Raw genomic sequence first — 68,193 nt, forward strand, 5'->3', positions numbered from 1 at the left:
AGGCTGGCTGCTGGAGGCTGGCTGCTGTTCCTCCACCCCGCCATCACCAGCTGGAGGCTGGCTGCAGCTCCTGCACCCCGCCATCAGCTGCTGGAGGCTACCTGCAGCTCCTGCACCCCGCCATCAGCTGCTGGAGGCTGGCTGCTGCTCCAGCACCCCGCCATCAGCTGCTGGAGGCTGGCTGCTGCTCCTCCACCCCACCATGACCTGCTGGAGGCTGGCTGCAGCTCCTCCACCCCGCCATCAGCTGCTGGAGGCTTCTGTTCCTCCACCCCGCCATCAGCAGCTGGAGGCTGGCTGCTGGAGGCTGGCTGCTGCTCCTCCACCCCGCCATCACCAGCTGGAGGCTGGCTGCAGCTCCTGCACCCCGCCATCACCAGCTGGAGGCTGGCTGCAGCTCCTGCACCCCGCCATCAGCTGCTGGAGGCTGTCTGGAGCTCCTGCACCCCGCCATCAGCTGCTGGAGGCTTCTGTTCCTCCACCCCGCCATCAGCAGCTGGAGGCTGGCTGCTTGAGGCTGGCTGCTGCTCCTCCACCCCGCCATCACCAGCTGGAGGCTGGCTGCTGCTCCTGCACCCCGCCATCAGCTGCTGGAGGCTGGCTGCTGCTCCTCCACCCCACCATGACCTGCTGGAGGCTGGCTGCAGCTCCTCCACCCCGCCATCAGCTGCTGGAGGCTGCCTGCAGCTCCTGCACCCCGCCATCAGCTGCTGGAGGCTGGCTGCAGCTCCTCCACCCCGCCATCAGCTGCTGGAGGCTGGCTGCTGCTCCGGCACCCCGCCATCAGCTGCTGGAGGCTTCTGTTCCTCCACCCCGCCATCAGCAGCTGGAGGCTGGCTTCTGCTCCTCCACCCTGCCACCAGCTGCTGGAGGCTGGCTGCTGCTCCGGCACCCCGCCATCAGCTGCTGGAGGCTTCTGTTCCTCCACCCCGCCATCAGCAGCTGGAGGCTGGCTGCTGGAGGCTGGCTGCTGCTCCTCCACCCCGCCATCACCAGCTGGAGGCTGGCTGCAGCTCCTGCACCCCGCCATCAGCTGCTGGAGGCTGCCTGGAGCTCCTGCACCCCGCCATCAGCTGCTGGAGGCTTCTGTTCCTCCACCCCGCCATCAGCAGCTGGAGGCTGGCTGCTGGAGGCTGGCTGCTGCTCCTCCACCCCGCCATCACCAGCTGGAGGCTGGCTGCAGCTCCTGCACCCCGCCATCAGCTGCTGGAGGCTGCCTGCAGCTCCTGCACCCCGCCATCAGCTGTTGGAGGCTGGCTGCTGCTCCTGCACCCCGCCATCAGCTGCTGGAGGCTGGCTGCTGCTCCTCCACCCCACCATGACCTGCTGGAGGCTGGCTGCAGCTCCTCCAGCTCGCCATCAGCTGCTGGAGGCTGCCTGCAGCTCCTGCACCCCGCCATCAGGTGCTGCAGGCTGCCTGCAGATCCTGCACCCCGCCATCAGCTGCTGGAGGCTGGCTGCAGCTCCTCCACCCCGCCATCAACTGCTGGAGGCTGGCTTCTGCTCCTCCACCCCGCCACCAGCTGCTGGAGGCTGGCTGCTGCTCCTGCACCCCGCCATCAGCTGCTGGAGGCTTCCGTTCCTCCACCCCGCCATCAGCAGCTGGAGGCTGGCTGCTGGAGGCTGGCTGCTGCTCCTCCACCCCGCCATCACCAGCTGGAGGCTTGCTGCAGCTCCTGCACCCCGCCATCAGCTGCTGGAGGCTTCTGTTCCTCCACCCCGCCATCAGCAGCCGGAGGCTGGCTGCTGGAGGCTGGCTGCTGCTCCTCCACCCCGCCATCACCAGCTGGAGGCTGCCTGCAGCTCCTGCACCCCGCCTTCAGCTGCTGGAGCCTGCCTGCAGCTCCTGCACCCCGCCATCAGCTGCTGGAGGCTGGCTGCAGCTCCTCCACCCCGCCATCAGCTGCTGGAGGCTGGCTTCTGCTCCTCCACCCCGCCACCAGCTGCTGGAGGCTGGCTGCTGCTCCTGCACCCCGCCATCAGCTGCTGGAGGCTTCTGTTCCTCCACCCCGCCATCAGCAGCTGGAGGCTGGCTAATGGAGGCTGGATGCTGCTCCTCCACCCCGCCATCACCAGCTGGAGGCTGGCTGCAGCTCCTGCACCCCGCCATCAGCTGCTGGAGGCTGCCTGGAGCTCCTGCACCCCGCCATCAGCTGCTGGAGGCTTCTGTTCCTCCACCCCGCCATCAGCAGCTGGAGGCTGGCTGCTGGAGGCTGGCTGCTGCTCCTCCACCCCGCCATCACCAGCTGGAGGCTGGCTGCAGCTCCTGCACCCCGCCATCAGCTGCTGGAGGCTGCCTGCAGCTCCTGCACCCCGCCATCAGCTGCTGGAGGCTGCCTGCAGCTCCTGCACCCCGCCATCAGCTGCTGGAGGCTGGCTGCTGCTCCTGCACCCCGCCGTCAGCTGCTGGAGGCTGGCTGCTGCTCCTCCACCCCACCATGACCTGCTGGAGGCTGGCTGCAGCTCCTCCACCCCGCCATCAGCTGCTGGAGGCTGCCTGCAGCTCCTGCACCCCGCCATCAGCTGCTGGAGGCTGGCTGCAGCTCCTGCACCCCGCCATCAGCTGCTGGAGGCTGGCTGCAGCTCCTCCACCCCGCCATCAGCTGCTGGAGGCTGGCTGCTGCTCCGGCACCCCGCCATCAGCTGCTGGAGGCTTCTGTTCCTCCACCCCGCCATCAGCAGCTGGAGGCTGGCTTCTGCTCCTGCACCCCGCCATCAGCTGCTGGAGGCTGGCTGCTGCTCCTCGACCCCGCCATCACCATCTGGAGGCTGGCTGCAGCTCCTACACCCCGCCATCACCAGCTGGAGGCTGGCTGCAGCTCCTGCACCCCGCCATCAGCTGCTGGAGGCTGCCTGGAGCTCCTGCACCCCGCCATCAGCTGCTGGAGGCTTCTGTTCCTCCACCCCGCCATCAGCAGCTGGAGGCTGGCTGCTGGAGGCTGGCTGCTGCTCCTCCACCCCGCCATCACCAGCTGGAGGATGGCTGCAGCTCCTGCACCCCGCCATCAGCTGCTGGAGGCTGCCTGCAGCTCCTGCACCCCGCCATCAGCTGCTGGAGGCTTCTGTTCCTCCACCCCGCCATCAGCAGCTGGAGGCTGGCTGCTGGAGGCTGGCTGCTGCTCCTCCACCCCGCCATCACCAGCTGGAGGCTGGCTGCAGCTCCTGCACCCCGCCATCAGCTGCTGGAGGCTGCCTGGAGCTCCTGCACCCCGCCATCAGCTGCTGGAGGCTTCTGTTCCTCCACCCCGCCATCAGCAGCTGGAGGCTGGCTGCTGGAGGCTGGCTGCTGCTCCTCCACCCCGCCATCACCAGCTGGAGGCTGCCTGCAGCTCCTGCACCCCGCCATCAGCTGCTGGAGGCTGGCTGCTGCTCCTCCACCCCACCATGACCTGCTGGAGGCTGGCTGCAGCTCCTCCACCCCGCCATCAGGTGCTGGAGGCTGCCTGCAGCTCCTGCACCCCGCCATCAGCTGCTGGAGGCTGCCTGCAGCTCCTGCACCCCGCCATCAGCTGCTGGAGGCTGGCTGCAGCTCCTCCACCCCGCCATCAGCTGCTGGAGGCTGGCTTCTGCTCCTCCACCCCGCCACCAGCTGCTGGAGGCTGGCTGCTGCTCCTGCACCCCGCCATCAGCTGCTGGAGGCTTCTGTTCCTCCACCCCGCCATCAGCAGCTGGAGGCTGGCTGCTGGAGGCTGGCTGCTGCTCCTCCACCCCGCCATCACCAGCTGGAGGCTGGCTGCAGCTCCTGCACCCCGCCATCAGCTGCTGGAGGCTGCCTGGAGCTCCTGCACCCCGCCATCAGCTGCTGGAGGCTTCTGTTCCTCCACCCCGCCATCAGCAGCTGGAAGCTGGCTGCTGGAGGCTGGCTGCTGCTCCTCCACCCCGCCATCACCAGCTGGAGGCTGGCTGCAGCTCCTGCACCCCGCCATCAGCTGCTGGAGGCTGCCTGCAGCTCCTGCACCCCGCCATCAGCTGCTGGAGGCTGCCTGCAGCTCCTGCACCCCGCCATCAGCTGCTGGAGGCTGCCTGCAGCTCCTGCACCCCGCCATCAGCTGCTGGAGGCTGGCTGCTGCTCCTGCACCCCGCCGTCAGCTGCTGGAGGCTGGCTGCTGCTCCTCCACCCCACCATGACCTGCTGGAGGCTGGCTGCAGCTCCTCCACCCCGCCATCAGCTGCTGGAGGCTGCCTGCAGCTCCTGCACCCCGCCATCAGCTGCTGGAGGCTGGCTGCAGCTCCTGCACCCCGCCATCAGCTGCTGGAGGCTGGCTGCAGCTCCTCCACCCCGCCATCAGCTGCTGGAGGCTGGCTGCTGCTCCGGCACCCCGCCATCAGCTGCTGGAGGCTTCTGTTCCTCCACCCCGCCATCAGCAGCTGGAGGCTGGCTTCTGCTCCTGCACCCCGCCATCAGCTGCTGGAGGCTGGCTGCTGCTCCTCGACCCCGCCATCACCATCTGGAGGCTGGCTGCAGCTCCTACACCCCGCCATCACCAGCTGGAGGCTGGCTGCAGCTCCTGCACCCCGCCATCAGCTGCTGGAGGCTGCCTGGAGCTCCTGCACCCCGCCATCAGCTGCTGGAGGCTTCTGTTCCTCCACCCCGCCATCAGCAGCTGGAGGCTGGCTGCTGGAGGCTGGCTGCTGCTCCTCGTCCCCGCCATCACCAGCTGGAGGATGGCTGCAGCTCCTGCACCCCGCCATCAGCTGCTGGAGGCTGCCTGCAGCTCCTGCACCCCGCCATCAGCTGCTGGAGGCTTCTGTTCCTCCACCCCGCCATCAGCAGCTGGAGGCTGGCTGCTGGAGGCTGGCTGCTGCTCCTCCACCCCGCCATCACCAGCTGGAGGCTGGCTGCAGCTCCTGCACCCCGCCATCAGCTGCTGGAGGCTGCCTGGAGCTCCTGCACCCCGCCATCAGCTGCTGGAGGCTTCTGTTCCTCCACCCCGCCATCAGCAGCTGGAGGCTGGCTGCTGGAGGCTGGCTGCTGCTCCTCCACCCCGCCATCACCAGCTGGAGGCTGGCTGCAGCTCCTGCACCCCGCCATCAGCTGCTGGAGGCTGCCTGCAGCTCCTGCACCCCGCCATCAGCTGCTGGAGGCTGGCTGCTGCTCCTGCACCCCGCCATCAGCTGCTGGAGGCTGGCTGCTGCTCCTCCACCCCACCATGACCTGCTGGAGGCTGGCTGCAGCTCCTCCACCCCGCCATCAGCTGCTGGAGGCTGCCTGCAGCTCCTGCACCCCGCCATCAGCTGCTGGAGGCTGGCTGCAGCTCCTGCACCCCGCCATCAGCTGCTGGAGGCTGGCTGCAGCTCCTCCACCCCGCCATCAGCTGCTGGAGGCTGGCTGCTGCTCCGGCACCCCGCCATCAGCTGCTGGAGGCTTATGTTCCTCCACCCCGCCATCAGCAGCTGGAGGCTGGCTTCTGCTCCTCCACCCCGCCACCAGCTGCTGGAGGCTGGCTGCTGCTCCTGCACCCCGCCATCAGCTGCTGGAGGCTTCTGTTCCTCCACCCCGCCATCAGCAGCTGGAGGCTGGCTGCTGGAGGCTGGCTGCTGCTCCTCCACCCCGCCATCACCAGCTGGAGGCTGGCTGCAGCTCCTGCACCCCGCCATCAGCTGCTGGAGGCTGCCTGGAGCTCCTGCACCCCGCCATCAGCTGCTGGAGGCTTCTGTTCCTCCACCCCGCCATCAGCAGCTGGAGGCTGGCTGCTGGAGGCTGGCTGCTGCTCCTCCACCCCGCCATCACCAGCTGGAGGCTGGCTGCAGCTCCTGCACCCCGCCATCAGCTGCTGGAGGCTGCCTGCAGCTCCTGCACCCCGCCATCAGCTGCTGGAGGCTGGCTGCTGCTCCTCCACCCCGCCATCACCAGCTGGAGGCTGGCTGCAGCTCCTCCACCCCGCCATCAGCTGCTGGAGGCTGCCTGGAGCTCCTGCACCCCGCCATCAGCTGCTGGAGGCTTCTGTTCCTCCACCCCGCCATCAGCATCTGGAGGCTGGCTGCTGGAGGCTGGCTGCTGCTCCTCCACCCCGCCATCACCAGCTGGAGGCTGGCTCCAGCTCCTGCACCCCGCCATCAGCTGCTGGAGGCTGCCTGCAGCTCCTGCACCCCGCCATCAGCTGCTGGAGGCTGGCTGCTGCTCCTCCACCCCGCCATCACCAGCTGGAGGCTGGCTGCAGCTCCTGCACCCCGCCATCAGCTGCTGGAGGCTGCCTGGAGCTCCTGCACTCCGCCATCAGCTGCTGGAGGCTTCTGTTCCTCCACCCCGCCATCAGCAGCTGGAGGCTGGCTGCTGGAGGCTGGCTGCTGCTCCTCCACCCCGCCATCACCAGCTGGAGGCTGGCTGCAGCTCCTGCACCCCGCCATCAGCTGCTGGAGGCTTCTGTTCCTCCACCCCGCCATCAGCTGCTGGAGGCTGGCTGCTGGAGGCTGGCTGCTGCTCCTCCACCCCGCCATCACCAGCTGGAGGCTGCCTGCAGCTCCTGCACCCCGCCATCAGCTGCTGGAGGCTGGCTGCTGCTCCTCCACCCCACCATGACCTGCTGGAGGCTGGCTGCAGCTCCTCCACCCCGCCATCAGGTGCTGGAGGCTGCCTGCAGCTCCTGCACCCCGCCATCAGCTGCTTGAGGCTGCCTGCAGCTCCTGCACCCCGCCATCAGCTGCTGGAGGCTGGCTGCAGCTCCTCCACCCCTCCATCAGCTGCTGGAGGCTGGCTTCTGCTCCTCCACCCCGCCACCAGCTGCTGGAGGCTGGCTGCTGCTCCTGCACCCCGCCATCAGCTGCTGGAGGCTTCTGTTCCTCCACCCCGCCATCAGCAGCTGGAGGCTGGCTGCTGGAGGCTGGCTGCTGCTCCTCCACCCCGCCATCACCAGCTGGAGGCTGGCTGCAGCTCCTGCACCCCGCCATCAGCTGCTGGAGGCTGCCTGGAGCTCCTGCACCCCGCCATCAGCTGCTGGAGGCTTCTGTTCCTCCACCCCGCCATCAGCAGCTGGAGGCTGGCTGCTGGAGGCTGGCTGCTGCTCCTCCACCCCGCCATCACCAGCTGGAGGCTGGCTGCAGCTCCTGCACCCCGCCATCAGCTGCTGGAGGCTGCCTGCAGCTCCTGCACCCCGCCATCAGCTGCTGGAGGCTGGCTGCTGCTCCTGCACCTCGCCATCAGCTGCTGGAGGCTGGCTGCTGCTCCTCCACCCCACCATGACCTGCTGGAGGCTGGCTGCAGCTCCTCCACCCCGCCATCAGCTGCTGGAGGCTGCCTGCAGCTCCTGCACCCCGCCATCAGCTGCTGGAGGCTGGCTGCAGCTCCTGCACCCCGCCATCAGCTGCTGGAGGCTGGCTGCAGCTCCTCCACCCCGCCATCAGCTGCTGGAGGCTGGCTGCTGCTCCGGCACCCCGCCATCAGCTGCTGGAGGCTTCTGTTCCTCCACCCCGCCACCAGCTGCTGGAGGCTGGCTGCTGCTCCTGCACCCCGCCATCAGCTGCTGGAGGCTTCTGTTCCTCCACCACGCCATCAGCTTCTGGAGGCTGGCTGCTGCTCCTCCACCCCGGCATCACAAGCTGGAGGCTGGCTGCAGCTCCTGCACCCCGCCATCAGCTGCTAGAGGCTGCCTGCAGCTCCTGCACCCCGCCATCAGCTGCTGGAGGCTGGCTGCTGCTCCTGCACCCCGCCATCAGCTGCTGGAGGCTGGCTGCTGCTCCTCCACCCCACCATGACTTGCTGGAGGCTGGCTGCAGCTCCTCCACCCCGCCATCAGCTGCTGGAGGCTGCCTGCAGCTCCTGCACCCCGCCATCAGCTGCTGGAGGCTGCCTGCAGCTCCTGCACCCCGCCATCAGCTGCTGGAGGCTGGCTGCTGCTCCTCCACCCCGCCATCAGCTGCTGGAGGCTGGCTTCTGCTCCTCCACCCCGCCACCAGCTGCTGGAGGCTGGCTGCTGCTCCTGCACCCCGCCATCAGCTGCTGGAGGCTTCTGTTCCTCCACCCCGCCATCAGCAGCTGGAGGCTGGCTGCTGGAGGCTCGCTGCTGCTCCTCCACCCCGCCATCACCAGCTGTAGGCTGGCTGCAGCTCCTGCACCCCGCCAAAAGCTGCTGGAGGCTGCCTGGAGCTCCTGCACCCCGCCATCAGCTGCTGGAGGCTTCATTTCCTCCACCCCGCCATCAGCAGCTGGAGGCTGGCTGCTGGAGTCTGGCTGCTGCTCCTCCACCCCGCAATCACCAGCTGGAGGCTGGCTGCAGCTCCTGCACCCCGCCACCAGCTGCTGGAGGCTGCCTGCAGCTCCTGCACCCCGCCATCAGCTGCTGGAGGCTGGCTGCTGCTCCTGCACCCCGCCATCAGCCGCTGGAGGCTGGCTGCTGCTCCTCCACCCCACCATGACCTGCTGGAGGCTGGCTGCAGCTCCTCCACCCCGCCATCAGCTGCTGGAGGCTGCCTGCAGCTCCTGCACCCCGCCATCAGCTGCTGGAGGCTGCCTGCAGCTCCTGCACCCCGCCATCAGCTTCTGGAGGCTGGCTGCTGCTCCTCCACCCCGCCATCACCAGCTGGAGGCTGGCTGCAGCTCCTGCACCCCGCCATCAGCTGCTGGAGGCTGCCTGCAGCTCCTGCACCCCGCCATCAGCTGCTGGAGACTGCCTGCAGCTCCTGCACCCCGCCATCAGCTGCTGGAGGCTGGGTGCTGCTCCTCCACACCGCCATCACCAGCTGGAGGCTGGCTGCAGCTCCTGCACCCCGCCATCAGCTGCTGGAGGCTGCCTGCAGCTCCTGCACCCCGCCATCAGCTGCTGGAGGCTGGCTGCTGCTCCTGCACCCCGCCATCAGCTGCTGGAGGCTGGCTGCTGCTCCTCCACCCCACCATGACCTGCTGGAGGCTGGCTGCAGCTCCTCCACCCCGCCATCAGCTGCTGGAGGCTGCCTGCAGCTCCTGCACCCCGCCATCAGCTGCTGGAGGCTGCCTGCAGCTCCTGCACCCCGCCATCAGCTGCTGGAAGCTGGCTTCTGCTCCTCCACCCCGCCACCAGCTGCTGGAGGCTGGCTGCTGCTCCGGCACCCCGCCATCAGCTGCTGGAGGCTTCTGTTCCTCCACCCCGCCATCAGCAGCTGGAGGCTGGCTGCTGGAGGCTGGCTGCTGCTCCTCCACCCCGCCATCACCAGCTGGAGGCTGGCTGCAGCTCCTGCACCCCGCCATCAGCTGCTGGAGGCTGCCTGGAGCTCCTGCACCCCGCCATCAGCTGCTGGAGGCTTCTGTTCCTCCACCCCGCCATCAGCAGCTGGAGGCTGGCTGCTGGAGGCTGGCTGCTGCTCCTCCACCCCGCCATCACCAGCTGGAGGCTGGCTGCAGCTCCTGCACCCCGCCATCAGCTGCTGGAGGCTGCCTGCAGCTCCTGCACCCCGCCATCAGCTGCTGGAGGCTGGCTGCTGCTCCTGCACCCCGCCATCAGCTGCTGGAGGCTGGCTGCTGCTCCTCCACCCCACCATGACCTGCTGGAGGCTGGCTGCAGCTCCTCCAGCTCGCCATCAGCTGCTGGAGGCTGCCTGCAGCTCCTGCACCCCGCCATCAGCTGCTGGAGGCTGCCTGCAGCTCCTGCACCCCGCCATCAACTGCTGGAGGCTGGCTGCAGCTCCTCCACCCCGCCATCAGCTGCTGGAGGCTGGCTTCTGCTCCTCCACCCCGCCACCAGCTGCTGGAGGCTGCCTGCAGCTCCTGCACCCCGCCATCAGCTGCTGGAGGCTGCCTGCAGCTCCTGGCCCGCCATCAGCTGCTGGAGGCTGGCTGCAGCTCCTCCAACCCGCCATCAGCTGCTGGAGGCTGGCTTCTGCTCCTCCACCCCGCCATCAGCTGCTGGAGGCTGGCTGCCTCTCCTGCACCCCGCCATGAGCTGCTGGAGGCTTCTGTTCCTCCACCCCGCCATCAGCAGCTGGAGGCTGGCTGCTGGAGGCTGGCTGCAGCTCCTGCACCCCGCCATCAGCTGCTGGAGGCTGGCTGCCTCTCCTGCACCCCGCCATCAGCTGCTGGAGGCTTCTGTTCCTCCACCCCGCCATCAGCAGCTGGAGGCTGGCTTCTGCTCCTCCACCCTGCCACCAGCTGCTGGAGGCTGGCTGCTGCTCCGGCACCCCGCCATCAGCTGCTGGAGGCTTCTGTTCCTCCACCCCGCCATCAGCAGCTGGAGGCTGGCTGCTGGAGGCTGGCTGCTGCTCCTCCACCCCGCCATCACCAGCTGGAGGCTGGCTGCAGCTCCTGCACCCCGCCATCAGCTGCTGGAGGCTGCCTGGAGCTCCTGCACCCCGCCATCAGCTGCTGGAGGCTTCTGTTCCTCCACCCCGCCATCAGCAGCTGGAGGCTGGCTGCTGGAGGCTGGCTGCTGCTCCTCCACCCCGCCATCACCAGCTGGAGGCTGGCTGCAGCTCCTGCACCTCGCCATCAGCTGCTGGAGGCTGCCTGCAGCTCCTGCACCCCGCCATCAGCTGCTGGAGGCTGCCTGCAGCTCCTGCACCCCGCCATCAGCTGCTGGAGGCTGCCTGCAGCTCCTGCACCCCGGCATCAGCTGCTGGAGGCTGGCTGCTGCTCCTCCACACCGCCATCACCAGCTGGAGGCTGGCTGCAGCTCCTGCACCCCGCCATCAGCTGCTGGAGGCTGCCTGCTGCTCCTGCACCCCGCCATCAGCTGCTGGAGGCTTCTGTTCCTCCACCCCGCCATCAGCAGCTGGAGGCTGGCTGCTGGAGGCTGGATGCTGCTCCTCCACCCCGCCATCACCAGCTGGAGGCTGGCTGCAGCTCCTGCACCCCGCCATCAGCTGCTGGAGGCTGCCTGCAGCTCCTGCACCCCGCCATCAGCTGCTGGAGGCTGGCTGCTGCTCCTGCACCCCGCCATCAGCTGCTGGAGGCTGGCTGCTGCTCCTCCACCCCACCATGACCTGCTGGAGGCTGGCTGCAGCTCCTCCACCCCGCCATCAGCTGCTGGAGGCTGCCTGCAGCTCCTGCACCCCGCCATCAGCTGCTGGAGGCTGCCTGCAGCTCCTGCACCCCGCCATCAGCTGCTGGAGGCTGGCTGCAGCTCCTCCACCCCGCCATCAGCTGCTGGAAGCTGGCTTCTGCTCCTCCACCCCGCCACCAGCTGCTGGAGGCTGGCTGCTGCTCCGGCACCCCGCCATCAGCTGCTGGAGGCTTCTGTTCCTCCACCCCGCCATCAGCAGCTGGAGGCTGGCTGCTGGAGGCTGGCTGCTGCTCCTCCACCCCGCCATCACCAGCTGGAGGCTGGCTGCAGCTCCTGCACCCCGCCATCAGCTGCTGGAGGCTGCCTGGAGCTCCTGCACCCCGCCATCACCAGCTGGAGGCTGGCTGCAGCTCCTGCACCCCGCCATCAGCTGCTGGAGGCTGCCTGCAGCTCCTGCACCCCGCCATCAGCTGCTGGAGGCTGGCTGCTGCTCCTGCACCCCGCCATCAGCTGCTGGAGGCTGGCTGCTGCTCCTCCACCCCACCATGACCTGCTGGAGGCTGGCTGCAGCTCCTCCAGCTCGCCATCAGCTGCTGGAGGCTGCCTGCAGCTCCTGCACCCCGCCATCAGCTGCTGGAGGCTGCCTGCAGCTCCTGCACCCCGCCATCAACTGCTGGAGGCTGGCTGCAGCTCCTCCACCCCGCCATCAGCTGCTGGAGGCTGGCTTCTGCTCCTCCACCCCGCCACCAGCTGCTGGAGGCTGCCTGCAGCTCCTGCACCCCGCCATCAGCTGCTGGAGGCTGCCTGCAGCTCCTGGCCCGCCATCAGCTGCTGGAGGCTGGCTGCAGCTCCTCCAACCCGCCATCAGCTGCTGGAGGCTGGCTTCTGCTCCTCCACCCCGCCATCAGCTGCTGGAGGCTGGCTGCCTCTCCTGCACCCCGCCATGAGCTGCTGGAGGCTTCTGTTCCTCCACCCCGCCATCAGCAGCTGGAGGCTGGCTGCTGGAGGCTGGCTGCAGCTCCTGCACCCCGCCATCAGCTGCTGGAGGCTGCCTGGAGCTCCTGCACCCCGCCATCAGCTGCTGGAGGCTTCTGTTCCTCCACCCCGCCATCAGCAGCTGGAGGCTGGCTGCTGGAGGCTGGCTGCTGCTCCTCCACCCTGCCATCCCCAGCTGGAGGCTGGCTGCAGCTCCTGCACCCCGCCATCAGCTGCTGGAGGCTGCCTGCAGCTCCTGCACCCCGCCATCAGCTGCTGGAGGCTTCTGTTCCTCCACCCCGCCATCAGCAGCTGGAGGCTGGCTGCTGCTCCTCCACCCCGCCATCACCAGCTGGAGGCTGGCTGCAGCTCCTGCACCCCGCCATCAGCTGCTGGAGGCTGCCTGGAGCTCCTGCACCCCGCCATCAGCTGCTGGAGGCTTCTGTTCCTCCACCCCGCCATCAGCAGCTGGAGGCTGGCTGCTGGAGGCTGGCTGCTGTTCCTCCACCCCGCCATCACCAGCTGGAGGCTGGCTGCAGCTCCTGCACCCCGCCATCAGCTGCTGGAGGCTGCCTGCAGCTCCTGCACCCCGCCATCAGCTGCTGGAGGCTGGCTGCTGCTCCTGCAACCCGCCATCAGCTGCTGGAGGCTGGCTGCTGCTCCTCCACCCCACCATGACCTGCTGGAGGCTGGCTGCAGCTCCTCCACCCCGCCATCAGCTGCTGGAGGCTTCTGTTCCTCCACCCCGCCATCAGCAGCTGGAGGCTGGCTGCTGGAGGCTGGCTGCTGCTCCTCCACCCCGCCATCACCAGCTGGAGGCTGGCTGCTGCTCCTGCACCCCGCCATCAGCTGCTGGAGGCTGGCTGCTGCTCCTCCACCCCACCATGACCTGCTGGAGGCTGGCTGCAGCTCCTCCACCCCGCCATCAGCTGCTGGAGGCTGCCTGCAGCTCCTGCACCCCGCCATCAGCTGCTGGAGGCTGGCTGCAGCTCCTCCACCCCGCCATCAGCTGCTGGAGGCTGGCTGCTGCTCCGGCACCCCGCCATCAGCTGCTGGAGGCTTCTGTTCCTCCACCCCGCCATCAGCAGCTGGAGGCTGGCTTCTGCTCCTCCACCCTGCCACCAGCTGCTGGAGGCTGGCTGCTGCTCCGGCACCCCGCCATCAGCTGCTGGAGGCTTCTGTTCCTCCACCCCGCCATCAGCAGCTGGAGGCTGGCTGCTGGAGGCTGGCTGCTGCTCCTCCACCCCGCCATCACCAGCTGGAGGCTGGCTGAAGCTCCTGCACCCCGCCATCAGCTGCTGGAGGCTGCCTGGAGCTCCTGCACCCCGCCATCAGCTGCTGGAGGCTTCTGTTCCTCCACCCCGCCATCAGCAGCTGGAGGCTGGCTGCTGGAGGCTGGCTGCTGCTCCTCCACCCCGCCATCACCAGCTGGAGGCTGGCTGCAGCTCCTGCACCCCGCCATCAGCTGCTGGAGGCTGCCTGCAGCTCCTGCACCCCGCCATCAGCTGTTGGAGGCTGGCTGCTGCTCCTGAACCCCGCCATCAGCTGCTGGAGGCTGGCTGCTGCTCCTCCACCCCACCATGACCTGCTGGAGGCTGGCTGCAGCTCCTCCAGCTCGCCATCAGCTGCTGGAGGCTGCCTGCAGCTCCTGCACCCCGCCATCAGCTGCTGGAGGCTGCCTGCAGATCCTGCACCCCGCCATCAGCTGCTGGAGGCTGGCTGCAGCTCTTCCACCCCGCCATCAGCTGCTGGAGGCTGGCTTCTGCTCCTCCACCCCGCCACCAGCTGCTGGAGGCTGGCTGCTGCTCCTGCACCCCGCCATCAGCTGCTGGAGGCTTCCGTTCCTCCACCCCGCCATCAGCAGCTGGAGGCTGGCTGCTGGAGGCTGGCTGCTGCTCCTCCACCCCGCCATCACCAGCTGGAGGCTTGCTGCAGCTCCTGCACCCCGCCATCAGCTGCTGGAGGCTGCCTGGAGCTCCTGCACCCCGCCATCAGCTGCTGGAGGCTTCTGTTCCTCCACCCCGCCATCAGCAGCCGGAGGCTGGCTGCTGGAGGCTGGCTGCTGCTCCTCCACCCCGCCATCACCAGCTGGAGGCTGCCTGCAGCTCCTGCACCCCGCCTTCAGCTGCTGGAGGCTGCCTGCAGCTCCTGCACCCCGCCATCAGCTGCTGGAGGCTGGCTGCAGCTCCTCCACCCCGCCATCAGCTGCTGGAGGCTGGCTTCTGCTCCTCCACCCCGCCACCAGCTGCTGGAGGCTGGCTGCTGCTCCTGCACCCCGCCATCAGCTGCTGGAGGCTTCTGTTCCTCCACCCCGCCATCAGCAGCTGGAGGCTGGCTAATGGAGGCTGGATGCTGCTCCTCCACCCCGCCATCACCAGCTGGAGGCTGGCTGCAGCTCCTGCACCCCGCCATCAGCTGCTGGAGGCTGCCTGGAGCTCCTGCACCCCGCCATCAGCTGCTGGAGGCTTCTGTTCCTCCACCCCGCCATCAGCAGCTGGAGGCTGGCTGCTGGAGGCTGGCTGCTGCTCCTCCACCCCGCCATCACCAGCTGGAGGCTGGCTGCAGCTCCTGCACCCCGCCATCAGCTGCTGGAGGCTGCCTGCAGCTCCTGCACCCCGCCATCAGCTGCTGGAGGCTGCCTGCAGCTCCTGCACCCCGCCATCAGCTGCTGGAGGCTGGCTGCTGCTCCTGCACCCCGCCGTCAGCTGCTGGAGGCTGGCTGCTGCTCCTCCACCCCACCATGACCTGCTGGAGGCTGGCTGCAGCTCCTCCACCCCGCCATCAGCTGCTGGAGGCTGCCTGCAGCTCCTGCACCCCGCCATCAGCTGCTGGAGGCTGGCTGCAGCTCCTGCACCCCGCCATCAGCTGCTGGAGGCTGGCTGCAGCTCCTCCACCCCGCCATCAGCTGCTGGAGGCTGGCTGCTGCTCCGGCACCCCGCCATCAGCTGCTGGAGGCTTCTGTTCCTCCACCCCACCATCAGCAGCTGGAGGCTGGCTTCTGCTCCTGCACCCCGCCATCAGCTGCTGGAGGCTGGCTGCTGCTCCTCCACCCCGCCATCACCAGCTGGAGGCTGGCTGCAGCTCCTACACCCCGCCATCACCAGCTGGAGGCTGGCTGCAGCTCATGCACCCCGCCATCAGCTGCTGGAGGCTGCCTGGAGCTCCTGCACCCCGCCATCAGCTGCTGGAGGCTTCTGTTCCTCCACCCCGCCATCAGCAGCTGGAGGCTGGCTGCTGGAGGCTGGCTGCTGCTCCTCCACCCCGCCATCACCAGCTGGAGGATGGCTGCAGCTCCTGCACCCCGCCATCAGCTGCTGGAGGCTGCCTGCAGCTCCTGCACCCCGCCATCAGCTGCTGGAGGCTTCTGTTCCTCCACCCCGCCATCAGCAGCTGGTGGCTGGCTGCTGGAGGCTGGCTGCTGCTCCTCCACCCCGCCATCACCAGCTGGAGGCTGCCTGCAGCTCCTGCACCCCGCCATCAGCTGCTGGAGGCTGGCTGCTGCTCCTCCACCCCACCATGACCTGCTGGAGGCTGGCTGCAGCTCCTCCACCCCGCCATCAGGTGCTGGAGGCTGCCTGCAGCTCCTGCACCCCGCCATCAGCTGCTGGAGGCTGCCTGCAGCTCCTGCACCCCGCCATCAGCTGCTGGAGGCTGGCTGCAGCTCCTCCACCCCGCCATCAGCTGCTGGAGGCTGGCTTCTGCTCCTCCACCCCGCCACCAGCTGCTGGAGGCTGGCTGCTGCTCCTGCACCCCGCCATCAGCTGCTGGAGGCTGGCTGCTGCTCCTGCACCCCGCCATCAGCTGCTGGAGGCTGGCTGCTGCTCCTCCACCCCACCATGACCTGCTGGAGGCTGGCTGCAGCTCCTCCACCCCGCCATCAGCTGCTGGAGGCTGCCTGCAGCTCCTGCACCCCACCATCAGCTGCTGGAGGCTGGCTGCAGCTCCTGCACCCCGCCATCAGCTGCTGGAGGCTGGCTGCAGCTCCTCCACCCCGCCATCAGCTGCTGGAGGCTGGCTGCTGCTCCGGCACCCCGCCATCAGCTGCTGGAGGCTTATGTTCCTCCACCCCGCCATCAGCAGCTGGAGGCTGGCTTCTGCTCCTCCACCCCGCCACCAGCTGCTGGAGGCTGGCTGCTGCTCCTGCACCCCGCCATCAGCTGCTGGAGGCTTCTGTTCCTCCACCCCGCCATCAGCAGCTGGAGGCTGGCTGCTGGAGGCTTGCTGCTGCTCCTCCACCCCGCCATCACCAGCTGGAGGCTGGCTGCAGCTCCTGCACCCCGCCATCAGCTGCTGGAGGCTGCCTGGAGCTCCTGCACCCCGCCATCAGCTGCTGGAGGCTTCTGTTCCTCCACCCCGCCATCAGCAGCTGGAGGCTGGCTGCTGGAGGCTGGCTGCTGCTCCTCCACCCCGCCATCACCAGCTGGAGGCTGGCTGCAGCTCCTGCACCCCGCCATCAGCTGCTGGAGGCTGCCTGCAGCTCCTGCACCCCGCCATCAGCTGCTGGAGGCTGGCTGCTGCTCCTCCACCCCGCCATCACCAGCTGGAGGCTGGCTGCAGCTCCTCCACCCCGCCATCAGCTGCTGGAGGCTGCCTGGAGCTCCTGCACCCCGCCATCAGCTGCTGGAGGCTTCTGTTCCTCCACCCCGCCATCAGCATCTGGAGGCTGGCTGCTGGAGGCTGGCTGCTGCTCCTCCACCCCGCCATCACCAGCTGGAGGCTGGCTCCAGCTCCTGCACCCCGCCATCAGCTGCTGGAGGCTGCCTGCAGCTCCTGCACCCCGCCATCAGCTGCTGGAGGCTGGCTGCTGCTCCTCCACCCCGCCATCACCAGCTGGAGGCTGGCTGCAGCTCCTGCACCCCGCCATCAGCTGCTGGAGGCTGCCTGGAGCTCCTGCACCCCGCCATCAGCTGCTGGAGGCTTCTGATCCTCCACCCCGCCATCAGCAGCTGGAGGCTGGCTGCTGGAGGCTGGCTGCTGCTCCTCCACCCCGCCATCACCAGCTGGAGGCTGGCTGCAGCTCCTGCACCCCGCCATCAGCTGCTGGAGGCTGCCTGGAGCTCCTGCACCCCGCCATCAGCTGCTGGAGGCTTCTGTTCCTCCACCCCGCCATCAGCTGCTGGAGGCTGGCTGCTGGAGGCTGGCTGCTGCTCCTCCACCCCGCCATCACCAGCTGGAGGCTGCCTGCAGCTCCTGCACCCCGCCATCAGCTGCTGGAGGCTGGCTGCTGCTCCTCCACCCCACCATGACCTGCTGGAGGCTGGCTGCAGCTCCTCCACCCCGCCATCAGGTGCTGGAGGCTGCCTGCAGCTCCTGCACCCCGCCATCAGCTGCTGGAGGCTGCCTGCAGCTCCTGCACCCCGCCATCAGCTGCTGGAGGCTGGCTGCAGCTCCTCCACCCCGCCATCAGCTGCTGGAGGCTGGCTTCTGCTCCTCCACCCCGCCACCAGCTGCTGGAGGCTGGCTGCTGCTCCTGCACCCCGCCATCAGCTGCTGGAGGCTTCTGTTCCTCCACCCCGCCATCAGCAGCTGGAGGCTGGCTGCTGGAGGCTGGCTGCTGCTCCTCCACCCCGCCATCACCAGCTGGAGGCTGGCTGCAGCTCCTGCACCCGGCCATCAGCTGCTGGAGGCTGCCTGCAGCTCCTGCACCCCGCCATCAGCTGCTGGAGGCTGGCTGCTGCTCCTGCACCTCGCCATCAGCTGCTGGAGGCTGGCTGCTGCTCCTCCACCCCACCATGACCTGCTGGAGGCTGGCTGCAGCTCCTCCACCCCGCCATCAGCTGCTGGAGGCTGCCTGCAGCTCCTGCACCCCGCCATCAGCTGCTGGAGGCTGGCTGCAGCTCCTGCACCCCGCCATCAGCTGCTGGAGGCTGGCTGCAGCTCCTCCACCCCGCCATCAGCTGCTGGAGGCTGGCTGCTGCTCCGGCACTCCGCCATCAGCTGCTGGAGGCTTCTGTTCCTCCACCCCGCCATCAGCAGCTGGAGGCTGGCTTCTGCTCCTCCACCCCGCCACCAGCTGCTGGAGGCTGGCTGCTGCTCCTGCACCCCGCCATCAGCTGCTGGAGGCTTCTGTTCCTCCACCCCGCCATCAGCAGCTGGAGGCTGGCTGCTGGAGGCTGGCTGCTGCTCCTCCACCCCGCCATCACCAGCTGGAGGCTGGCTGCAGCTCCTGCACCCCGCCATCAGCTGCTGGAGGCTGCCTGGAGCTCCTGCACCCCGCCATCAGCTGCTGGAGGCTTAGTTCCTCCACCCCGCCATCAGCAGCTGGAGGCTGGCTGCTGGAGGCTGGCTGCTGCTCCTCCACCCCGCCATCACCAGCTGGAGGCTGGCTGCAGCTCCTGCACCCCGCCATCAGCTGCTGGAGGCTGCCTGCAGCTCCTGCACCCCGCCATCAGCTGCTGGAGGCTGGCTGCTGCTCCTCCACCCCGCCATCACCAGCTGGAGGCTGGCTGCAGCTCCTCCACCCCGCCATCAGCTGCTGGAGGCTGCCTGGAGCTCCTGCACCCCGCCATCAGCTTCTGGAGGCTTCTGTTCCTCCACCCCGCCATCAGCATCTAGAGGCTGGCTGCTGGAGGCTGGCTGCTGCTCCTCCACCCCGCCATCACCAGCTGGAGGCTGGCTCCAGCTCCTGCACCCCGCCATCAGCTGCTGGAGGCTGCCTGCAGCTCCTGCACCCCGCCATCAGCTGCTGGAGGCTGGCTGCTGCTCCTCCACCCCGCCATCACCAGCTGGAGGCTGGCTGCAGCTCCTGCACCCCGCCATCAGCTGCTGGAGGCTGCCTGGAGCTCCTGCACCCCGCCATCAGCTGCTGGAGGCTTCTGTTCCTCCACCCCGCCATCAGCTGCTGGAGGCTGGCTGCTGGAGGCTGGCGGCTGCTCCTCCACCCCGCCATCACCAGCTGGAGGCTGCCTGCAGCTCCTGCACACAGCCATCAGCTGCTGGAGGCTGGCTGCTGCTCCTCCACCCCACCATGACCTGCTGGAGGCTGGCTGCAGCTCCTCCACCCCGCCATCAGGTGCTGGAGGCTGCCTGCAGCTCCTGCACCCCGCCATCAGCTGCTGGAGGCTGCCTGCAGCTCCTGCACCCCGCCATCAGCTGCTGGAGGCTGGCTGCAGCTCCTCCACCCCGCCATCAGCTGCTGGAGGCTGGCTTCTGCTCCTCCACCCCGCCACCAGCTGCTGGAGGCTGGCTGCTGCTCCTGCACCCCGCCATCAGCTGCTGGAGGCTTCTGTTCCTCCACCCCGCCATCAGCAGCTGGAGGCTGGCTGCTGCTCCTCCACCCCGCCATCACCAGCTGGAGGCTGGCTGCAGCTCCTGCACCCCGCCATCAGCTGCTGGAGGCTGCCTGGAGCTCCTGCACCCCGCCATCAGCTGCTGGAGGCTTCTGTTCCTCCACCCCGCCATCAGCAGCTGGAGGCTGGCTGCTGGAGGCTGGCTGCTGCTCCTCCACCCCGCCATCACCAGCTGGAGGCTGGCTGCAGCTCCTGCACCCCGCCATCAGCTGCTGGAGGCTGCCTGCAGCTCCTGCACCCCGCCATCAGCTGCTGGAGGCTGGCTGCTGCTCCTCCACCCCGCCATCACCAGCTGGAGGCTGGCTGCAGCTCCTCCACCCCGCCATCAGCTGCTGGAGGCTGCCTGGAGCTCCTGCACCCCGCCATCAGCTGCTGGAGGCTTCTGTTCCTCCACCCCGCCATCAGCATCTGGAGGCTGGCTGCTGGAGGCTGGCTGCTGCTCCTCCACCCCGCCATCACCAGCTGGAGGCTGGCTCCAGCTCCTGCACCCCGCCATCAGCTGCTGGAGGCTGCCTGCAGCTCCTGCACCCCGCCATCAGCTGCTGGAGGCTGGCTGCTGCTCCTCCACCCCGCCATCACCAGCTGGAGGCTGGCTGCAGCTCCTGCACCCCGCCATCAGCTGCTGGAGGCTGCCTGGAGCTCCTGCACCCCGCCATCAGCTGCTGGAGGCTTCTGTTCCTCCACCCCGCCATCAGCAGCTGGAGGCTGGCTGCTGGAGGCTGGCTGCAGCTCCTCCACCCCGCCATCAGCTGCTGGAGGCTGCCTGCAGCTCCTGCACCCCGCAATCAGCTGCTGGAGGCTGCCTGGAGCTCCTGCACCCCGCCATCAGCTGCTGGAGGCTTCTGTTCCTCCACCCCGCCATCAGCAGCTGGAGGCTGGCTGCTGGAGGCTGGCTGCTGCTCCTCCACCCCGCCATCACCAGCTGGAGGCTGACTGCTGCTCCTGCACCCCGCCATCAGCTGCTGGAGGCTGGCTGCTGCTCCTCCACCCCACCATGACCTGCTGGAGGCTGGCTGCAGCTCCTCCACCCCGCCATCAGCTGCTGGAGGCTGCCTGCAGCTCCTGCACCCCGCCATCAGCTGCTGGAGGCTGGCTGCAGCTCCTCCACCCCGCCATCAGCTGCTGGAGGCTGGCTGCTGCTCCGGCACCCCACCATCAGCTGCTGGAGGCTTCTGTTCCTCCACCCCGCCATCAGCAGCTGGAGGCTGGCTGCTGGAGGCTGGCTGCTGCTCCTCCACCCCGCCATCACCAGCTGGAGGCTGGCTGCAGCTCCTGCACCCCGCCATCAGCTGCTGGAGGCTGCCTGCAGCTCCTGCACCCCGCCATCAGCTGTTGGAGGCTGGCTGCTGCTCCTGCACCCCGCCATCAGCTGCTGGAGGCTGGCTGCTGCTACTCCACCCCACCATGACCTGCTGGAGGCTGGCTGCAGCTCCTCCAGCTCGCCATCAGCTGCTGGAGGCTGCCTGCAGCTCCTGCACCCCGCCATCAGCTGCTGGAGGCTGCCTGCAGATCCTGCACCCCGCCATCAGCTGCTGGAGGCTGGCTGCAGCTCCTCCACCCCGCCATCAGCTGCTGGAGGCTGGCTTCTGCTCCTCCACCCTGCCACCAGCTGCTGGAGGCTGGCTGCTGCTCCTGCACCCCGCCATCAGCTGCTGGAGGCTTCCGTTCCTCCACCCCGCCATCAGCAGCTGGAGGCTGGCTGCTGGAGGCTGGCTGCTGCTCCTCCACCCCGCCATCACCAGCTGGAGGCTTGCTGCAGCTCCTGCACCCCGCCATCAGCTGCTGGAGGCTGCCTGGAGCTCCTGCACCCCGCCATCAGCTGCTGGAGGCTTCTGTTCCTCCACCCCGCAATCAGCAGCCGGAGGCTGGCTGCTGGAGGCTGGCTGCTGCTCCTCCACCCCGCCATCACCAGCTGGAGGCTGCCTGCAGCTCCTGCACCCCGCCTTCAGCTGCTGGAGGCTGCCTGCAGCTCCTGCACCCCGCCATCAGCTGCTGGAGGCTGGCTGCAGCTCCTCCACCCCGCCATCAGCTGCTGGAGGCTGGCTTCTGCTCCTCCACCCCGCCACCAGCTGCTGGAGGCTGGCTGCTGCTCCGGTACCCCGCCATCAGCTGCTGGAGGCTTCTGTTCCTCCACCCGGCCATCAGCAGCTGGAGGCTGGCTGCTGGACGCTGGCTGCTGGACGCTGGCTGCTGCTCCTCCACCCCGCCATCACCAGCTGGAGGCTGGCTGCAGCTCCTGCACCCCGCCATCAGCTGCTGGAGGCTGCCTGGAGCTCCTGCATCCCGCCATCAGCTGCTGGAGGCTTCTGTTCCTCCACCCCGCCATCAGCTGCTGGAGGCTGGCTGCTGCTCCTGCACCCCGCCATCAGCTGCTGGAGGCTGGCTGCTGCTCCTCCACCCCACCATGACCTGCTGGAGGCTGGCTGCAGCTCCTCCAGCTCGCCATCAGCTGCTGGAGGCTGCCTGCAGCTCCTGCACCCCGCCATCAGCTGCTGGAGGCTGCCTGCAGCTCCTGCACCCCGCCATCAACTGCTGGAGGCTGGCTGCAGCTCCTCCACCCCGCCATCAGCTGCTGGAGGCTGGCTTCTGCTCCTCCACCCCGCCACCAGCTGCTGGAGGCTGCCTGCAGCTCCTGCACCCCGCCATCAGCTGCTGGAGGCTGCCTGCAGCTCCTGGCCCGCCATCAGCTGCTGGAGGCTGGCTGCAGCTCCTCCAACCCGCCATCAGCTGCTGGAGGCTGGCTTCTGCTCCTCCACCCCGCCATCAGCTGCTGGAGGCTGGCTGCCTCTCCTGCACCCCGCCATGAGCTGCTGGAGGCTTCTGTTCCTCCACCCCGCCATCAGCAGCTGGAGGCTGGCTGCTGGAGGCTGGCTGCAGCTCCTGCACCCCGCCATCAGCTGCTGGAGGCTGCCTGGAGCTCCTGCACCCCGCCATCAGCTGCTGGAGGCTTCTGTTCCTCCACTCCGCCATCAGCAGCTGGAGGCTGGCTGCTGGAGGCTGGCTGCTGCTCCTCCACCCTGCCATCCCCAGCTGGAGGCTGGCTGCAGCTCCTGCACCCCGCCATAAGCTGCTGGAGGCTGCCTGCAGCTCCTGCACCCCGCCATCAGCTGCTGGAGGCTTCTGTTCCTCCACCCCGCCATCAGCAGCTGGAGGCTGGCTGCTGCTCCTCCACCCCGCTTTCACCAGCTGGAGGCTGGCTGCAGCTCCTGCACCCCGCCACCAGCTGCTGGAGGCTGCCTGGAGCTCCTGCACCCCGCCATCAGCTGCTGGAGGCTTCTGTTCCTCCACCCCGCCATCAGCAGCTGGAGGCTGGCTGCTGGAGGCTGGCTGCTGTTCCTCCACCCCGCCATCACCAGCTGGAGGCTGGCTGCAGCTCCTGCACCCCGCCATCAGCTGCTGGAGGCTGCCTGCAGCTCCTGCACCCCGCCATCAGCTGGTGGAGGCTGGCTGCTGCTCCAGCACCCCGCCATCAGCTGCTGGAGGCTGGCTGCTGCTCCTCCACCCCACCATGACCTGCTGGAGGCTGGCTGCAGCTCCTCCACCCCGCCATCAGCTGCTGGAGGCTTCTGTTCCTCCACCCCGCCATCAGCAGCTGGAGGCTGGCTGCTGGAGGCTGGCTGCTGCTCCTCCACCCCGCCATCACCAGCTGGAGGCTGGCTGCTGCTCCTGCACCCCGCCATCACCAGCTGGAGGCTGGCTGCAGCTCCTGCACCCCGCCATCACCAGCTGGAGGCTGGCTGCAGCTCCTGCACCCCGCCATCAGCTGCTGGAGGCTGCCTGGAGCTCCTGCACCCCGCCATCAGCTGCTGGAGGCTTCTGTTCCTCCACCCCGCCATCAGCAGCTGGAGGCTGGCTGCTGGAGGCTGGCTGCTGCTCCTCCACCCCGCCATCACCAGCTGGAGGCTGGCTGCTGCTCCTGCACCCCGCCATCAGCTGCTGGAGGCTGGCTGCTGCTCCTCCACCCCACCATGACCTGCTGGAGGCTGGCTGCAGCTCCTCCACCCCGCCATCAGCTGCTGGAGGCTGCCTGCAGCTCCTGCACCCCGCCATCAGGTGCTGGAGGCTGGCTGCAGCTCCTCCACCCCGCCATCAGCTGCTGGAGGCTGGCTGCTGCTCCGGCACCCCGCCATCAGCTGCTGGAGGCTTCTGTTCCTCCACCCCGCCATCAGCAGCTGGAGGCTGGCTTCTGCTCCTCCACCCTGCCACCAGCTGCTGGAGGCTGGCTGCTGCTCCGGCACCCCGCCATCAGCTGCTGGAGGCTTCTGTTCCTCCACCCCGCCATCAGCAGCTGGAGGCTGGCTGCTGGAGGCTGGCTGCTGCTCCTCCACCCCGCCATCAGCTGCTGGAGGCTGCCTGCAGCTCCTGCACCCCGCCATCAGCTGCTGGAGGCTGGCTGCAGCTCCTGCACCCCGCCATCAGCTGCTGGAGGCTGGCTGCAGCTCCTGCACCCCGCCATCAGCTGCTGGAGGCTGGCTGCAGCTCCTCCACCCCGCCATCAGCTGCTGGAGGCTTCTGTTCCTCCACCCCGCCATCAGCAGCTGGAGGCTGGCTTCTGCTCCTCCACCCCGCCACCAGCTGCTGGAGGCTGGCTGCTGCTCCTGCACCCCGCCATCAGCTGCTGGAGGCTTCTGTTCCTCCACCCCACCATCAGCAGCTGGAGGCTGGCTGCTGGAGGCTGGCTGCTGCTCCTCCACCCCGCCATCACCAGCTGGAGGCTGGCTGCAGCTCCTGCACCCCGCCATCAGCTGCTGGAGGCTGCCTGCAGCTCCTGCACCCCGCCATCAGCTGCTGGAGGCTGGCTGCTGCTCCTCCACCCCGCCATCACCAGCTGGAGGCTGGCTGCAGCTCCTCCACCCCGCCATCAGCTGCTGGAGGCTGCCTGGAGCTCCTGCACCCCGCCATCAGCTGCTGGAGGCTTCTGTTCCTCCACCCCGCCATCAGCATCTGGAGGCTGGCTGCTGGAGGCTGGCTGCTGCTCCTCCACCCCGCCATCACCAGCTGGAGGCTGGCTGCAGCTCCTGCACCCCGCCATCAGCTGCTGGAGGCTGCCTGCAGCTCCTGCACCCCGCCATCAGCTGCTGGAGGCTGGCTGCTGCTCCTCCACCCCGCCATCACCAGCTGGAGGCTGGCTGCAGCTCCTGCACCCCGCCATCAGCTGCTGGAGGCTGCCTGGAGCTCCTGCACCCCGCCATCAGCTGCTGGAGGCTTCTGTTCCTCCACCCCGCCATCAGCAGCTGGAGGCTGGCTGCTGGAGGCTGGCTGCTGCTCCTCCACCCCGCCATCACCAGCTGGAGGATGGCTGCAGCTCCTGCACCCCGCCATCAGCTGCTGGAGGCTGCCTGCAGCTCCTGCACCCCGCCATCAGCTGCTGGAGGCTTCTGTTCCTCCACCCCGCCATCAGCAGCTGGAGGCTGGCTGCTGGAGGCTGGCTGCTGCTCCTCCACCCCGCCATCACCAGCTGGAGGCTGGCTGCAGCTCCTGCACCCCGCCATCAGCTGCTGGAGGCTGCCTGGAGCTCCTGCACCCCGCCATCAGCTGCTGGAGGCTTCTGTTCCTCCACCCCGCCATCAGCAGCTGGAGGCTGGCTGCTGCTCCTCCACCCCGCCATCACCAGCTGGAGGCTGCCTGCAGCTCCTGCACCCCGCCATCAGCTGCTGGAGGCTGGCTGCTGCTCCTCCACCCCACCATGACCTGCTGGAGGCTGGCTGCAGCTCCTCCACCCCGCCATCAGGTGCTGGAGGCTGCCTGCAGCTCCTGCACCCCGCCATCAGCTGCTGGAGGCTGCCTGCAGCTCCTGCACCCCGCCATCAGCTGCTGGAGGCTGGCTGCAGCTCCTGCACCCCGCCATCAGCTGCTGGAGGCTGGCTGCAGCTCCTCCACCCCGCCATCAGCTGCTGGAGGCTGGCTGCTGCTCCTGCACCCCGCCATCAGCTGCTGGAGGCTTCTGTTCCTCCACCCCGCCATCAGCAGCTGGAGGCTGGCTGCAGCTCCTGCACCCCGCCATCAGCTGCTGGAGGCTGGCTGCTGCTCCAGCACCCCGCCATCAGCTGCTGGAGGCTGGCTGCTGCTCCTCCACCCCACCATGACCTGCTGGAGGCTGGCTGCAGCTCCTCCACCCCGCCATCAGCTGCTGGAGGCTGCCTGCAGCTCCTGCACCCCGCCATCAGCTGCTGGAGGCTGGCTGCAGCTCCTCCACCCCGCCATCAGCTGCTGGAGGCTTCTGTTCCTCCACCCCGCCATCAGCAGCTGGAGGCTGGCTTCTGCTCCTCCACCCCGCCACCAGCTGCTGGAGGCTGGCTGCTGCTCCTGCACCCCGCCATCAGCTGCTGGAGGCTTCTGTTCCTCCACCCCGCCATCAGCAGCTGGAGGCTGGCTGCTGGAGGCTGGCTGCTGCTCCTCCACCCCGCCATCACCAGCTGGAGGCTGGCTGCAGCTCCTGCACCCCGCCATCAGCTGCTGGAGGCTGCCTGGAGCTCAGGCACCCCGCCATCAGCTGCTGGAGGCTTCTGTTCCTCCACCCCACCATCAGCAGCTGGAGGCTGGCTGCTGCTCCTCCACCCCGCCATCACCAGCTGGAGGCTGGCTGCAGCTCCTGCACCCCGCCATCAGCTGCTGGAGGCTGCCTGCAGCTCCTGCACCCCGCCATCAGCTGCTGGAGGCTGGCTGCTGCTCCTCCACCCCGCCATCACCAGCTGGAGGCTGGCTGCAGCTCCTCCACCCCGCCATCAGCTGCTGGAGGCTGCCTGGAGCTCCTGCACCCCGCCATCAGCTGCTGGAGGCTTCTGTTCCTCCACCCCGCCATCAGCATCTGGAGGCTGGCTGCTGGAGGCTGGCTGCTGCTCCTCCACCCCGCCATCACCAGCTGGAGGCTGGCTGCAGCTCCTGCACCCCGCCATCAGCTGCTGGAGGCTGCCTGCAGCTCCTGCACCCCGCCATCAGCTGCTGGAGGCTGGCTGCTGCTCCTCCACCCCGCCATCACCAGCTGGAGGCTGGCTGCAGCTCCTGCACCCCGCCATCAGCTGCTGGAGGCTGCCTGGAGCTCCTGCACCCCGCCATCAGCTGCTTGAGGCTTCTGTTCCTCCACCCCGCCATCAGCAGGTGGAGGCTGGCTGCTGGAGGCTGGCTGCTGCTCCTCCACCCCGCCATCACCAGCTGGAGGCTGGCTGCAGCTCCTGCACCCCGCCATCAGCTGCTGGAGGCTGCCTGCAGCTCCTTCTCCCCGCCATCAGCTGCTGGAGGCTGGCTGCTGCTCCTGCACGCCGCCATCAGCTGCTGGAGGCTGGCTGCTGCTCCTCCACCCCACCATGACTTGCTGGAGGCTGGCTGCAGCTCCTCCACCCCGCCATCAGCTGCTGGAGGCTGCCTGCAGCTCCTGCACCCCGCCATCAGCTGCTGGAGGCTGCCTGCAGCTCCTGCACCCCGCCATCAGCTGCTGGAGGCTGGCTGCTGCTCCAGCACCCCGCCATCAGCTGCTGGAGGCTGGCTGCTGCTCCTCCACCCCACCATGACCTGCTGGAGGCTGGCTGCAGCTCCTCCACCCCGCCATCAGCTGCTGGAGGCTGCCTGCAGCTCCTGCACCCCGCCATCAGCTGCTGGAGGCTGGCTGCAGCTCCTCCACCCCGCCATCAGCTGCTGGAGGCTTCTGTTCCTCCACCCCGCCATCAGCAGCTGGAGGCTGGCTTCTGCTCCTCCACCCCGCCACCAGCTGCTGGAGGCTGGCTGCTGCTCCTGCACCCCGCCATCAGCTGCTGGAGGCTTCTGTTCCTCCACCCCGCCATCAGCAGCTGGAGGCTGGCTGCTGGAGGCTGGCTGCTGCTCCTCCACCCCGCCATCACCAGCTGGAGGCTGGCTGCAGCTCCTGCACCCCGCCATCAGCTGCTGGAGGCTGCCTGGAGCTCAGGCACCCCGCCATCAGCTGCTGGAGGCTTCTGTTCCTCCACCCCACCATCAGCAGCTGGAGGCTGGCTGCTGCTCCTCCACCCCGCCATCACCAGCTGGAGGCTGGCTGCAGCTCCTGCACCCCGCCATCAGCTGCTGGAGGCTGCCTGCAGCTCCTGCACCCCGCCATCAGCTGCTGGAGGCTGGCTGCTGCTCCTCCACCCCGCCATCACCAGCTGGAGGCTGGCTGCAGCTCCTCCACCCCGCCATCAGCTGCTGGAGGCTGCCTGGAGCTCCTGCACCCCGCCATCAGCTGCTGGAGGCTTCTGTTCCTCCACCCCGCCATCAGCATCTGGAGGCTGGCTGCTGGAGGCTGGCTGCTGCTCCTCCACCCCGCCATCACCAGCTGGAGGCTGGCTGCAGCTCCTGCACCCCGCCATCAGCTGCTGGAGGCTGCCTGCAGCTCCTGCACCCCGCCATCAGCTGCTGGAGGCTGGCTGCTGCTCCTCCACCCCGCCATCACCAGCTGGAGGCTGGCTGCAGCTCCTGCACCCCGCCATCAGCTGCTGGAGGCTGCCTGGAGCTCCTGCACCCCGCCATCAGCTGCTTGAGGCTTCTGTTCCTCCACCCCGCCATCAGCAGGTGGAGGCTGGCTGCTGGAGGCTGGCTGCTGCTCCTCCACCCCGCCATCACCAGCTGGAGGCTGGCTGCAGCTCCTGCACCCCGCCATCAGCTGCTGGAGGCTGCCTGCAGCTCCTTCTCCCCGCCATCAGCTGCTGGAGGCTGGCTGCTGCTCCTGCACGCCGCCATCAGCTGCTGGAGGCTGGCTGCTGCTCCTCCACCCCACCATGACTTGCTGGAGGCTGGCTGCAGCTCCTCCACCCCGCCATCAGCTGCTGGAGGCTGCCTGCAGCTCCTGCACCCCGCCATCAGCTGCTGGAGGCTGCCTGCAGCTCCTGCACCCCGCCATCAGCTGCTGGAGGCTGGCTGCAGCTCCTCCACCCCGCCATCAGCTGCTGGAGGCTGGCTTCTGCTCCTCCACCCCGCCAGCAGCTGCTGGAGGCTGGCTGCTGCTCCTGCACCCCGCCATCAGCTGCTGGAGGCTTCCGTTCCTCCAACCCGCCATCAGCAGCTGGAGGCAGGCTGCTGGAGGCTGGCTGCTGCTCCTCCACCCCTCCATCACCAGCTGGAGGCTGGCTGCAGCTCCTGCACCCCGCCATCAGCTGCTGGAGGCTGCCTGGAGCTCCTGCACCCCGCCATCAGCTGCTGGAGGCTTCTGTTCCTCCACCCCCCATCAGCAGCTGGAGGCTGGCTGCTGGAGGCTGGCTGCTGCTCCTCCACCCCGCCATCACCAGCTGGAGGCTGCCTGCAGCTCCTGCACCCCACCATCAGCTGCTGGAGGCTGCCTGCAGCTCCTGCACCCCGCCATCAGCTGCTGGAGGCTGGCTGCAGCTCCTCCACCCCGCCATCAGCTGCTGGAGGCTGGCTTCTGCTCCTCCAACCCGCCATCAGCAGCTGGAGGCTGGCTAATGGAGGCTGGCTGCTGCTCCTCCACCCCGCCATCACCATCTGGAGGCTGGCTGCAGCTCCTGCACCCCGCCATCAGCTGCTGGAGGCTGCCTGGAGCTCCTGCACCCCGCCATCAGCTGCTGGAGGCTTCTGTTCCTCCACCCCGCCATCAGCAGCTGGAGGCTGGCTGCTGGAGGCTGGCTGCTTCTCCTCCACCCCGCCATCACAAGCTGGAGGCTGGCTGCAGCTCCTGCACCCCGCCATCAGCTGCTGGAGGATGCCTGCAGCTCCTGCACCCCGCCATCAGCTGCTGGAGGCTTCTGTTCCTCCACCCCGCCATCAGCAGCTGGAGGCTGGCTGCTGGAGGCTGGCTGCTGCTCCTCCACCCCGCCATCACCAGCTGGAGGCTGGCTGCAGCTCCTGCACCCCGCCATCAGCTGCTGGAGGCTGCCTGCAGCTCCTGCACCCCGCCATCAGCTGCTGGAGGCTGCCTGCAGCTCCTGCACGCCGCCATCAGCTGCTGGAGGCTGGCTGCAGCTCCTCCACCCCGCCATCAGCTGCTGGAGGCTGGCTTCTGCTCCTCCACCCCGCCACCAGCTGCTGGAGGCTGGCTGCTGCTCCTGCACCCCGCCATCAGTTGCTGGAGGCTTCTGTTCCTCCACCCCGCCATCAGCAGCTGGAGGCTGGCTGCTTGAGGCTGGCTGCTGCTCCTCCACCCCGCCATCACCAGCTGGAGGCTGGCTGCAGCTCCTGCACCCCGCCATCAGCTGCTGGAGGCTGCCTGGAGCTCCTGCACCCCGCCATCAGCTGCTGGAGGCTTCTGTTCCTCCACCCCGCCATCAGCAGCTGGAGGCTGGCTGCTGGAGGCTGGCTGCTGCTCCTCCACCCCGCCATCACCAGCTGGAGGCTGGCTGCAGCTCCTGCACCCCGCCATCAGCTGCTGGAGGCTGCCTGCAGCTCCTGCACCCCGCCATCAGCTGCTGGAGGCTGGCTGCTGCTCCTCCACCCCACCATGACCTGCTGGAGGCTGGCTGCAGCTCCTCCACCCCGCCATCAGCTGCTGGAGGCTGCCTGCAGCTCCTGCACCCCGCCATCAGCTGCTGGAGGCTGGCTGCAGCTCCTGCACCCCGCCATCAGCTGCTGGAGGCTGGCTGCAGCTCCTCCACCCCGCCATCAGCTGCTGGAGGCTGGCTGCTGCTCCGGCACCCCGCCATCAGCTGCTGGAGGCTTCTGTTCCTCCACCCCGCCATCAGCAGCTGGAGGCTGGCTTCTGCTCCTCCACCCCGCCACCAGCTGCTGGAGGCTGGCTGCTGCTCCTGCACCCCGCCAACAGCTGCTGGAGGCTTCTGTTCCTCCACCCCGCCATCAGCAGCTGGAGGCTGGCTGCTGGAGGCTGGCTGCTGCTCCTCCACCCCGCCATCACCAGCTGGAGGCTGGCTGCAGCTCCTGCACCCCGCCATCAGCTGCTGGAGGCTGCCTGGAGCTCCTGCACCCCGCCATCAGCTGCTGGAGGCTTCTGTTCCTCCACCCCACCATCAGCAGCTGGAGGCTGGCTGCTGGAGGCTGGCTGCTGCTCCTCCACCCCGCCATCACCAGCTGGAGGCTGGCTGCAGCTCCTGCACCCCGCCATCAGCTGCTGGAGGCTGCCTGCAGCTCCTGCACCCCGCCATCAGCTGCTGGAGGCTGGCTGCTGCTCCTCCACCCCGCCATCACCAGCTGGAGGCGGGCTGCAGCTCCTCCACCCCGCCATCAGCTGCTGGAGGCTGCCTGGAGCTCCTGCACCCCGCCATCAGCTGCTGGAGGCTTCTGTTCCTCCACCCCGCCATCAGCATCTGGAGGCTGGCTGCTGGAGGCTGGCTGCTGCTCCTCCACCCCGCCATCACCAGCTGGAGGCTGGCTGCAGCTCCTGCACCCCACCATCAGCTGCTGGAGGCTGCCTGCAGCTCCTGCACCCCGCCATCAGCTGCTGGAGGCTGGCTGCTGCTCCTCCACCCCGCCATCACCAGCTGGAGGCTGGCTGCAGCTCCTGCACCCCGCCATCAGCTGCTGGAGGCTGCCTGGAGCTCCTGCACCCCGCCATCAGCTGCTGGAGGCTTCTGTTCCTCCACCCCGCCATCAGCAGCTGGAGGCTGGCTGCTGGAGGCTGGCTGCTGCTCCTCCACCCCGCCATCACCAGCTGGAGGATGGCTGCAGCTCCTGCACCCCGCCATCAGCTGCTGGAGGCTGCCTGCAGCTCCTGCACCCCGCCATCAGCTGCTGGAGGCTTCTGTTCCTCCACCCCGCCATCAGCAGCTGGAGGCTGGCTGCTGCTCCTCCACCCCGCCATCACCAGCTGGAGGCTGGCTGCAGCTCCTGCACCCCGCCATCAGCTGCTGGAGGCTGCCTGGAGCTCCTGCACCCCGCCATCAGCTGCTGGAGGCTTCTGTTCCTCCACCCCGCCATCAGCAGCTGGAGGCTGGCTGCTGGAGGCTGGCTGCTGCTCCTCCACCCCGCCATCACCAGCTGGAGGCTGCCTGCAGCTCCTGCACCCCGCCATCAGCTGCTGGAGGCTGGCTGCTGCTCCTCCACCCCACCATGACCTGCTGGAGGCTGGCTGCAGCTCCTCCACCCCGCCATCAGGTGCTGGAGGCTGCCTGCAGCTCCTGCACCCCGCCATCAGCTGCTGGAGGCTGCCTGCAGCTCCTGCACCCCGCCATCAGCTGCTGGAGGCTGGCTGCAGCTCCTCCACCCCGCCATCAGCTGCTGGAGGCTGGCTTCTGCTCCTCCACCCCGCCACCAGCTGCTGGAGGCTGGCTGCTGCTCCTGCACCCCGCCATCAGCTGCTGGAGGCTTCTGTTCCTCCACCCCGCCATCAGCAGCTGGAGGCTGGCTGCTGGAGGCTCGCTGCTGCTCCTCCACCCCGCCATCACCAGCTGTAGGCTGGCTGCAGCTCCTGCACCCCGCCATAAGCTGCTGGAGGCTGCCTGGAGCTCCTGCACCCCGCCATCAGCTGCTGGAGGCTTCATTTCCTCCACCCCGCCATCAGCAGCTGGAGGCTGGCTGCTGGAGGCTGGCTGCTGCTCCTCCACCCCGCAATCACCAGCTGGAGGCTGGCTGCAGCTCCTGCACCCCGCCACCAGCTGCTGGAGGCTGCCTGCAGCTCCTGCACCCCGCCATCAGCTGCTGGAGGCTGGCTGCTGCTCCTGCACCCCGCCATCAGCCGCTGGAGGCTGGCTGCTGCTCCTCCACCCCACCATGACCTGCTGGAGGCTGGCTGCAGCTCCTCTACCCCGCCATCAGCTGCTGGAGGCTGCCTGCAGCTCCTGCACCCCGCCATCAGCTGCTGGAGGCTGCCTGCAGCTCCTGCACCCCGCCATCAGCTTCTGGAGGCTGGCTGCTGCTCCTCCACCCCTCCATCACCAGCTGGAGGCTGGCTGCAGCTCCTGCACACCGCCATCAGCTGCTGGAGGCTGCCTGCAGCTCCTGCACCCCGCCATCAGCTGCTGGAGGCTGCCTGCAGCTCCTGCACCCCGCCATCAGCTGCTGGAGGCTGGCTGCTGCTCCTCCACCCCGCCATCACCAGCTGGAGGCTGGCTGCAGCTCCTGCACCCTGCCATCAGCTGCTGGAGGCTGCCTGCTGCTCCTGCACCCCGCCATCAGCTGCTGGAGGCTTCTGTTCCTCCACCCCGCCATCAGCAGCTGGAGGCTGGCTGCTGGAGGCTGGATGCTGCTCCTCCACCCCGCCATCACCAGCTGGAGGCTGGCTGCAGCTCCTGCACCCCGCCATCAGCTGCTGGAGGCTGCCTGGAGCTCCTGCACCCCGCCATCAGCTGCTGGAGGCTGGCTGCTGCTCCTGCACCCCGCCATCAGCTGCTGGAGGCTGGCTGCTGCTCCTCCACCCCACCATGACCTGCTGGAGGCTGGCTGCAGCTCCTCCACCCCGCCATCAGCTGCTGGAGGCTGCCTGCAGCTCCTGCACCCCGCCATCAGCTGCTGGAGGCTGCCTGCAGCTCCTGCACCCGGCCATCAGCTGCTGGAGGCTGGCTGCAGCTCCTCCACCCCGCCATCAGCTGCTGGAAGCTGGCTTCTGCTCCTCCACCCCGCCACCAGCTGCTGGAGGCTGGCTGCTGCTCCGGCACCCCGCCATCAGCTGCTGGAGGCTTCTGTTCCTCCACCCCGCCATCAGCAGCTGGAGGCTGGCTGCTGGAGGCTGGCTGCTGCTCCTCCACCCCGCCATCACCAGCTGGAGGCTGGCTGCAGCTCCTGCACCCCGCCATCAGCTGCTGGAGGCTGCCTGGAGCTCCTGCACCCCGCCATCAGCTGCTGGAGGCTTGTGTTCCTCCACCCCGCCATCAGCAGCTGGAGGCTGGCTGCTGGAGGCTGGCTGCTGCTCCTCCACCCCGCCATCACCAGCTGGAGTCTGGCTGCAGCTCCTGCACCCCGCCATCAGCTGCTGGAGGCTGCCTGCAGCTCCTGCACCCCGCCATCAGCTGCTGGAGGCTGGCTGCTGCTCCTGCACCCCGCCATCAGCTGCTGGAGGCTGGCTGCTGCTCCTCCACCCCACCATGACCTGCTGGAGGCTGGCTGCAGCTCCTCCACCCCGCCATCAGCTGCTGGAGGCTGCCTGCAGCTCCTGCACCCCGCCATCAGCTGCTGGAGGCTGCCTGCAGCTCCTGCACCCCGCCATCAGCTGCTGGAGGCTGGCTGCAGCTCCTCCACCCCGCCATCAGCTGCTGGAGGCTGGCTTCTGCTCCTCCACCCCGCCACCAGCTGCTGGAGGCTGGCTGCTGCTCCGGCACCCCGCCATCAGATGCTGGAGGCTTCTGTTCCTCCACCCCGCCATCAGCAGCTGGAGGCTGGCTGCTGGACGCTGGCTGCTGCTCCTCCACCCCGCCATCACCAGCTGGAGGCTGGCTGCAGCTCCTGCACCCCGCCATCAGCTGCTGGAGGCTGCCTGGAGCTCCTGCATCCCGCCATCAGCTGCTGGAGGCTTCTGTTCCTCCACCCCGCCATCAGCTGCTGGAGGCTTCTGTTCCTCCACCCCGCCATCAGCAGCTGGAGGCTGGCTGCTGGAGGCTGGCTGCTGCTCCTCCACCCCGCCATCACCAGCTGGAGGCTAGCTGCAGCTCCTGCACCCCGCCATCAGCTGCTGGAGGCTGCCTGCAGCTCCTGCACCCTGCCATCAGCTGCTGGAGGCTGGCTGCTGCTCCAGCACCCCGCCATCAGCTGCTGGAGGCTGGCTGCTGCTCCTCCACCCCACCATGACCTGCTGGAGGCTGGCTGCAGCTCCTCCACCCCGCCATCAGCTGCTGGAGGCTGCCTGCAGCTCCTGCACCCCGCCATCAGCTGCTGGAGGCTGGCTGCAGCTCCTGCACCCCGCCATCAGCTGCTGGAGGCTGGCTGCAGCTCCTCCACCCCGCCATCAGCTGCTGGAGGCTTCTGTTCCTCCACCCCGCCATCAGCAGCTGGAGGCTGGCTTCTGCTCCTCCACCCCGCCACCAGCTGCTGGAGGCTGGCTGCTGCTCCTGCACCCCGCCATCAGCTGCTGGAGGCTTCTGTTCCTCCACCCCGCCATCAGCAGCTGGAGGCTGGCTGCTGGAGGCTGGCTGCTGCTCCTCCACCCCGCCATCACCAGCTGGAGGCTGGCTGCAGCTCCTGCACCCCGCCATCAGCTGCTGGAGGCTGCCTGCAGCTCCTGCACCCCGCCATCAGCTGCTGGAGGCTGCCTGCAGCTCCTGCACCCCGCCATCAGCTGCTGGAGGCTGCCTGCAGCTCCTGCACCCCGCCATGAGCTGCTGGAGGCTGGCTGCAGCTCCTCCACCCCGCCATCAGCTGCTGGAGGCTGGCTTCTGCTCCTCCACCCCGCCACCAGCTGCTGGAGGCTGGCTGCTGCTCCTGCACCCCGCCATCAGCTGCTGGAGGCTTCTGTTCATCCACCCCGCCATCAGCAGCTGGAGGCTGGCTGCTTGAGGCTGGCTGCTGCTCCTCCACCCCGCCATCACCAGCTGGAGGCTGGCTGCAGCTCCTGCACCCCGCCATCAGCTGCTGGAGGCTGCCTGCAGCTCCTGCACCCCGCCATCAGCTGCTGGAGGCTGGCTGCTGCTCCAGCACCCCGCCATCAGCTGCTGGAGGCTGGCTGCTGCTCCTCCACCCCACCATGACCTGCTGGAGGCTGGCTGCAGCTCCTCCACCCCGCCATCAGCTGCTGGAGGCTGCCTGCAGCTCCTGCACCCCGCCATCAGCTGCTGGAGGCTGGCTGCAGCTCCTGCACCCCGCCATCAGCTGCTGGAGGCTGGCTGCAGCTCCTCCACCCCGCCATCAGCTGCTGGAGGCTTCTGTTCCTCCACCCCGCCATCAGCAGCTGGAGGCTGGCTTCTGCTCCTCCACCCCGCCACCAGCTGCTGGAGGCTGGCTGCTGCTCCTGCACCCCGCCATCAGCTGCTGGAGGCTTCTGTTCCTCCACCCCGCCATCAGCAGCTGGAGGCTGGCTGCTGGAGGCTGGCTGCTGCTCCTCCACCCCGCCATCACCAGCTGGAGGCTGGCTGCAGCTCCTGCACCCCGCCATCAGCTGCTGGAGGCTGCCTGGAAATCCTGCACCCCGCCATCAGCTGCTGGAGGCTTCTGTTCCTCCACCCCACCATCAGCAGCTGGAGGCTGGCTGCTGGAGGCTGGCTGCTGCTCCTCCACCCCGCCATCACCAGCTGGAGGCTGGCTGCAGCTCCTGCACCCCGCCATCAGCTGCTGGAGGCTGCCTGCAGCTCCTGCACCCCGCCATCAGCTGCTGGAGGCTGGCTGCTGCTCCTCCACCCCGCCATCACCAGCTGGAGGCTGGCTGCAGCTCCTCCACCCCGCCATCAGCTGCTGGAGGCTGCCTGGAGCTCCTGCACCCCGCCATCAGCTGCTGGAGGCTTCTGTTCCTCCACCCCGCCATCAGCATCTGGAGGCTGGCTGCTGGAGGCTGGCTGCTGCTCCTCCAACCCGCCATCACCAGCTGGAGGCTGGCTGCAGCTCCTGCACCCCGCCATCAGCTGCTGGAGGCTGCCTGCAGCTCCTGCACCCCGCCATCAGCTGCTGGAGGCTGGCTGCTGCTCCTCCACCCCGCCATCACCAGCTGGAGGCTGGCTGCAGCTCCTGCACCCCGCCATCAGCTGCTGGAGGCTGCCTGGAGCTCCTGCACCCCGCCATCAGCTGCTGGAGGCTTCTGTTCCTCCACCCCGCCATCAGCAGCTGGAGGCTGGCTGCTGGAGGCTGGCTGCTGCTCCTCCACCCCGCCATCACCAGCTGGAGGATGGCTGCAGCTCCTGCACCCCGCCATCAGCTGCTGGAGGCTGCCTGCAGCTCCTGCACCCCGCCATCAGCTGCTGGAGGCTTCTGTTCCTCCACCCCGCCATCAGCAGCTGGAGGCTGGCTGCTGGAGGCTGGCTGCTGCTCCTCCACCCCGCCATCACCAGCTGGAGGCTGGCTGCAGCTCCTGCACCCCGCCATCAGCTGCTGGAGGCTGCCTGGAGCTCCTGCACCCCGCCATCAGCTGCTGGAGGCTTCTGTTCCTCCACCCCGCCATCAGCAGCTGGAGGCTGGCTGCTGCTCCTCCACCCCGCCATCACCAGCTGGAGGCTGCCTGCAGCTCCTGCACCCCGCCATCAGCTGCTGGAGGCTGGCTGCTGCTCCTCCACCCCACCATGACCTGCTGGAGGCTGGCTGCAGCTCCTCCACCCCGCCATCAGGTGCTGGAGGCTGCCTGCAGCTCCTGCACCCCGCCATCAGCTGCTGGAGGCTGCCTGCAGCTCCTGCACCCCGCCATCAGCTGCTGGAGGCTGGCGGCAGCTCCTCCACCCCGCCATCAGCTGCTGGAGGCTGGCTTCTGCTCCTCCACCCCGCCACCAGCTGCTGGAGGCTGGCTGCTGCTCCTGCACCCCGCCATCAGCTGCTGGAGGCTTCTGTTCCTCCACCCCGCCATCAGCAGCTGGAGGCTGGCTGCAGCTCCTGCACCCCGCCATCAGCTGCTGGAGGCTGGCTGCTGCTCCAGCACCCCGCCATCAGCTGCTGGAGGCTGGCTGCTGCTCCTCCACCCCACAATGACCTGCTGGAGGCTGGCTGCAGCTCCTCCACCCCGCCATCAGCTGCTGGAGGCTGCCTGCAGCTCCTGCACCCCGCCATCAGCTGCTGGAGGCTGGCTGCAGCTCCTGCACCCCGCCATCAGCTGCTGGAGGCTGGCTGCAGCTCCTCCACCCCGCCATCAGCTGCTGGAGGCTTCTGTTCCTCCACCCCGCCATCAGCAGCTGGAGGCTGGCTTCTGCTCCTCCACCCCGCCACCAGCTGCTGGAGGCTGGCTGCTGCTCCTGCACCCCGCCATCAGCTGCTGGAGGCTTCTGTTCCTCCACCCCGCCATCAGCAGCTGGAGGCTGGCTGCTGGAGGCTGGCTGCTGCTCCTCCACCCCGCCATCACCAGCTGGAGGCTGGCTGCAGCTCCTGCACCCCGCCATCAGCTGCTGGAGGCTGCCTGGAGCTCCTGCACCCCGCCATCAGCTGCTGGAGGCTTCTGTTCCTCCACCCCACCATCAGCAGCTGGAGGCTGGCTGCTGGAGGCTGGCTGCTGCTCCTCCACCCCGCCATCACCAGCTGGAGGCTGGCTGCAGCTCCTGCACCCCGCCATCAGCTGCTGGAGGCTGCCTGCAGCTCCTGCACCCCGCCATCAGCTGCTGGAGGCTGGCTGCTGCTCCTCCACCCCGCCATCACCAGCTGGAGGCTGGCTGCAGCTCCTCCACCCCGCCATCAGCTGCTGGAGGCTGCCTGGAGCTCCTGCACCCCGCCATCAGCTGCTGGAGGCTTCTGTTCCTCCACCCCGCCATCAGCATCTGGTGGCTGGCTGCTGGAGGCTGGCTGCTGCTCCTCCACCCCGCCATCACCAGCTGGAGGCTGGCTGCAGCTCCTGCACCCCGCCATCAGCTGCTGGAGGCTGCCTGCAGCTCCTGCACCCCGCCATCAGCTGCTGGAGGCTGGCTGCTGCTCCTCCACCCCGCCATCACCAGCTGGAGGCTGGCTGCAGCTCCTGCACCCCGCCATCAGCTGCTGGAGGCTGCCTGGAGCTCCTGCACCCCGCCATCAGCTGCTGGAGGCTTCTGTTCCTCCACCCCGCCATCAGCAGCTGGAGGCTGGCTGCTGGAGGCTGGCTGCTGCTCCTCCACCCCGCCATCACCAGCTGGAGGATGGCTGCAGCTCCTGCACCCCGCCATCAGCTGCTGGAGGCTGCCTGCAGCTCCTGCACCCCGCCATCAGCTGCTGGAGGCTTCTGTTCCTCCACCCCGCCATCAGCAGCTGGAGGCTGGCTGCTGCTCCTCCACCCCGCCATCACCAGCTGGAGGCTGGCTGCAGCTCCTGCACCCCGCCATCAGCTGCTGGAGGCTGCCTGGAGCTCCTGCACCCCGCCATCAGCTGCTGGAGGCTTCTGTTCCTCCACCCCGCCATCAGCAGCTGGAGGCTGGCTGCTGCTCCTCCACCCCGCCATCACCAGCTGGAGGCTGCCTGCAGCTCCTGCACCCCGCCATCAGCTGCTGGAGGCTGGCTGCTGCTCCTCCACCCCACCATGACCTGCTGGAGGCTGGCTGCAGCTCCTCCACCCCGCCATCAGGTGCTGGAGGCTGCCTGCAGCTCTTGCACCCCGCCATCAGCTGCTGGAGGCTGCCTGCAGCTCCTGCACCCCGCCATCAGCTGCTGGAGGCTGGCTGCAGCTCCTCCACCCCGCCATCAGCTGCTGGAGGCTGGCTTCTGCTCCTCCACCCCGCCACCAGCTGCTGGAGGCTGGCTGCTGCTCCTGCACCCCGCCATCAGCTGCTGGAGGCTTCTGTTCCTCCACCCCGCCATCACCAGCTGGAGGCTGGCTGCAGCTCCTGCACCCCGCCATCAGCTGCTGGAGGCTGCCTGGAGCTCCTGCACCCCGCCATCAGCTGCTGGAGGCTTCTGTTCCTCCACCCCGCCATCAGCAGGTGGAGGCTGGCTGCTGGAGGCTGGCTGCTGCTCCTCCACCCCGCCATCACCAGCTGGAGGCTGGCTGCAGCTCCTGCACCCCGCCATCAGCTGCTGGAGGCTGCCTGCAGCTCCTTCTCCCCGCCATCAGCTGCTGGAGGCTGGCTGCTGCTCCTCCACCCCACCATGACTTGCTGGAGGCTGGCTGCAGCTCCTCCACCCCGCCATCAGCTGCTGGAGGCTGCCTGCAGCTCCTGCACCCCGCCATCAGCTGCTGGAGGCTGCCTGCAGCTCCTGCACCCCGCCATCAGCTGCTGGAGGCTGGCTGCAGCTCCTCCACCCCGCCATCAGCTGCTGGAGGCTGGCTTCTGCTCCTCCACCCCGCCACCAGCTGCTGGAGGCTGGCTGCTGCTCCTGCACCCCGCCATCAGCTGCTGGAGGCTTCCGTTCCTCCAACCCGCCATCAGCAGCTGGAGGCTGGCTGCTGGAGGCTGGCTGCTGCTCCTCCACCCCGCCATCACCAGCTGGAGGCTGGCTGCAGCTCCTGCACCCCGCCATCAGCTGCTGGAGGCTGCCTGGAGCTCCTGCACCCCGCCATCAGCTGCTGGAGGCTTCTGTTCCTCCACCCCGCCATCAGCAGCTGGAGGCTGGCTGCTGGAGGCTGGCTGCTGCTCCTCCACCCCGCCATCACCAGCTGGAGGCTGCCTGCAGCTCCTGCACCCCACCATCAGCTGCTGGAGGCTGCCTGCAGCTCCTGCACCCCGCCATCAGCTGCTGGAGGCTGGCTGCAGCTCCTCCACCCCGCCATCAGCTGCTGGAGGCTGGCTTCTGCTCCTCCACCCCGCCATCAGCAGCTGGAGGCTGGCTAATGGAGGCTGGCTGCTGCTCCTCCACCCCGCCATCACCATCTGGAGGCTGGCTGCAGCTCCTGCACCCCGCCATCAGCTGCTGGAGGCTGCCTGGAGCTCCTGCACCCCGCCATCAGCTGCTGGAGGCTTCTGTTCCTCCACCCCGCCATCAGCAGCTGGAGGCTGGCTGCTGCTCCTCCACCCCGCCATCACCAGCTGGAGGCTGGCTGCAGCTCCTGCACCCCGCCATCAGCTGCTGGAGGATGCCTGCAGCTCCTGCACCCCGCCATCAGCTGCTGGAGGCTTCTGTTCCTCCACCCCGCCATCAGCAGCTGGAGGCTGGCTGCTGGAGGCTGGCTGCTGCTCCTCCACCCCGCCATCACCAGCTGGAGGCTGGCTGCAGCTCCTGCACCCCGCCATCAGCTGCTGGAGGCTGCCTGCAGCTCCTGCACCCCGCCATCAGCTGCTGGAGGCTGCCTGCAGCTCCTGCACCCCGCCATCAGCTGCTGGAGGCTGCCTGCAGCTCCTGCACGCCGCCATCAGCTGCTGGAGGCTGGCTGCAGCTCCTCCACCCCGCCATCAGCTGCTGGAGGCTGTCTTCTGCTCCTCCACCCCGCCACCAGCTGCTGGAGGCTGGCTGCTGCTCCTGCACCCCGCCATCAGTTGCTGGAGGCTTCTGTTCCTCCACCCCGCCATCAGCAGCTGGAGGCTGGCTGCTTGAGGCTGGCTGCTGCTCCTCCACCCCGCCATCACCAGCTGGAGGCTGGCTGCAGCTCCTGCACCCCGCCATCAGCTGCTGGAGGCTGCCTGGAGCTCCTGCACCCCGCCATCAGCTGCTGGAGGCTTCTGTTCCTCCACCCCGCCATCAACAGCTGGAGGCTGGCTGCTGGAGGCTGGCTGCTGCTCCTCCACCCCGCCATCACCAGCTGGAGGCTGGCTGCAGCTCCTGCACCCCGCCATCAGCTGCTGGAGGCTGCCTGCAGCTCCTGCACCCCGCCATCAGCTGCTGGAGGCTGGCTGCTGCTCCTGCACCCCGCCATCAGCTGCTGGAGGCTGGCTGCTGCTCCTCCACCCCACCATGACCTGCTGGAGGCTGGCTGCAGCTCCTCCACCCCGCCATCAGCTGCTGATGGCTGCCTGCAGCTCCTGCACCCCGCCATCAGCTGCTGGAGGCTGGCTGCAGCTCCTGCACCCCGCCATCAGCTGCTGGAGGCTGCCTGCAGCTCCTGCACCCCGCCATCAGCTGCTGGAGGCTGGCTGCTGCTCCTCCACCCCGCCATCACCAGCTGGAGGCTGGCTGCAGCTCCTGCACCCCGCCATCAGCTGCTGGAGGCTGCCTGGAGCTCCTGCACCCCGCCATCAGCTGCTGGAGGCTTCTGTTCCTCCACCCCGCCATCAGCAGCTGGAGGCTGGCTGCTGCTCCTCCACCCCGCCATCACCAGCTGGAGGATGGCTGCAGCTCCTGCACCCCGCCATCAGCTGCTGGAGGCTGCCTGCAGCTCCTGCACCCCGCCATCAGCTGCTGGAGGCTTCTGTTCCTCCACCCCGCCATCAGCAGCTGGAGGCTGGCTGCTGGAGGCTGGCTGCTGCTCCTCCACCCCGCCATCACCAGCTGGAGGCTGGCTGCAGCTCCTGCACCCCGCCATCAGCTGCTGGAGGCTGCCTGGAGCTCCTGCACCCCGCCATCAGCTGCTGGAGGCTTCTGTTCCTCCACCCCGCCATCAGCAGCTGGAGGCTGGCTGCTGGAGGCTGGCTGCTGCTCCTCCACCCCGCCATCACCAGCTGGAGGCTGCCTGCAGCTCCTGCACCCCGCCATCAGCTGCTGGAGGCTGGCTGCTGCTCCTCCACCCCACCATGACCTGCTGGAGGCTGGCTGCAGCTCCTCCACCCCGCCATCAGGTGCTGGAGGCTGCCTGCAGCTCCTGCACCCCGCCATCAGCTGCTGGAGGCTGCCTGCAGCTCCTGCACCCCGCCATCAGCTGCTGGAGGCTGGCTGCAGCTCCTCCACCCCGCCATCAGCTGCTGGAGGCTGGCTTCTGCTCCTCCACCCCGCCACCAGCTGCTGGAGGCTGGCTGCTGCTCCTGCACCCCGCCATCAGCTGCTGGAGGCTTCTGTTCCTCCACCCCGCCATCAGCAGCTGGAGGCTGGCTGCTGGAGGCTGGCTGCTGCTCCTCCACCCCGCCATCACCAGCTGGAGGCTGGCTGCAGCTCCTGCACCCCGCCATCACCTGCTGGAGGCTGCCTGGAGCTCCTGCACCCCGCCATCAGCTGCTGGAGGCTTCTGTTCCTCCACCCCGCCATCAGCAGCTGGAGGCTGGCTGCTGCTCCTCCACCCCGCCATCACCAGCTGGAGGCTGGCTGCAGCTCCTGCACCCCGCCATCAGCTGCTGGAGGCTGCCTGCAGCTCCTTCTCCCCGCCATCAGCTGCTGGAGGCTGGCTGCTGCTCCTGCACCCCACCATCAGCTGCTGGAGGCTGGCTGCTGCTCCTGCACCCCACCATCAGCTGCTGGAGGCTGGCTGCTGCTCCTCCACCCCACCATGACTTGCTGGAGGCTGGCTGCAGCTCCTGCACCCCGCCATCAGCTGCTGGAGGCTGCCTGCAGCTCCTGCACCCCGCCATCAGCTGCTGGAGGCTGCCTGCAGCTCCTGCACCCCGCCATCAGCTGCTGGAGGCTGGCTGCAGCTCCTCCACCCCGCCATCAGCTGCTGGAGGCTGGCTTCTGCTCCTCCACCCCGCCATCAGCTGCTGGAGGCTTCTGTTCCTCCACCCCGCCATCAGAGCTGGAGGCTGGCTGCTGGAGGCTCGCTGCTGCTCCTCCACCCCGCCATCACCAGCTGTAGGCTGGCTGCAGCTCCTGCACCTCGCCATAAGCTGCTGGAGGCTGCCTGGAGCTCCTGCACCCCGCCATCAGCTGCTGGAGGCTTCATTTCCTCCACCCCGCCATCAGCAGCTGGAGGCTGGCTGCTGGAGGCTGGCTGCTGCTCCTCAACCCCGCAATCACTAGCTGGAGGCTGGCTGCAGCTCCTGCACCCCGCCACCAGCTGCTGGAGGCTGCCTGCAGCTCCTGCACCCCGCCATCAGCTGCTGGAGGCTGGCTGCTGCTCCTGCACCCCGCCATCAGCCGCTGGAGGCTGGCTGCTGCTCCTCCACCCCACCATGACCTGCTGGAGGCTGGCTGCAGCTCCTCCACCCCGCCATCAGCTGCTGGAGGCTGCCTGCAGCTCCTGCACCCCGCCATCACCTGCTGGAGGCTGCCTGCAGCTCCTGCACCCCGCCATCAGCTGCTGGAGGCTGGCTGCTGCTCCTCCACCCCGCCATCACCAGCTGGAGGCTGGCTGCAGCTCCTGCACCCCGCCATCAGCTGCTGGAGGCTGCCTGCTGCTCCTGCACCCCGCCATCAGCTGCTGGAGGCTTCTGTTCCTCCACCCCGCCATCAGCAGCTGGAGGCTGGCTGCTGGAGGCTGGATGCTGCTCCTCCACACCGCCATCACCAGCTGGAGGCTGGCTGCAGCTCCTGCACCCCGCCATCAGCTGCTGGAGGCTGCCTGCAGCTCCTGCACCCCGCCATCAGCTGCTGGAGGCTGGCTGCTGCTCCTGCACCCCGCCATCAGCTGCTGGAGGCTGGCTGCTGCTCCTCCACCCCACCATGACCTGCTGGAGGCTGGCTGCAGCTCCTCCACCCCGCCATCAGCTGCTGGAGGCTGCCTGCAGCTCCTGCACCCCGCCATCAGCTGCTGGAGGCTGCCTGCAGCTCCTGCACCCCGCCATCAGCTGCTGGAGGCTGGCTGCAGCTCCTCCACCCCGCCATCAGCTGCTGGAAGCTGGCTTCTGCTCCTCCACCCCGCCACCAGCTGCTGGAGGCTGGCTGCTGCTCCGGCACCCCGCCATCAGCTGCTGGAGGCTTCTGTTCCTCCACCCCGCCATCAGCAGCTGGAGGCTGGCTGCTGGAGGCTGGCTGCTGCTCCTCCACCCCGCCATCACCAGCTGGAGGCTGGCTGCAGCTCCTGCACCCCGCCATCAGCTGCTGGAGGCTGCCTGGAGCTCCTGCACCCCACCATCAGCTGCTGGAGGCTTCTGTTCCTCCACCCCGCCATCAGCAGCTGGAGGCTGGCTGCTGGAGGCTGGCTGCTGCTCCTCCACCCCGCCATCACCAGCTGGAGGCTGGCTGCAGCTCCTGCACCCCGCCATCAGCTGCTGGAGGCTGCCTGCAGCTCCTGCACCCCGCCATCAGCTGCTGGAGGCTGGCTGCTGCTCCTGCACCCCGCCATCAGCTGCTGGAGGCTGGCTGCTGCTCCTCCACCCCACCATGACCTGCTGGAGGCTGGCTGCAGCTCCTCCACCCCGCCATCAGCTGCTGGAGGCTGCCTGCAGCTCCTGCACCCCGCCATCAGCTGCTGGAGGCTGCCTGCAGCTCCTGCACCCCGCCATCAGCTGCTGGAGGCTGGCTGCAGCTCCTCCACCCCGCCATCAGCTGCTGGAGGCTGGCTTCTGCTCCTCCACCCCGCCACCAGCTGCTGGAGGCTGGCTGCTGCTCCGGCACCCCGCCATCAGCTGCTGGAGGCTTCTGTTCCTCCACCCCGCCATCAGCAGCTGGAGGCTGGCTGCTGGACGCTGGCTGCTGCTCCTCCACCCCGCCATCACCAGCTGGAGGCTGGCTGCAGCTCCTGCACCCCGCCATCAGCTGATGGAGGCTGCCTGGAGCTCCTGCATCCCGCCATCAGCTGCTGGAGGCTTCTGTTCCTCCACCCCGCCATCAGCTGCTGGAGGCTTCTGTTCCTCCACCCCGCCATCAGCAGCTGGAGGCTGGCTGCTGGAGGCTGGCTGCTGCTCCTCCACCCCGCCATCACCAGCTGGAGGCTGGCTGCAGCTCCTGCACCCCGCCATCAGCTGCTGGAGGCTGCCTGCAGCTCCTGCACCCCGCCATCAGCTGCTGGAGGCTGGCTGCTGCTCCTGCACCCCGCCATCAGCTGCTGGAGGCTGGCTGCTGCTCCTCCACCCCACCATGACCTGCTGGAGGCTGGCTGCAGCTCCTCCAGCTCGCCATCAGCTGCTGGAGGCTGCCTGCAGCTCCTGCACCCCGCCATCAGCTGCTGGAGGCTGCCTGCAGCTCCTGCACCCCGCCATCAACTGCTGGAGGCTGGCTTCAGCTCCTCCACCCCGCCATCAGCTGCTGGAGGCTGGCTTCTGCTCCTCCACCCCGCCACCAGCTGCTGGAGGCTGCCTGCAGCTCCTGCACCCCGCCATCAGCTGCTGGAGGCTGCCTGCAGCTCCTGGCCCGCCATCAGCTGCTGGAGGCTGGCTGCAGCTCCTCCAACCCGCCATCAGCTGCTGGAGGCTGGCTTCTGCTCCTCCACCCCGCCATCAGCTGCTGGAGGCTGGCTGCCTCTCCTGCACCCCGCCATGAGCTGCTGGAGGCTTCTGTTCCTCCACCCCGCCATCAGCAGCTGGAGGCTGGCTGCTGGAGGCTGGCTGCAGCTCCTGCACCCCGCCATCAGCTGCTGGAGGCTGCCTGGAGCTCCTGCACCCCGCCATCAGCTGCTGGAGGCTTCTGTTCCTCCACTCCGCCATCAGCAGCTGGAGGCTGGCTGCTGGAGGCTGGCTGCTGCTCCTCCACCCTGCCATCCCCAGCTGGAGGCTGACTGCAGCTCCTGCACCCCGCCATCAGCTGCTGGAGGCTGCCTGCAGCTCCTGCACCCCGCCATCAGCTGCTGGAGGCTTCTGTTCCTCCACCCCGCCATCAGCAGCTGGAGGCTGGCTGCTGCTCCTCCACCCCGCCATCACCAGCTGGAGGCTGGCTGCAGCTCCTGCACCCCGCCATCAGCTGCTGGAGGCTGCCTGGAGCTCCTGCACCCCGCCATCAGCTGCTGGAGGCTTCTGTTCCTCCACCCCGCCATCAGCAGCTGGAGGCTGGCTGCTGGAGGCTGGCTGCTGTTCCTCCACCCCGCCATCACCAGCTGGAGGCTGGCTGCAGCTCCTGCACCCCGCCATCAGCTGCTGGAGGCTGCCTGCAGCTCCTGCACCCCGCCATCAGCTGCTGGAGGCTGGCTGCTGCTCCTGCACCCCGCCATCAGCTGCTGGAGGCTGGCTGCTGCTCCTCCACCCCACCATGACCTGCTGGAGGCTGGCTGCAGCTCCTCCATCCCGCCATCAGCTGCTGGAGGCTTCTGTTCCTCCACCCCGCCATCAGCAGCTGGAGGCTGGCTGCTGGAGGCTGGCTGCTGCTCCTCCACCCCGCCATCACCAGCTGGAGGCTGGCTGCAGCTCCTGCACCCCGCCATCACCAGCTGGAGGCTGGCTGCAGCTCCTGCACCCCGCCATCAGCTGCTGGAGGCTGCCTGGAGCTCCTGCACCCCGCCATCAGCTGCTGGAGGCTTCTGTTCCTCCACCCCGCCATCAGCAGCTGGAGGCTGGCTGCTGGAGGCTGGCTGCTGCTCCTCCACCCCGCCATCACCAGCTGGAGGCTGACTGCTGCTCCTGCACCCCGCCATCAGCTGCTGGAGGCTGGCTGCTGCTCCTCCACCCCACCATGACCTGCTGGAGGCTGGCTGCAGCTCCTCCACCCCGCCATCAGCTGCTGGAGGCTGCCTGCAGCTCCTGCACCCCGCCATCAGCTGCTGGAGGCTGGCTGCAGCTCCTCCACCCCGCCATCAGCTGCTGGAGGCTGGCTGCTGCTCCGGCACCCCACCATCAGCTGCTGGAGGCTTCTGTTCCTCCACCCCGCCATCAGCAGCTGGAGGCTGGCTGCTGGAGGCTGGCTGCTGCTCCTCCACCCCGCCATCACCAGCTGGAGGCTGGCTGCAGCTCCTGCACCCCGCCATCAGCTGCTGGAGGCTGCCTGCAGCTCCTGCACCCCGCCATCAGCTGTTGGAGGCTGGCTGCTGCTCCTGCACCCCGCCATCAGCTGCTGGAGGCTGGCTGCTGCTCCTCCACCCCACCATGACCTGCTGGAGGCTGGCTGCAGCTCCTCCAGCTCGCCATCAGCTGCTGGAGGCTGCCTGCAGCTCCTGCACCCCGCCATCAGCTGCTGGAGGCTGCCTGCAGATCCTGCACCCCGCCATCAGCTGCTGGAGGCTGGCTGCAGCTCCTCCACCCCGCCATCAGCTGCTGGAGGCTGGCTTCTGCTCCTCCACCCTGCCACCAGCTGCTGGCTGCTGCTCCTGCACCCCGCCATCAGCTGCTGGAGGCTTCCGTTCCTCCACCCCGCCATCAGCAGCTGGAGGCTGGCTGCAGCTCCTGCACCCCGCCATCAGCTGCTGGAGGCTGCCTGGAGCTCCTGCACCCCGCCATCAGCTGCTGGAGGCTTCTGTTCCTCCACCCCGCCATCAACAGCTGGAGGCTGGCTGCTGGAGGCTGGCTGCTGCTCCTCCACCCCGCCATCACCAGCTGGAGGCTGGCTGCAGCTCCTGCACCCCGCCATCAGCTGCTGGAGGCTGCCTGCAGCTCCTGCACCCCGCCATCAGCTGCTGGAGGCTGGCTGCTGCTCCTGCACCCCGCCATCAGCTGCTGGAGGCTGGCGCCAGCTCCTCCACCCCGCCATCAGCTGCTGGAGGCTGGCTGCTGCTCCGGCACCCCGCCATCAGCTGCTGGAGGCTTCTGTTCCTCCACCCCGCCATCAGCAGCTGGAGGCTGGCTTCTGCTCCTCCACCCCGCCACCAGCTGCTGGAGGCTGGCTGCTGCTCCTGCACCCCGCCATCAGCTGCTGGAGGCTTCTGTTCCTCCACCCCGCCATCAGCAGCTGGAGGCTGGCTGCTGGAGGCTGGCTGCTGCTCCTCCACCCCGCCATCACCAGCTGGAGGCTGGCTGCAGCTCCTGCACCCCGCCATCAGCTGCTGGAGGCTGCCTGGTGCTCCTGCACCCCGCCATCAGCTGCTGGAGGCTTCTGTTCCTCCACCCCACCATCAGCAGCTGGAGGCTGGCTGCTGCTCCTCCACCCCGCCATCACCAGCTGGAGGCTGGCTGCAGCTCCTGCACCCCGCCATCAGCTGCTGGAGGCTGCCTGCAGCTCCTGCACCCCGCCATCAGCTGCTGGAGGCTGGCTGCTGCTCCTCCACCCCGCCATCACCAGCTGGAGGCTGGCTGCAGCTCCTCCACCCCGCCATCAGCTGCTGGAGGCTGCCTGGAGCTCCTGCACCCCGCCATCAGCTGCTGGAGGCTTCTGTTCCTCCACCCCGCCATCAGCATCTGGAGGCTGGCTGCTGGAGGCTGGCTGCTGCTCCTCCACCCCGCCATCACCAGCTGGAGGCTGGCTGCAGCTCCTGCACCCCGCCATCAGCTGCTGGAGGCTGCCTGCAGCTCCTGCACCCCGCCATCAGCTGCTGGAGGCTGGCTGCTGCTCCTCCACCCCGCCATCACCAGCTGGAGGCTGGCTGCAGCTCCTGCACCCCGCCATCAGCTGCTGGAGGCTGCCTGGAGCTCCTGCACCCCGCCATCAGCTGCTGGAGGCTTCTGTTCCTCCACCCCGCCATCAGCAGCTGGAGGCTGGCTGCTGGAGGCTGGCTGCTGCTCCTCCACCCCGCCATCACCAGCTGGAGGATGGCTGCAGCTCCTGCACCCCGCCATCAGCTGCTGGAGGCTGCCTGCAGCTCCTGCACCCCGCCATCAGCTGCTGGAGGCTGCCTGCAGCTCCTGCACCCCGCCATCAGCTGCTGGAGGCTGCCTGCAGCTCCTGCACGCCGCCATCAGCTGCTGGAGGCTGGCTGCAGCTCCTCCACCCCGCCATCAGCTGCTGGAGGCTGTCTTCTGCTCCTCCACCCCGCCACCAGCTGCTGGAGGCTGGCTGCTGCTCCTGCACCCCGCCATCAGTTGCTGGAGGCTTCTGTTCCTCCACCCCGCCATCAGCAGCTGGAGGCTGGCTGCTTGAGGCTGGCTGCTGCTCCTCCACCCCGCCATCACCAGCTGGAGGCTGGCTGCAGCTCCTGCACCCCGCCATCAGCTGCTGGAGGCTGCCTGGAGCTCCTGCACCCCGCCATCAGCTGCTGGAGGCTTCTGTTCCTCCACTTCGCCATCAGCAGCTGGAGGCTGGCTGCTGGAGGCTGGCTGCTGCTCCTCCACCCCGCCATCACCAGCTGGAGGCTGGCTGCAGCTCCTGCACCCCGCCATCAGCTGCTGGAGGCTGCCTGCAGCTCCTGCACCCCGCCATCAGCTGCTGGAGGCTGGCTGCTGCTCCTGCACCCCGCCATCAGCTGCTGGAGGCTGGCTGCTGCTCCTCCACCCCACCATGACCTGCTGGAGGCTGGCTGCAGCTCCTCCACCCCGCCATCAGCTGCTGGAGGCTGCCTGCAGCTCCTGCACCCCGCCATCAGCTGCTGGAGGCTGGCTGCAGCTCCTGCACCCCGCCATCAGCTGCTGGAGGCTGGCTGCAGCTCCTCCACCCCGCCATCAGCTGCTGGAGGCTGGCTGCTGCTCCGGCACCCCGCCATCAGCTGCTGGAGGCTTCTGTTCCTCCACCCCGCCATCAGCAGCTGGAGGCTGGCTTCTGCTCCTCCACCCCGCCACCAGCTGCTGGAGGCTGGCTGCTGCTCCTGCACCCCGCCATCAGCTGCTGGAGGCTTCTGTTCCTCCACCCCGCCATCAGCAGCTGGAGGCTGGCTGCTGGAGGCTGGCTGCTGCTCCTCCACCCCGCCATCACCAGCTGGAGGCTGGCTGCAGCTCCTGCACCCCGCCATCAGCTGCTGGAGGCTGCCTGGTGCTCCTGCACCCCGCCATCAGCTGCTGGAGGCTTCTGTTCCTCCACCCCACCATCAGCAGCTGGAGGCTGGCTGCTGCTCCTCCACCCCGCCATCACCAGCTGGAGGCTGGCTGCAGCTCCTGCACCCCGCCATCAGCTGCTGGAGGCTGCCTGCAGCTCCTGCAACCCGCCATCAGCTGCTGGAGGCTGGCTGCTGCTCCTCCACCCCGCCATCACCAGCTGGAGGCTGGCTGCAGCTCCTCCACCCCGCCATCAGCTGCTGGAGGCTGCCTGGAGCTCCTGCACCCCGCCATCAGCTGCTGGAGGCTTCTGTTCCTCCACCCCGCCATCAGCATCTGGAGGCTGGCTGCTGGAGGCTGGCTGCTGCTCCTCCACCCCGCCATCACCAGCTGGAGGCTGGCTGAAGCTCCTGCACCCCGCCATCAGCTGCTGGAGGCTGCCTGCAGCTCCTGCACCCCGCCATCAGCTGCTGGAGGCTGGCTGCTGCTCCTCCACCCCGCCATCACCAGCTGGAGGCTGGCTGCAGCTCCTGCACCCCGCCATCAGCTGCTGGAGGCTGCCTGGAGCTCCTGCACCCCGCCATCAGCTGCTGGAGGCTTCTGTTCCTCCACCCCGCCATCAGCAGCTGGAGGCTGGCTGCTGGAGGCTGGCTGCTGCTCCTCCACCCCGCCATCACCAGCTGGAGGATGGCTGCAGCTCCTGCACCCCGCCATCAGCTGCTGGAGGCTGCCTGCAGCTCCTGCACCCCGCCATCAGCTGCTGGAGGCTTCTGTTCCTCCACCCCGCCATCAGCAGCTGGAGGCTGGCTGCTGGAGGCTGGCTGCTGCTCCTCCACCCCGCCATCACCAGCTGGAGGCTGGCTGCAGCTCCTGCACCCCGCCATCAGCTGCTGGAGGCTGCCTGGAGCTCCTGCACCCCGCCATCAGCTGCTGGAGGCTTCTGTTCCTCCACCCCGCCATCAGCAGCTGGAGGCTGGCTGCTGGAGGCTGGCTGCTGCTCCTCCACCCCGCCATCACCAGCTGGAGGCTGCCTGCAGCTCCTGCACCCCGCCATCAGCTGCTGGAGGCTGGCTGCTGCTCCTCCACCCCACCATGACCTGCTGGAGGCTGGCTGCAGCTCCTCCACCCCGCCATCAGGTGCTGGAGGCTGCCTGCAGCTCCTGCACCCCGCCATCAGCTGCTGGAGGCTGCCTGCAGCTCCTGCACCCCGCCATCAGCTGCTGGAGGCTGGCTGCAGCTCCTCCACCCCGCCATCAGCTGCTGGAGGCTGGCTTCTGCTCCTCCACCCCGCCACCAGCTGCTGGAGGCTGGCTGCTGCTCCTGCACCCCGCCATCAGCTGCTGGAGGCTTCTGTTCCTCCACCCCGCCATCAGCAGCTGGAGGCTGGCTGCTGGAGGCTGGCTGCTGCTCCTCCACCCCGCCATCACCAGCTGGAGGCTGGCTGCAGCTCCTGCACCCCGCCATCACCTGCTGGAGGCTGCCTGGAGCTCCTGCACCCCGCCATCAGCTGCTGGAGGCTTCTGTTCCTCCACCCCGCCATCAGCAGCTGGAGGCTGGCTGCTGCTCCTCCACCCCGCCATCACCAGCTGGAGGCTGGCTGCAGCTCCTGCACCCCGCCATCAGCTGCTGGAGGCTGCCTGCAGCTCCTTCTCCCCGCCATCAGCTGCTGGAGGCTGGCTGCTGCTCCTGCACCCCACCATCAGCTGCTGGAGGCTGGCTGCTGCTCCTGCACCCCACCATCAGCTGCTGGAGGCTGGCTGCTGCTCCTCCACCCCACCATGACTTGCTGGAGGCTGGCTGCAGCTCCTGCACCCCGCCATCAGCTGCTGGAGGCTGCCTGCAGCTCCTGCACCCCGCCATCAGCTGCTGGAGGCTGCCTGCAGCTCCTGCACCCCGCCATCAGCTGCTGGAGGCTGGCTGCAGCTCCTCCACCCCGCCATCAGCTGCTGGAGGCTGGCTTCTGCTCCTCCACCCCGCCATCAGCTGCTGGAGGCTTCTGTTCCTCCACCCCGCCATCAGCAGCTGGAGGCTGGCTGCTGGAGGCTCGCTGCTGCTCCTCCACCCCGCCATCACCAGCTGTAGGCTGGCTGCAGCTCCTGCACCTCGCCATAAGCTGCTGGAGGCTGCCTGGAGCTCCTGCACCCCGCCATCAGCTGCTGGAGGCTTCATTTCCTCCACCCCGCCATCAGCAGCTGGAGGCTGGCTGCTGGAGGCTGGCTGCTGCTCCTCAACCCCGCAATCACTAGCTGGAGGCTGGCTGCAGCTCCTGCACCCCGCCACCAGCTGCTGGAGGCTGCCTGCAGCTCCTGCACCCCGCCATCAGCTGCTGGAGGCTGGCTGCTGCTCCTGCACCCCGCCATCAGCCGCTGGAGGCTGGCTGCTGCTCCTCCACCCCACCATGACCTGCTGGAGGCTGGCTGCAGCTCCTCCACCCCGCCATCAGCTGCTGGAGGCTGCCTGCAGCTCCTGCACCCCGCCATCACCTGCTGGAGGCTGCCTGCAGCTCCTGCACCCCGCCATCAGCTGCTGGAGGCTGGCTGCTGCTCCTCCACCCCGCCATCACCAGCTGGAGGCTGGCTGCAGCTCCTGCACCCCGCCATCAGCTGCTGGAGGCTGCCTGCTGCTCCTGCACCCCGCCATCAGCTGCTGGAGGCTTCTGTTCCTCCACCCCGCCATCAGCAGCTGGAGGCTGGCTGCAGGAGGCTGGATGCTGCTCCTCCACACCGCCATCACCAGCTGGAGGCTGGCTGCAGCTCCTGCACCCCGCCATCAGCTGCTGGAGGCTGCCTGCAGCTCCTGCACCCCGCCATCAGCTGCTGGAGGCTGCCTGCAGCTCCTGCACCCCGCCATCAGCTGCTGGAGGCTGGCTGCAGCTCCTCCACCCCGCCATCAGCTGCTGGAAGCTGGCTTCTGCTCCTCCACCCCGCCACCAGCTGCTGGAGGCTGGCTGCTGCTCCGGCACCCCGCCATCAGCTGCTGGAGGCTTCTGTTCCTCCACCCCGCCATCAGCAGCTGGAGGCTGGCTGCTGGAGGCTGGCTGCTGCTCCTCCACCCCGCCATCACCAGCTGGAGGCTGGCTGCAGCTCCTGCACCCCGCCATCAGCTGCTGGAGGCTGCCTGGAGCTCCTGCACCCCGCCATCAGCTGCTGGAGGCTTCTGTTCCTCCACCCCGCCATCAGCAGCTGGAGGCTGGCTGCTGGAGGCTGGCTGCTGCTCCTCCACCCCGCCATCACCAGCTGGAGGCTGGCTGCAGCTCCTGCACCCCGCCATCAGCTGCTGGAGGCTGCCTGCAGCTCCTGCACCCCGCCATCAGCTGCTGGAGGCTGGCTGCTGCTCCTGCACCCCGCCATCAGCTGCTGGAGGCTGGCTGCTGCTCCTCCACCCCACCATGACCTGCTGGAGGCTGGCTGCAGCTCCTCCACCCCGCCATCAGCTGCTGGAGGCTGCCTGCAGCTCCTGCACCCCGCCATCAGCTGCTGGAGGCTGCCTGCAGCTCCTGCACCCCGCCATCAGCTGCTGGAGGCTGGCTGCAGCTCCTCCACCCCGCCATCAGCTGCTGGAGGCTGGCTTCTGCTCCTCCACCCCGCCACCAGCTGCTGGAGGCTGGCTGCTGCTCCGGCACCCCGCCATCAGCTGCTGGAGGCTTCTGTTCCTCCACCCCGCCATCAGCAGCTGGAGGCTGGCTGCTGGACGCTGGCTGCTGCTCCTCCACCCCGCCATCACCAGCTGGAGGCTGGCTGCAGCTCCTGCACCCCGCCATCAGCTGCTGGAGGCTGCCTGGAGCTCCTGCATCCCGCCATCAGCTGCTGGAGGCTTCTGTTCCTCCACCCCGCCATCAGCTGCTGGAGGCTTCTGTTCCTCCACCCCGCCATCAGCAGCTGGAGGCTGGCTGCTGGAGGCTGGCTGCTGCTCCTCCACCCCGCCATCACCAGCTGGAGGCTGGCTGCAGCTCCTGCACCCCGCCATCAGCTGCTGGAGGCTGCCTGCAGCTCCTGCACCCCGCCATCAGCTGCTGGAGGCTGGCTGCTGCTCCTGCACCCCGCCATCAGCTGCTGGAGGCTGGCTGCTGCTCCTCCACCCCACCATGACCTGCTGGAGGCTGGCTGCAGCTCCTCCAGCTCGCCATCAGCTGCTGGAGGCTGCCTGCAGCTCCTGCACCCCGCCATCAGCTGCTGGAGGCTGCCTGCAGCTCCTGCACCCCGCCATCAACTGCTGGAGGCTGGCTGCAGCTCCTCCACCCCGCCATCAGCTGCTGGAGGCTGGCTTCTGCTCCTCCACCCCGCCACCAGCTGCTGGAGGCTGCCTGCAGCTCCTGCACCCCGCCATCAGCTGCTGGAGGCTGCCTGCAGCTCCTGGCCCGCCATCAGCTGCTGGAGGCTGGCTGCAGCTCCTCCAACCCGCCATCAGCTGCTGGAGGCTGGCTTCTGCTCCTCCACCCCGCCATCAGCTGCTGGAGGCTGGCTGCCTCTCCTGCACCCCGCCATGAGCTGCTGGAGGCTTCTGTTCCTCCACCCCGCCATCAGCAGCTGGAGGCTGGCTGCTGGAGGCTGGCTGCAGCTCCTGCACCCCGCCATCAGCTGCTGGAGGCTGCCTGGAGCTCCTGCACCCCGCCATCAGCTGCTGGAGGCTTCTGTTCCTCCACTCCGCCATCAGCAGCTGGAGGCTGGCTGCTGGAGGCTGGCTGCTGCTCCTCCACCCTGCCATCCCCAGCTGGAGGCTGACTGCAGCTCCTGCACCCCGCCATCAGCTGCTGGAGGCTGCCTGCAGCTCCTGCACCCCGCCATCAGCTGCTGGAGGCTTCTGTTCCTCCACCCCGCCATCAGCAGCTGGAGGCTGGCTGCTGCTCCTCCACCCCGCCATCACCAGCTGGAGGCTGGCTGCAGCTCCTGCACCCCGCCATCAGCTGCTGGAGGCTGCCTGGAGCTCCTGCACCCCGCCATCAGCTGCTGGAGGCTTCTGTTCCTCCACCCCGCCATCAGCAGCTGGAGGCTGGCTGCTGGAGGCTGGCTGCTGTTCCTCCACCCCGCCATCACCAGCTGGAGGCTGGCTGCAGCTCCTGCACCCCGCCATCAGCTGCTGGAGGCTGCCTGCAGCTCCTGCACCCCGCCATCAGCTGCTGGAGGCTGGCTGCTGCTCCTGCACCCCGCCATCAGCTGCTGGAGGCTGGCTGCTGCTCCTCCACCCCACCATGACCTGCTGGAGGCTGGCTGCAGCTCCTCCATCCCGCCATCAGCTGCTGGAGGCTTCTGTTCCTCCACCCCGCCATCAGCAGCTGGAGGCTGGCTGCTGGAGGCTGGCTGCTGCTCCTCCACCCCGCCATCACCAGCTGGAGGCTGGCTGCAGCTCCTGCACCCCGCCATCACCAGCTGGAGGCTGGCTGCAGCTCCTGCACCCCGCCATCAGCTGCTGGAGGCTGCCTGGAGCTCCTGCACCCCGCCATCAGCTGCTGGAGGCTTCTGTTCCTCCACCCCGCCATCAGCAGCTGGAGGCTGGCTGCTGGAGGCTGGCTGCTGCTCCTCCACCCCGCCATCACCAGCTGGAGGCTGACTGCTGCTCCTGCACCCCGCCATCAGCTGCTGGAGGCTGGCTGCTGCTCCTCCACCCCACCATGACCTGCTGGAGGCTGGCTGCAGCTCCTCCACCCCGCCATCAGCTGCTGGAGGCTGCCTGCAGCTCCTGCACCCCGCCATCAGCTGCTGGAGGCTGGCTGCAGCTCCTCCACCCCGCCATCAGCTGCTGGAGGCTGGCTGCTGCTCCGGCACCCCACCATCAGCTGCTGGAGGCTTCTGTTCCTCCACCCCGCCATCAGCAGCTGGAGGCTGGCTGCTGGAGGCTGGCTGCTGCTCCTCCACCCCGCCATCACCAGCTGGAGGCTGGCTGCAGCTCCTGCACCCCGCCATCAGCTGCTGGAGGCTGCCTGCAGCTCCTGCACCCCGCCATCAGCTGTTGGAGGCTGGCTGCTGCTCCTGCACCCCGCCATCAGCTGCTGGAGGCTGGCTGCTGCTCCTCCACCCCACCATGACCTGCTGGAGGCTGGCTGCAGCTCCTCCAGCTCGCCATCAGCTGCTGGAGGCTGCCTGCAGCTCCTGCACCCCGCCATCAGCTGCTGGAGGCTGCCTGCAGATCCTGCACCCCGCCATCAGCTGCTGGAGGCTGGCTGCAGCTCCTCCACCCCGCCATCAGCTGCTGGAGGCTGGCTTCTGCTCCTCCACCCTGCCACCAGCTGCTGGCTGCTGCTCCTGCACCCCGCCATCAGCTGCTGGAGGCTTCCGTTCCTCCACCCCGCCATCAGCAGCTGGAGGCTGGCTGCAGCTCCTGCACCCCGCCATCAGCTGCTGGAGGCTGCCTGGAGCTCCTGCACCCCGCCATCAGCTGCTGGAGGCTTCTGTTCCTCCACCCCGCCATCAACAGCTGGAGGCTGGCTGCTGGAGGCTGGCTGCTGCTCCTCCACCCCGCCATCACCAGCTGGAGGCTGGCTGCAGCTCCTGCACCCCGCCATCAGCTGCTGGAGGCTGCCTGCAGCTCCTGCACCCCGCCATCAGCTGCTGGAGGCTGGCTGCAGCTCCTCCACCCCGCCATCAGCTGCTGGAGGCTGGCTGCTGCTCCGGCACCCCACCATCAGCTGCTGGAGGCTTCTGTTCCTCCACCCCGCCATCAGCAGCTGGAGGCTGGCTGCTGGAGGCTGGCTGCTGCTCCTCCACCCCGCCATCACCAGCTGGAGGCTGGCTGCAGCTCCTGCACCCCGCCATCAGCTGCTGGAGGCTGCCTGCAGCTCCTGCACCCCGCCATCAGCTGTTGGAGGCTGGCTGCTGCTCCTGCACCCCGCCATCAGCTGCTGGAGGCTGGCTGCTGCTCCTCCACCCCACCATGACCTGCTGGAGGCTGGCTGCAGCTCCTCCAGCTCGCCATCAGCTGCTGGAGGCTGCCTGCAGCTCCTGCACCCCGCCATCAGCTGCTGGAGGCTGCCTGCAGATCCTGCACCCCGCCATCAGCTGCTGGAGGCTGGCTGCAGCTCCTCCACCCCGCCATCAGCTGCTGGAGGCTGGCTTCTGCTCCTCCACCCTGCCACCAGCTGCTGGCTGCTGCTCCTGCACCCCGCCATCAGCTGCTGGAGGCTTCCGTTCCTCCACCCCGCCATCAGCTGCTGGAGGCTGGCTGCAGCTCCTCCACCCCGCCATCAGCTGCTGGAGGCTGGCTGCTGCTCCGGCACCCCACCATCAGCTGCTGGAGGCTTCTGTTCCTCCACCCCGCCATCAGCAGCTGGAGGCTGGCTGCTGGAGGCTGGCTGCTGCTCCTCCACCCCGCCATCACCAGCTGGAGGCTGGCTGCAGCTCCTGCACCCCGCCATCAGCTGCTGGAGGCTGCCTGCAGCTCCTGCACCCCGCCATCAGCTGTTGGAGGCTGGCTGCTGCTCCTGCACCCCGCCATCAGCTGCTGGAGGCTGGCTGCTGCTCCTCCACCCCACCATGACCTGCTGGAGGCTGGCTGCAGCTCCTCCAGCTCGCCATCAGCTGCTGGAGGCTGCCTGCAGCTCCTGCACCCCGCCATCAGCTGCTGGAGGCTGCCTGCAGATCCTGCACCCCGCCATCAGCTGCTGGAGGCTGGCTGCAGCTCCTCCACCCCGCCATCAGCTGCTGGAGGCTGGCTTCTGCTCCTCCACCCTGCCACCAGCTGCTGGCTGCTGCTCCTGCACCCCGCCATCAGCTGCTGGAGGCTTCCGTTCCTCCACCCCGCCATCAGCAGCTGGAGGCTGGCTGCAGCTCCTGCACCCCGCCATCAGCTGCTGGAGGCTGCCTGGAGCTCCTGCACCCCGCCATCAGCTGCTGGAGGCTTCTGTTCCTCCACCCCGCCATCAACAGCTGGAGGCTGGCTGCTGGAGGCTGGCTGCTGCTCCTCCACCCCGCCATCACCAGCTGGAGGCTGGCTGCAGCTCCTGCACCCCGCCATCAGCTGCTGGAGGCTGCCTGCAGCTCCTGCACCCCGCCATCAGCTGCTGGAGGCTGGCTGCTGCTCCTGCACCCCGCCATCAGCTGCTGGAGGCTGCCTGCAGCTCCTGCACCCCGCCATCAGCTGCTGGAGGCTGGCTGCTGCTCCTGCACCCCGCCATCAGCTGCTGGAGGCTGGCTGCTGCTCCTCCACCCCACCATGACCTGCTGGAGGCTGGCTGCAGCTCCTCCACCCCGCCATCAGCTGCTGATGGCTGCCTGCAGCTCCTGCACCCCGCCATCAGCTGCTGGAGGCTGGCTGCAGCTCCTGCACCCCGCCATCAGCTGCTGGAGGCTGGCTGCAGCTCCTCCACCCCGCCATCAGCTGCTGGAGGCTGGCTGCTGCTCCGGCACCCCGCCATCAGCTGCTGGAGGCTTCTGTTCCTCCACCCCGCCATCAGCAGCTGGAGGCTGGCTTCTGCTCCTCCACCCCGCCACCAGCTGCTGGAGGCTGGCTGCTGCTCCTGCACCCCGCCATCAGCTGCTGGAGGCTTCTGTTCCTCCACCCCGCCATCAGCAGCTGGAGGCTGGCTGCTGGAGGCTGGCTGCTGCTCCTCCACCCCGCCATCACCAGCTGGAGGCTGGCTGCAGCTCCTGCACCCCGCCATCAGCTGCTGGAGGCTGCCTGGTGCTCCTGCACCCCGCCATCAGCTGCTGGAGGCTTCTGTTCCTCCACCCCACCATCAGCAGCTGGAGGCTGGCTGCTGCTCCTCCACCCCGCCATCACCAGCTGGAGGCTGGCTGCAGCTCCTGCACCCCGCCATCAGCTGCTGGAGGCTGCCTGCAGCTCCTGCACCCCGCCATCAGCTGCTGGAGGCTGGCTGCTGCTCCTCCACCCCGCCATCACCAGCTGGAGGCTGGCTGCAGCTCCTCCACCCCGCCATCAGCTGCTGGAGGCTGCCTGGAGCTCCTGCACCCCGCCATCAGCTGCTGGAGGCTTCTGTTCCTCCACCCCGCCATCAGCATCTGGAGGCTGGCTGCTGGAGGCTGGCTGCTGCTCCTCCACCCCGCCATCACCAGCTGGAGGCTGGCTGCAGCTCCTGCACCCCGCCATCAGCTGCTGGAGGCTGCCTGCAGCTCCTGCACCCCGCCATCAGCTGCTGGAGGCTGGCTGCTGCTCCTCCACCCCGCCATCACCAGCTGGAGGCTGGCTGCAGCTCCTGCACCCCGCCATCAGCTGCTGGAGGCTGCCTGGAGCTCCTGCACCCCGCCATCAGCTGCTGGAGGCTTCTGTTCCTCCACCCCGCCATCAGCAGCTGGAGGCTGGCTGCTGGAGGCTGGCTGCTGCTCCTCCACCCCGCCATCACCAGCTGGAGGATGGCTGCAGCTCCTGCACCCCGCCATCAGCTGCTGGAGGCTGCCTGCAGCTCCTGCACCCCGCCATCAGCTGCTGGAGGCTGCCTGCAGCTCCTGCACCCCGCCATCAGCTGCTGGAGGCTGCCTGCAGCTCCTGCACGCCGCCATCAGCTGCTGGAGGCTGGCTGCAGCTCCTCCACCCCGCCATCAGCTGCTGGAGGCTGTCTTCTGCTCCTCCACCCCGCCACCAGCTGCTGGAGGCTGGCTGCTGCTCCTGCACCCCGCCATCAGTTGCTGGAGGCTTCTGTTCCTCCACCCCGCCATCAGCAGCTGGAGGCTGGCTGCTTGAGGCTGGCTGCTGCTCCTCCACCCCGCCATCACCAGCTGGAGGCTGGCTGCAGCTCCTGCACCCCGCCATCAGCTGCTGGAGGCTGCCTGGAGCTCCTGCACCCCGCCATCAGCTGCTGGAGGCTTCTGTTCCTCCACCCCGCCATCACCAGCTGGAGGCTGGCTGCAGCTCCTGCACCCCGCCATCAGCTGCTGGAGGCTGCCTGCAGCTCCTGCACCCCGCCATCAGCTGCTGGAGGCTGGCTGCTGCTCCTGCACCCCGCCATCAGCTGCTGGAGGCTGGCTGCTGCTCCTCCACCCCACCATGACCTGCTGGAGGCTGGCTGCAGCTCCTCCACCCCGCCATCAGCTGCTGGAGGCTGCCTGCAGCTCCTGCACCCCGCCATCAGCTGCTGGAGGCTGGCTGCAGCTCCTGCACCCCGCCATCAGCTGCTGGAGGCTGGCTGCAGCTCCTCCACCCCGCCATCAGCTGCTGGAGGCTGGCTGCTGCTCCGGCACCCCGCCATCAGCTGCTGGAGGCTTCTGTTCCTCCACCCCGCCATCAGCAGCTGGAGGCTGGCTTCTGCTCCTCCACCCCGCCACCAGCTGCTGGAGGCTGGCTGCTGCTCCTGCACCCCGCCATCAGCTGCTGGAGGCTTCTGTTCCTCCACCCCGCCATCAGCAGCTGGAGGCTGGCTGCTGGAGGCTGGCTGCTGCTCCTCCACCCCGCCATCACCAGCTGGAGGCTGGCTGCAGCTCCTGCACCCCGCCATCAGCTGCTGGAGGCTGCCTGGTGCTCCTGCACCCCGCCATCAGCTGCTGGAGGCTTCTGTTCCTCCACCCCACCATCAGCAGCTGGAGGCTGGCTGCTGCTCCTCCACCCCGCCATCACCAGCTGGAGGCTGGCTGCAGCTCCTGCACCCCGCCATCAGCTGCTGGAGGCTGCCTGCAGCTCCTGCAACCCGCCATCAGCTGCTGGAGGCTGGCTGCTGCTCCTCCACCCCGCCATCACCAGCTGGAGGCTGGCTGCAGCTCCTCCACCCCGCCATCAGCTGCTGGAGGCTGCCTGGAGCTCCTGCACCCCGCCATCAGCTGCTGGAGGCTTCTGTTCCTCCACCCCGCCATCAGCATCTGGAGGCTGGCTGCTGGAGGCTGGCTGCTGCTCCTCCACCCCGCCATCACCAGCTGGAGGCTGGCTGAAGCTCCTGCACCCCGCCATCAGCTGCTGGAGGCTGCCTGCAGCTCCTGCACCCCGCCATCAGCTGCTGGAGGCTGGCTGCTGCTCCTCCACCCCGCCATCACCAGCTGGAGGCTGGCTGCAGCTCCTGCACCCCGCCATCAGCTGCTGGAGGCTGCCTGGAGCTCCTGCACCCCGCCATCAGCTGCTGGAGGCTTCTGTTCCTCCACCCCGCCATCAGCAGCTGGAGGCTGGCTGCTGGAGGCTGGCTGCTGCTCCTCCACCCCGCCATCACCAGCTGGAGGATGGCTGCAGCTCCTGCACCCCGCCATCAGCTGCTGGAGGCTGCCTGCAGCTCCTGCACCCCGCCATCAGCTGCTGGAGGCTTCTGTTCCTCCACCCCGCCATCAGCAGCTGGAGGCTGGCTGCTGGAGGCTGGCTGCTGCTCCTCCACCCCGCCATCACCAGCTGGAGGCTGGCTGCAGCTCCTGCACCCCGCCATCAGCTGCTGGAGGCTGCCTGGAGCTCCTGCACCCCGCCATCAGCTGCTGGAGGCTTCTGTTCCTCCACCCCGCCATCAGCAGCTGGAGGCTGGCTGCTGGAGGCTGGCTGCTGCTCCTCCACCCCGCCATCACCAGCTGGAGGCTGCCTGCAGCTCCTGCACCCCGCCATCAGCTGCTGGAGGCTGGCTGCTGCTCCTCCACCCCACCATGACCTGCTGGAGGCTGGCTGCAGCTCCTCCACCCCGCCATCAGGTGCTGGAGGCTGCCTGCAGCTCCTGCACCCCGCCATCAGCTGCTGGAGGCTGCCTGCAGCTCCTGCACCCCGCCATCAGCTGCTGGAGGCTGGCTGCAGCTCCTCCACCCCGCCATCAGCTGCTGGAGGCTGGCTTCTGCTCCTCCACCCCGCCACCAGCTGCTGGAGGCTGGCTGCTGCTCCTGCACCCCGCCATCAGCTGCTGGAGGCTTCTGTTCCTCCACCCCGCCATCAGCAGCTGGAGGCTGGCTGCTGGAGGCTGGCTGCTGCTCCTCCACCCCGCCATCACCAGCTGGAGGCTGGCTGCAGCTCCTGCACCCCGCCATCACCTGCTGGAGGCTGCCTGGAGCTCCTGCACCCCGCCATCAGCTGCTGGAGGCTTCTGTTCCTCCACCCCGCCATCAGCAGCTGGAGGCTGGCTGCTGCTCCTCCACCCCGCCATCACCAGCTGGAGGCTGGCTGCAGCTCCTGCACCCCGCCATCAGCTGCTGGAGGCTGCCTGCAGCTCCTTCTCCCCGCCATCAGCTGCTGGAGGCTGGCTGCTGCTCCTGCACCCCACCATCAGCTGCTGGAGGCTGGCTGCTGCTCCTGCACCCCACCATCAGCTGCTGGAGGCTGGCTGCTGCTCCTCCACCCCACCATGACTTGCTGGAGGCTGGCTGCAGCTCCTGCACCCCGCCATCAGCTGCTGGAGGCTGCCTGCAGCTCCTGCACCCCGCCATCAGCTGCTGGAGGCTGCCTGCAGCTCCTGCACCCCGCCATCAGCTGCTGGAGGCTGGCTGCAGCTCCTCCACCCCGCCATCAGCTGCTGGAGGCTGGCTTCTGCTCCTCCACCCCGCCATCAGCTGCTGGAGGCTTCTGTTCCTCCACCCCGCCATCAGCAGCTGGAGGCTGGCTGCTGGAGGCTCGCTGCTGCTCCTCCACCCCGCCATCACCAGCTGTAGGCTGGCTGCAGCTCCTGCACCTCGCCATAAGCTGCTGGAGGCTGCCTGGAGCTCCTGCACCCCGCCATCAGCTGCTGGAGGCTTCATTTCCTCCACCCCGCCATCAGCAGCTGGAGGCTGGCTGCTGGAGGCTGGCTGCTGCTCCTCAACCCCGCAATCACTAGCTGGAGGCTGGCTGCAGCTCCTGCACCCCGCCACCAGCTGCTGGAGGCTGCCTGCAGCTCCTGCACCCCGCCATCAGCTGCTGGAGGCTGGCTGCTGCTCCTGCACCCCGCCATCAGCCGCTGGAGGCTGGCTGCTGCTCCTCCACCCCACCATGACCTGCTGGAGGCTGGCTGCAGCTCCTCCACCCCGCCATCAGCTGCTGGAGGCTGCCTGCAGCTCCTGCACCCCGCCATCACCTGCTGGAGGCTGCCTGCAGCTCCTGCACCCCGCCATCAGCTGCTGGAGGCTGGCTGCTGCTCCTCCACCCCGCCATCACCAGCTGGAGGCTGGCTGCAGCTCCTGCACCCCGCCATCAGCTGCTGGAGGCTGCCTGCTGCTCCTGCACCCCGCCATCAGCTGCTGGAGGCTTCTGTTCCTCCACCCCGCCATCAGCAGCTGGAGGCTGGCTGCTGGAGGCTGGATGCTGCTCCTCCACACCGCCATCACCAGCTGGAGGCTGGCTGCAGCTCCTGCACCCCGCCATCAGCTGCTGGAGGCTGCCTGCAGCTCCTGCACCCCGCCATCAGCTGCTGGAGGCTGGCTGCTGCTCCTGCACCCCGCCATCAGCTGCTGGAGGCTGGCTGCTGCTCCTCCACCCCACCATGACCTGCTGGAGGCTGGCTGCAGCTCCTCCACCCCGCCATCAGCTGCTGGAGGCTGCCTGCAGCTCCTGCACCCCGCCATCAGCTGCTGGAGGCTGCCTGCAGCTCCTGCACCCCGCCATCAGCTGCTGGAGGCTGGCTGCAGCTCCTCCACCCCGCCATCAGCTGCTGGAAGCTGGCTTCTGCTCCTCCACCCCGCCACCAGCTGCTGGAGGCTGGCTGCTGCTCCGGCACCCCGCCATCAGCTGCTGGAGGCTTCTGTTCCTCCACCCCGCCATCAGCAGCTGGAGGCTGGCTGCTGGAGGCTGGCTGCTGCTCCTCCACCCCGCCATCACCAGCTGGAGGCTGGCTGCAGCTCCTGCACCCCGCCATCAGCTGCTGGAGGCTGCCTGGAGCTCCTGCACCCCGCCATCAGCTGCTGGAGGCTTCTGTTCCTCCACCCCGCCATCAGCAGCTGGAGGCTGGCTGCTGGAGGCTGGCTGCTGCTCCTCCACCCCGCCATCACCAGCTGGAGGCTGGCTGCAGCTCCTGCACCCCGCCATCAGCTGCTGGAGGCTGCCTGCAGCTCCTGCACCCCGCCATCAGCTGCTGGAGGCTGGCTGCTGCTCCTGCACCCCGCCATCAGCTGCTGGAGGCTGGCTGCTGCTCCTCCACCCCACCATGACCTGCTGGAGGCTGGCTGCAGCTCCTCCACCCCGCCATCAGCTGCTGGAGGCTGCCTGCAGCTCCTGCACCCCGCCATCAGCTGCTGGAGGCTGCCTGCAGCTCCTGCACCCCGCCATCAGCTGCTGGAGGCTGGCTGCAGCTCCTCCACCCCGCCATCAGCTGCTGGAGGCTGGCTTCTGCTCCTCCACCCCGCCACCAGCTGCTGGAGGCTGGCTGCTGCTCCGGCACCCCGCCATCAGCTGCTGGAGGCTTCTGTTCCTCCACCCCGCCATCAGCAGCTGGAGGCTGGCTGCTGGACGCTGGCTGCTGCTCCTCCACCCCGCCATCACCAGCTGGAGGCTGGCTGCAGCTCCTGCACCCCGCCATCAGCTGCTGGAGGCTGCCTGGAGCTCCTGCATCCCGCCATCAGCTGCTGGAGGCTTCTGTTCCTCCACCCCGCCATCAGCTGCTGGAGGCTTCTGTTCCTCCACCCCGCCATCAGCAGCTGGAGGCTGGCTGCTGGAGGCTGGCTGCTGCTCCTCCACCCCGCCATCACCAGCTGGAGGCTGGCTGCAGCTCCTGCACCCCGCCATCAGCTGCTGGAGGCTGCCTGCAGCTCCTGCACCCCGCCATCAGCTGCTGGAGGCTGGCTGCTGCTCCTGCACCCCGCCATCAGCTGCTGGAGGCTGGCTGCTGCTCCTCCACCCCACCATGACCTGCTGGAGGCTGGCTGCAGCTCCTCCAGCTCGCCATCAGCTGCTGGAGGCTGCCTGCAGCTCCTGCACCCCGCCATCAGCTGCTGGAGGCTGCCTGCAGCTCCTGCACCCCGCCATCAACTGCTGGAGGCTGGCTGCAGCTCCTCCACCCCGCCATCAGCTGCTGGAGGCTGGCTTCTGCTCCTCCACCCCGCCACCAGCTGCTGGAGGCTGCCTGCAGCTCCTGCACCCCGCCATCAGCTGCTGGAGGCTGCCTGCAGCTCCTGGCCCGCCATCAGCTGCTGGAGGCTGGCTGCAGCTCCTCCAACCCGCCATCAGCTGCTGGAGGCTGGCTTCTGCTCCTCCACCCCGCCATCAGCTGCTGGAGGCTGGCTGCCTCTCCTGCACCCCGCCATGAGCTGCTGGAGGCTTCTGTTCCTCCACCCCGCCATCAGCAGCTGGAGGCTGGCTGCTGGAGGCTGGCTGCAGCTCCTGCACCCCGCCATCAGCTGCTGGAGGCTGCCTGGAGCTCCTGCACCCCGCCATCAGCTGCTGGAGGCTTCTGTTCCTCCACTCCGCCATCAGCAGCTGGAGGCTGGCTGCTGGAGGCTGGCTGCTGCTCCTCCACCCTGCCATCCCCAGCTGGAGGCTGACTGCAGCTCCTGCACCCCGCCATCAGCTGCTGGAGGCTGCCTGCAGCTCCTGCACCCCGCCATCAGCTGCTGGAGGCTTCTGTTCCTCCACCCCGCCATCAGCAGCTGGAGGCTGGCTGCTGCTCCTCCACCCCGCCATCACCAGCTGGAGGCTGGCTGCAGCTCCTGCACCCCGCCATCAGCTGCTGGAGGCTGCCTGGAGCTCCTGCACCCCGCCATCAGCTGCTGGAGGCTTCTGTTCCTCCACCCCGCCATCAGCAGCTGGAGGCTGGCTGCTGGAGGCTGGCTGCTGTTCCTCCACCCCGCCATCACCAGCTGGAGGCTGGCTGCAGCTCCTGCACCCCGCCATCAGCTGCTGGAGGCTGCCTGCAGCTCCTGCACCCCGCCATCAGCTGCTGGAGGCTGGCTGCTGCTCCTGCACCCCGCCATCAGCTGCTGGAGGCTGGCTGCTGCTCCTCCACCCCACCATGACCTGCTGGAGGCTGGCTGCAGCTCCTCCATCCCGCCATCAGCTGCTGGAGGCTTCTGTTCCTCCACCCCGCCATCAGCAGCTGGAGGCTGGCTGCTGGAGGCTGGCTGCTGCTCCTCCACCCCGCCATCACCAGCTGGAGGCTGGCTGCAGCTCCTGCACCCCGCCATCACCAGCTGGAGGCTGGCTGCAGCTCCTGCACCCCGCCATCAGCTGCTGGAGGCTGCCTGGAGCTCCTGCACCCCGCCATCAGCTGCTGGAGGCTTCTGTTCCTCCACCCCGCCATCAGCAGCTGGAGGCTGGCTGCTGGAGGCTGGCTGCTGCTCCTCCACCCCGCCATCACCAGCTGGAGGCTGACTGCTGCTCCTGCACCCCGCCATCAGCTGCTGGAGGCTGGCTGCTGCTCCTCCACCCCACCATGACCTGCTGGAGGCTGGCTGCAGCTCCTCCACCCCGCCATCAGCTGCTGGAGGCTGCCTGCAGCTCCCTCACCCCGCCATCAGCTGCTGGAGGCTGGCTGCAGCTCCTCCACCCCGCCATCAGCTGCTGGAGGCTGGCTGCTGCTCCGGCACCCCACCATCAGCTGCTGGAGGCTTCTGTTCCTCCACCCCGCCATCAGCAGCTGGAGGCTGGCTGCTGGAGGCTGGCTGCTGCTCCTCCACCCCGCCATCACCAGCTGGAGGCTGGCTGCAGCTCCTGCACCCCGCCATCAGCTGCTGGAGGCTGCCTGCAGCTCCTGCACCCCGCCATCAGCTGTTGGAGGCTGGCTGCTGCTCCTGCACCCCGCCATCAGCTGCTGGAGGCTGGCTGCTGCTCCTCCACCCCACCATGACCTGCTGGAGGCTGGCTGCAGCTCCTCCAGCTCGCCATCAGCTGCTGGAGGCTGCCTGCAGCTCCTGCACCCCGCCATCAGCTGCTGGAGGCTGCCTGCAGATCCTGCACCCCGCCATCAGCTGCTGGAGGCTGGCTGCAGCTCCTCCACCCCGCCATCAGCTGCTGGAGGCTGGCTTCTGCTCCTCCACCCTGCCACCAGCTGCTGGCTGCTGCTCCTGCACCCCGCCATCAGCTGCTGGAGGCTTCCGTTCCTCCACCCCGCCATCAGCAGCTGGAGGCTGGCTGCTGGAGGCTGGCTGCTGCTCCTCCACCCCGCCATCACCAGCTGGAGGCTTGCTGCAGCTCCTGCACCCCGCCATCAGCTGCTGGAGGCTGCCTGGAGCTCCTGCACCCCGCCATCAGCTGCTGGAGGCTTCTGTTCCTCCACCCCGCCATCAGCAGCCGGAGGCTGGCTGCTGGAGGCTGGCTGCTGCTCCTCCACCCCGCCATCACCAGCTGGAGGCTGCCTGCAGCTCCTGCACCCCGCCTTCAGCTGCTGGAGGCTGCCTGCAGCTCCTGCACCCCGCCATCAGCTGCTGGAGGCTGGCTGCAGCTCCTCCACCCCGCCATCAGCTGCTGGAGGCTGGCTTCTGCTCCTCCACCCCGCCACCAGCTGCTGGAGGCTGGCTGCTGCTCTGGCACCCCGCCATCAGCTGCTGGAGGCTTCTGTTCCTCCACCCCGCCATCAGCAGCTGGAGGCTGGCTGCTGGACGCTGGCTGCTGGACGCTGGCTGCTGCTCCTCCACCCCGCCATCACCAGCTGGAGGCTGGCTGCAGCTCCTGCACCCCGCCATCAGCTGCTGGAGGCTGCCTGGAGCTCCTGCATCCCGCCATCAGCTGCTGGAGGCTTCTGTTCCTCCACCCCGCCATCAGCTGCTGGAGGCTTCTGTTCCTCCACCCCTCCATCAGCAGCTGGAGGCTGGCTGCTGGAGGCTGGCTGCTGCTCCTCCACCCCGCCATCACCAGCTGGAGGCTGGCTGCAGCTCCTGCACCCCGCCATCAGCTGCTGGAGGCTGCCTGCAGCTCCTGCACCCCGCCATCAGCTGCTGGAGGCTGGCTGCTGCTCCTGCACCCCGCCATCAGCTGCTGGAGGCTGGCTGCAGCTCCTGCACCCCGCCATCAGCTGCTGGAGGCTGCCTGCAGCTCCTGCACCCCGCCATCAGCTGCTGGAGGCTGCCTGGAGCTCCTGCACCCCGCCATCAGCTGCTGGAGGCTTCTGTTCCTCCACTCCGCCATCAGCAGCTGGAGGCTGGCTGCTGGAGGCTGGCTGCTGCTCCTCCACCCTGCCATCCCCAGCTGGAGGCTGACTGCAGCTCCTGCACCCCGCCATCAGCTGCTGGAGGCTGCCTGCAGCTCCTGCACCCCGCCATCAGCTGCTGGAGGCTTCTGTTCCTCCACCCCGCCATCAGCAGCTGGAGGCTGGCTGCTGCTCCTCCACCCCGCCATCACCAGCTGGAGGCTGGCTGCAGGTCCTGCACCCCGCCATCAGCTGCTGGAGGCTGCCTGGAGCTCCTGCACCCCGCCATCAGCTGCTGGAGGCTTCTGTTCCTCCACCCCGCCATCAGCAGCTGGAGGCTGGCTGCTGGAGGCTGGCTGCTGTTCCTCCACCCCGCCATCACCAGCTGGAGGCTGGCTGCAGCTCCTGCACCCCGCCATCAGCTGCTGGAGGCTGCCTGCAGCTCCTGCACCCCGCCATCAGCTGCTGGAGGCTGGCTGCTGCTCCTGCACCCCGCCATCAGCTGCTGGAGGCTGGCTGCTGCTCCTCCACCCCACCATGACCTGCTGGAGGCTGCCTGGAGCTCCTGCACCCCGCCATCAGCTGCTGGAGGCTTCTGTTCCTCCACCCCGCCATCAGCAGCTGGAGGCTGGCTGCTGGAGGCTGGCTGCTGCTCCTCCACCCCGCCATCACCAGCTGGAGGCTGCCTGCAGCTCCTGCACCCCGCCATCAGCTGCTGGAGGCTGGCTGCTGCTCCTCCACCCCACCATGACCTGCTGGAGGCTGGCTGCAGCTCCTCCACCCCGCCATCAGCTGCTGGAGGCTGCCTGCAGCTCCTGCACCCCGCCATCAGCTGCTGGAGGCTGGCTGCAGCTCCTCCACCCCGCCATCAGCTGCTGGAGGCTGGCTGCTGCTCCGGCACCCCACCATCAGCTGCTGGAGGCTTCTGTTCCTCCACCCCGCCATCAGCAGCTGGAGGCTGGCTGCTGGAGGCTGGCTGCTGCTCCTCCACCCCACCATCACCAGCTGGAGGCTGGCTGCAGCTCCTGCACCCCGCCATCAGCTGCTGGAGGCTGCCTGCAGCTCCTGCACCCCGCCATCAGCTGTTGGAGGCTGGCTGCTGCTCCTGCACCCCGCCATCAGCTGCTGGAGGCTGGCTGCTGCTCCTCCACCCCACCATGACCTGCTGGAGGCTGGCTGCAGCTCCTCCAGCTCGCCATCAGCTGCTGGAGGCTGCCTGCAGCTCCTGCACCCCGCCATCAGCTGCTGGAGGCTGCCTGCAGATCCTGCACCCCGCCATCAGCTGCTGGAGG

This window comes from Nothobranchius furzeri, unplaced genomic scaffold (genome assembly GCF_043380555.1).
Source record: "Nothobranchius furzeri strain GRZ-AD unplaced genomic scaffold, NfurGRZ-RIMD1 Scf022, whole genome shotgun sequence".
NCBI classification, from domain to species: Eukaryota; Metazoa; Chordata; class Actinopteri; order Cyprinodontiformes; family Nothobranchiidae; genus Nothobranchius; species Nothobranchius furzeri.